The sequence below is a fragment of the Rhinatrema bivittatum genome, chromosome 1 (genome assembly GCF_901001135.1).
Source record: "Rhinatrema bivittatum chromosome 1, aRhiBiv1.1, whole genome shotgun sequence".
Lineage (NCBI taxonomy): Eukaryota > Metazoa > Chordata > Amphibia > Gymnophiona > Rhinatrematidae > Rhinatrema > Rhinatrema bivittatum.
In genome coordinates this window covers 254226202-254287149 of record NC_042615.1, presented here as the reverse complement: position 1 = coordinate 254287149, position 60948 = coordinate 254226202, and the positions used below count along the sequence as shown (strand labels likewise).

Here is a 60948-nt window from a genome sequence, read left to right as displayed (position 1 = left end):
CTCTGGACAATCAAATTGGATTTATCAGAATGTTGTAACACACAAACGTCTGGGATCTCCTGTTTATGTATTTGGTATTCTAACAGGGAAGACCTGTCCGAATATTTTGCTCGTCTATATGCATTATAGACTGCATCAAAAGGGTATCCACGTTCAAAGAATCTATATGCCAAATTTTGAGCTTGTTTTTTAAAATTCTGCAAATCCGAACAGATACGTTTCAGCCGAAAAAACTGGCTGACTGGTAGTCCCCGTTTAAATGCCGTGGGGTGACAGCTGTTGAATCTTAAAAGATTGTTTCGTTCGGAGGGTTTTCGATAAATTGTAGTGATACATTTTTTATTCTGAATATAAATTTGAATATCCAAAAAATTAATTTGTTCTTTGCTGTATTGCGAAGTAAATTTTAGATCTTGATCGATTGTTTTGAGCCATGTTAAAAATTGGTTCAAAACTACCTCATCTGATATCCAAAAAAACAGCAAATCGTCGATATACCGTATCCAAAAAGGGATATTCTGAAAATATAAAGATGCATAAATGAAATGCCGTTCCAATCGGTCCATCACCAAGTTGGCGATGGATGGGGCTGCTGAAGACCCCATCGCGATTCCTTGAATCTGTAAATAATATTTATCTTGAAATTGAAAATAATTATGCTTAAGAACTAAATTTGCTATTTGTAACAAAAATGTAATAGGTATCCTAGATGATGGTTGACCTCCCAAAGTTTCCGCAATCACTTCAAGGGCTACAGTCTGAGAAACGTTAGTGTATAATGAAACTACATCTAATGAAGTCAAAAACAGTTGATCAAAACAATGTTCAAACACAGCTAACTTCTGCAATACCTGAGTTGTATCTTTAACATAGGATTGCATTTTTTCCACATGGGGTTGCAGGAATTTATTAAGAAAAATTGCTAACAGTTCCAGAAGTGAACCATTACTGGATACAATCGGCCTCAAAGGGGGATTACTCATCGATTTATGAATTTTTGGAATGCCATACAGCATTGGTGTTCTCGGGTATTGTACCCTCAAAAAATTCCTTTCCTTATGTGTAAGAACGGATGTACGGATATGTACGGATGAGAAGCGAGTACATCAATTAGTATGCCAAAATACGTGTTATTAATGTAAAATTTGTGTTTCAGATGAATTCACAACGCCCCTGAAGAAGCGAAAAAGAAACACGAGCCGTGTTGGGCACACTTCTTTACTCCGGCGTTCTGGCATAGAATCTATGGTACTCAGCAACCAACTGAGGCATTGTCATTAAAGATAAGTACTTTCTACAGCTTTTAAAAAAATTTAAAAATTTTTTTTTTTTTTTAAAAAGTATAAAAGAAGCAAAAATTATAAAAGAAGAAACAAAGGAAAAATAAGAAAATTTGAATGTGAAAGCTCACAACCACGACCAATGATTAAAGTCTATAAGAAACCACAATACACATGAAAATTTCAATATATGTGGTAGACTTATCAGTGAGAGCATTAATTTATTAAGCTCTCTGAAAAATGTATGAGGTCGGGTTGTAAGTTAGTCATCAAAATATAAAAAATATTTTGATCCTAACATAGTTTACCATTGTTTTTTTTGGGTCAGTTGTTATGATATACATGGTTCACGCAGTTATTGGAGCTTAAGTGACTATTATTAAGGCACTTGGCATAAGATATTGTGTATAAAAACAGAGTGCAATAGCAAAAGAGAATGTATGAAATAGCTTACCCAGTGCCTATAGGTACTAGAAGTATTTTTGTGGACCCAAACCATTGGCATCTGTTTAAATCTATGTCTTCTATTCTCCTTTATGATGGCCTTTTAATGAGGTGTCAGTGCTATACTTATGACACAAAGGAAAAAAACTCCACCACGCTGCAGGACAGCTTTTGTCTCCCTACATTGTAGTGAAACATCTGGGGCAGACGAGTGCACAAATTGACCCCTTAGTTCCTAACAGCACCCATCTTTTCCATGTCTACATACTGTATTTCCTTAGGTCACCTCTTTGAAGGGAGATAGGAGACCTTTCCAGGCCTGGGACATCCTGCACTGGTTCCTCCCGACCCCATGGATGGGGGTCCCCTCATTCCCAGCAATGAGGTAGGCCAACCTCCTGCTGTTTGCCTCTGTGAAATTTGACTTGTGGGTTCTGCTTTCTATTTTGCCATTGTCCCCAAACATGTAATATAAGCATGTACTTTCATGGTTAGAGATAGGCATATTTTATAAACCTTGTGACTAGCACCACAGAGTTTATAAAATACACATACTCGGGCAGATTTTAAAAGCCCTGCTCGCGTAAATCCGCCCGGATTTACGCGAGCAGGGCCTTGCGCGCCGGCGCGCCTATTTTCCATAGGCCGCCGGTGCGCGCAGAGCCCCGGGACGCGCGTAGGTCCCGGGGTTTTTGGAAGGGGGCGTGTTGGGGGCGGGACCTGATGATGCGGCGTTTCGGGGCGGGGCGTGGCGTTTCGGGGGCGGGAACGGGGGCATGGCGCTGGCCCAGGGGCGTGGTCCAGGCCTTCGGACCAACCCCTGGGTCGGAGCACGGCACGCCAGCAGTCCGCTGGAACGCGTAGATTTACGTCTGCTTCTCGCAGGCGTAAATCTACGGACAAAGGTAAAGGGGGGGTTTAGATAGGGCCGGGGGGGTGGGTTAGGTAGAGGAAGGGAGGGGAAGGTGAGGGGAGGGCGAAAGAGAGTTCCCTCCGAGGCCGCTCCGATTTCGGAGCGCCCTCGGAGGAAACGGAGACAGGCTGCGCGGCTTGGCGCGCGCCGGCTGCCCAAAATCGGCAGCCTTGCGCGCGCCGATCCAGGATTTTAGAAGATACGCGCGGCTACGTGCGTATCTTATAAAATCTAGCGTACTTTTGTTTGCGCCTGGTGTGCAAACAAAAGTACGCGAACGCGCTTTTTTAAAAAATCTACCCCACTGTTTACTGTAACTTTATGAACACTCACTTAAGTGTGTATGTGCCAATTTAGGCACACTATTGAAAATTGCCCTCTATAAGTCTTATAATTCTCATTGATTTCTATGCCATTACTTGGTCGAAACTGCAATGAGAAGGATTAAAAAGAGGGCATATTAAGGCTTAGAGTATGTCCATCTGTTCTTTGCTTTATGGGTGTCTAGGGGTAAATCTAAACGTTAAGGGGATAATTTTCAAAGCCATTTCCACAAGTAAACAGTGCTTTACACTCAGAAATAATTGCCCTCCCTATATGTGGGTAAAAGTATGTGCACAGTGGCACTAAGAGGAGATGTTCTTGGGAGGGGATTTTGGAACTGTGTAACACTTTTGAATTTTCAATAGTATAGGCATATTTTTACTCAGAAAAAAATTATCTGCACAGATTAGGGGGTATAAAGGTGTGTGGCTAATTTTCCTTAGGCGTTTTTCAAAGGGAAAGCTTGCATATACTTTCACTGTGAAAATTAGTACGAACACTGCTAGTAAAATGTACCTATTTACTTTGCAGATACGCTGCCACTCTGAAAGTCACCTTCTAAAGGGGGTGGAACTGCAAGTCTATAACTCTAGATAAATTGATCTCCAGCCTCTCCCCTCTCTCCCCTCCCCCAAATGAAAAATACATTTTAGATATTAGCGGATTTCGCTTATATTATTGCTGCGGTGAAAATCCATTTTGCTTCGGTCGCACAAATCATTGTACTTGTTTCCCAGGGATCCAGTCGAATGAGTTCGTAATGAATGAAGGTTGGTAGTGATATATGACAGATTTTATGTCAAGAGGGCGAGTCCTGTCAATCCTGTGCATCTGACTAAGCGATCAGTCATTGTATACTTTAGAGACAACTTTTCCACTCCCCCCAGCGCGTCTTCATAACACTATAATCTGTTTTCAAGGACACGTAAAACTGGATCTAAATGTGACAAGAGAAATGCAAAAATAATTTCATCTCCAAATCTCTTGATGCTTACTGAGACAAGTGGTTGACGCTTTTGTTTTTTTCCCCCTACTGGATTTTTAATTAGTGAATGAAAAAGAAAAAAGACCTTTTCATTTAGAAAAACATTGCTTGTAGGAATGAAAATTATTGCATCGAGGCGCTGGAGTAATTTAGCCCCTCTCTGAGATGCTGACGCTCTTATTAAGGGTCTGATTTTCATTTGCATATTAATTTCACGTACACAGGGTCACCCCCTGCCTGCCTGAGGGCTGCTGCAGACTCTCTGATGGGATGTTAAGACAAATTAGACTTGGTAAAGTTAGGCTGATTGAGGAGGATCTACTGATAGCATTTCTCTGCCCTCTAGTTCATTTCCTCTGCATACAATGAAGCAATCACACTCAGATCCTCTAAGAACCAGGGAGAAAGGCTGGGCTTTAACCTCAGACTTCAAAAACTCAACTGGAATTACCAGGACTCATGACTTAAATCCAGTTTGGAGCCACATGGGAAGGACATTTAAAAAAAAAAAAAAAAGCAATGTCAGGTACAAAACAGAACAGGCTTTCAAGCCATGCTACTTGTTCAAAGATGAGGACCAAATCAAGATCAATTTTCACTACCTGGAGGGTGTTGGATACCATTTGCATTGTTCCTGCTTGGATTTTGGTTTCCCCTTCCTTTTGCCCAATTTTATCAGTAGTCCAACTCTCATTGTCCTTGTAAATACATTTTATAATTAAAAGTATCTTTCCACAAATAATTAGTGACAAGAAAACCAACAAAGTAATTGGTGGAGAAGATGGAGTTGATGTACATGTTAAAGTGCAAACTTGTGTAACTTCTTAATAGTCCCAAATGCTTGCATCTATCTTTAAATAATCATAAAATTTGTAAAGGTATGAATTTTACCAAATCAATTTGTTGTGCTTTTTCCAATTCAATCAATGATCAAACTAGTTAAAAAATACTATGGCTAGATTAAAGGAATTTTCAAAGTTCTTTCTCAGGAAGAAGAGATGGCTTTCCCACATCTACCTGGCTAATAATTGTTGATAGACTTTTCTTCCAGGAACTCATCCAAACCTCTTTTAAATTCTGATCTGCTAGTCACCTTTACCATGAGTTCTAGGGATGTGCAGAAGGAAAAAATTTGTTTCAGTTCGTATTTTCATTTCATGGTGACCCCAATTTGTTTCATTAGTTTCATAGAAAAAAAACAACAATTTGTTTATTAGTTTCATTCGTTTTTCGTTTACCATTAAAGTCAATGGGGGAATTATTTGCAGCCTATTTTTGGCTGCAGAATTGGGGTTTTCTTATCAATTCAGATGAAACGTCTGGGAAGCAATCATCAGAACGGGAAAAGAGCTTCAAGGTACTTAGACTGTGGCAAAGTGGCACCAAAGTGGCATGAATATCAGTAGTCCAACTCTATAACCATGCACCTTCAAATTCAAAAAGAAGTTAAAAACATGGTTATTCAAACGAGCCTATCTGGACTAACTCCCCCCCCCCCCCCCCACCTTTATCTTCATCACGCCCCCGTATAGGTTTAACACGCCATGCATCGTCCCTTTCACCCCTCTATAATGATTGCACTTTTTAACCCCCACAGAGGCAATCCTATCCTTTCCTTATATTAAGGACTCCCTTAGTTCCTTGCTGTTAAGGACTCCTTTGTTTACTTGCTGTTAAGTTACTTTTCTACTCTGCACTTGTGTGACTCCCCTTCCCAGTTGTAACTCCCTGTTAACATGTAATTTCTATCTGATGTTCAAATGTAAACCAGTATGATGTCCCCACTAATACCGGTATATAAAAGTCTTTAAATAAATAAATAAAATAAAATGAATAGCCTAAGGCACTGTAACAGGAGTGGCAAGAGTGCTTTAACAGAGGTGCAAATCAGCAGTGAGAGAGTCAAAAACACACCACAGCTTCAAAAGAGAGCACCGATAACAGCTGCTTGAACCCTCGAAGGCAGCACAAGTGGCAAAGTGGCAAGACAAGTGGCATCAACATCCTACAGCACAATGAAGAGGGAACATAGCAAGCAGAAAGGGTGTCAGAAAAAACCACAAGGCACCGATAAAGGGACAAGCAGCAAAGAAAGACTAGCACCTACACACTGAGGAACCATGATGGTGGCAAGAGCACCACAAGGAGTAGAGTGAGTCGTCTGGTGTATGGCAGCAAGGCAGAGTGGTAGAAAGTTGATAGGGGCAAGACAGGCTGGCAGAGCTGAGGTAGTCAGGTCGCTGTGGTATTGATAGGGGCAAGACAGGCTGGCAGATCAGAGGTAGTCAGGTCGCTGTGGTTTTGATAGGGGCAAGGTAGGTAGTCTGGTCCCTGTGGTGTTGATAGGGGAAAGATAAGGAGGCAAGACAAGACGAGGCTCAGCCCACGGACGGTGTTAGGCTGTTAGTAGTGGCCCGGGGTGCACCGGGATCAGGTCTTCTCGGAGTCAGGTTGTTTGTGAATGCAGCCGAAAGTGGGTGGTAAACTCCATCTAAGTCTAAATACTGGCATTAGACCGATAGTCAACAAGTAGTTCAATTAAAAAAAAGTGCAGTAAAAAAAAGCCTGGCTGCCTGGCAGGCACAGCAGCAAAAAAGAACAAATATATTTTTCAGCAATAGAAAATGAATTGTAGCAAACTAGCAAAAGCAATTGAATAAGGATTTGAGACACTCTGAGAGAGCTCAAACAGCAAACAAGCTTCTCATATAGAACCCAAGAAGAAAGTGCACTGTGGTATGCTTGCTTAAGGTAGAAATACAACAGGAAAAGCATCAGAGAGCACTGAGAGCAGCAAGTGGCCGAATAAGAAAAATGATTTGAGTTCAAGAGGGCGTGAAACCGCTAAGGGCTTGGTCTGCCCATGGCAGTGGATCCCTCTTGGGCGGGGAACGCCTCCCACATGGCCCCAGCCCCTGCAGGGCACATTTCCTCCATGGTTTGGCTGGGAAGGCCTCGGGTGGGGGCAGAGGGCTTGCTGCTCTGGTGGAGCATGTTATAGCCCCCCCCCCCCCCCGGGGCAGCAGGTTTTCAGTTTCCCCCCGGGGCCAAGGGAGATGACCGCCACTGGGCTCTCCTCCGGAAACCCTTTCCCCCTTGCGAGGGGAGCGGGGTAAAGGGGGATGGGGGTCCCCTGCATGTGGCACGACTGTCAACCGGGGCATATTGTCCACCTGATCCATCTTGAAACACGGGCCAAGGAGTCTAACACGTGTGCTAGGACCTGAAAGATGATGAACTACGCCTGGGTGGGGTGGAGCTGCTGCGGGTGCAGATCTTGATGGTAGTAGCAAATATTCAAACAAGAGCCCCGGGGCGAGTTCCCTAACCTTTGTTCAGGAAAGGGCTTCCTAGAATGGGTTCGCCCCGAAAGTGTGGTGGTTCCATTGGCGTCTAGTGAGCTCTGGCTGGTCTTTTAAATTTTGGTGGACATAGCAGATATACAAATGAGAAATTTGAAGGCCAAGGCGGAGGAGGTTTCCATGTGAACAGCGGTTCAACATGGGTCAGCGGATGTTAAGAGATAGGCGACACCCGGGGAGAGCTCCCTTTCCTTTGTGCAGGAAAGGGCTCCCTGGAATGGGTTGGCCCCCAGAGTGGGGCATGAGCCTTGGAAAGTGTGGCGAAGTGGAGGAGGTTTCCTTGTGAACAGCGGTTCAACATGGGTCAGCGGGTATTAAGAGATTGGCAACACCCGGGGAGAGTTCCCTTTCCTTTGTGCAGGTATGTTGTGGTTTGATCTGTCACTTCTTCCTGAACTGGTTCACTGCCAGAAGAAAATGGCATATTTTTCATTTGTGAAAGATAAATCAACAGAGGATGCTTTTAGAGCAATAGAGAGTGCCATTTGTGAAGCAAGAACTGATCTGGAGATTATTTGTGAATACTAGAAGCTATTAACTGTACTTATGCACTTCAGCTGATGACAAAGGAACTTGAAGAGCTCTCAGAAATAAGAAAACTGCTACTCAAGTTCCAAATCTACAATATCAACCTATGCTGACTTTGTACCCTACAGTGCCTCTGTAAACTATGGGAACACAGAGGATGAACTAGAGTACAACTACCTCCAATTTTCTATAGTACTAGAAGCATTAATGTTGGCACCTAAGAAAGAAACTTAAGGGAAAACTATTGAGCATATGAAATATGCAAGCTCCAAACAAACATCTTAAGTCAGCTTTTTATGTTCTTACATTCCAAATGTTGCAAAACAGGAAAAAGAATAATCTGGAAATAAGTGATGCACAAATACATGAAACTGAAATTAGAGATACTAGAACTAAACTCAGACAGGCACAGCATTTGGGGTCAGGCCCTTGTAGTGACTTAAGGGCTGGACAGACAGGCACAGCATTTGGGGTCAGGCCCTTGTAGTGATGTAAGGGGTGGACAGACAGGCACAGCATTTGGGGTCAGGCCCTTGTAGTGATGTCAGGGCTGGACGGGCAGGCACATTAGTTGAGGTCAGGCCCTTGTAGAGATGGAAAGACTGGACAGTGGACAGACAGGCACAGCGTTTGGGGTCAGGCCCTTGTAGTGACTTAAGGCTGGACAGACAGGCACAGCATTTGGGGTCAGGTACTTGTAGTGACGTAAGGGCTTGACAGACAGGCACAGCATTTGGGGTCAGGCCCTTTTAGTGACATAAGGGCTGGACAGTGGACAGACAGCTACAGCTTTTGGGGTCAGGCCCTTGTAGTGACTTAAGGGCTGGACAAACAGGCACAGCATTTGGGCTCAGGCCCTTGTAGTGACGTAAAGGCTGGACAGTGGACAGACAGGCACAGCGTTTGGGGTCAGGCCCTTGAAGTGACGTAAGGGCTGGACAGACAGGCACAGCATTTGGGGTCAGGCCCTTGTAGTGATGTAAGGGCTGGACAGTGGACAGACAGACACACACAACAAGGGTCAGGCCCTTGTAGTGACTTAAGGACTGGATGGACAGGCACAGCGGTTGAGGTCAGGTACATGTGCTGATATTATCTGGAGCATATGAGGCAGTTGGGGCTGCTGAAAGACTTTAAATTGCTTTTATTCATCTTGCCATTCACAGGGAAAATCTGGAAACCCAAGCAAAGGCATGTTTATTTTCAAAAACACTTGCATTTCCATCAACTCTGGCGCCAGCCTTGAGTGATGAGGGCTCATGATATCCCCTGTCATTGAAAATACACGTTCACTGGGTATACTGGTTGGTGGACATGACAGATATCGCTGAGTCACTTTGGATAGGTGTATCCAGACATTGGACTTGTGTGCCCAATATGCCAGTGGATCTGTCTGCAGGACCTCTATGGGCTCTGTGAGATACCGTGTCACTGACATTTCTGCTAGTGTCTCCTATGCTTGGGTGGGCTGAGAGTCCTTCTTGCCAGTTGCTTTCACTCTAGCCCATGCCAGAACAGATGATGTTTTAGGGGCAACATGGCTTTGGCATACTGAAGTGGAGGAGGAAGTACTAGCTGTCTCTGACAGAGTGCTGCTCCTGCTTCGGCTTGCAATACTCTCTGAAGTGCCCACTGTTTCCTCCTCTGCTTCATGCCTAATCTGTCTCTGCCTATGGTGCTTCTGTTCAGAGATGTTTACTAACAGCAGGTTCTTCACAAATGTGAGACAATCGGACTGTAGGGCGAGTTTCTCTTTCACACGGGGATCACAGACTGTGGCGAGCATGTATCTGTGGTCTTTTGTTAAAGGTCCTAATCTCTCTTGCACCTGCTTCTGCAAAACGTCCAGACAATGCAGCACCTCTGCTGTCATTCCCTCTTCCTGTTTAAAGCCCTCCAAATTTTCCTCCAGATAATTAATTATAGGGATGATATCAGCCAAGGTGGCACTTCTGGAACTCAGCTCCTCCATAGCATCCTTGAAGGGCTGCAGGATTTTTACCAGCTGACTCATGACTAATCAATCATGATGCCCTAGGGGACTCTTCACATCTATATCCATTTCCACAGAAAGGTCATGAAGGGGTGTCTACTGCTCCACTAACCTCTGCAGCATCATACAGTTGGAATTCCACCAGGTGCCAATGTCTTGAATGAGACACATGTGAGGCATCCTCAAATCAGTCTGCTTTTCACGGAGAACCTGCCCCGCCTTCACACTTCTGTGGAAGTGCGCTGCTATGTTCCTGCACTTGTGTATTAAGTCCTGCAGGTATTCATTCTCTTGGTGCTTGGACTCCAACCCCAGAGCTGATTTCACTACCAGGTGCAGAGTGTGTGCAAAACATCGAATGTTCTGAAAGCCCCCATCGGATATTACCTTTACCATGTTTGCACCATTGTCTGTGACAAAGAACCCTGCCTGAAGATTCCTGTCTCTCTGGTGTAGCTGCCAGCCCGCCTGCATCTGTCTGATGCATGCTAGAGTATTGGCTGAGGTATGCGTCAGATGGGTGTGCAGTAAAGCCCACCTTCATCCTGATACTTGTTCACTAATAGAGCTGCTGCCTGCCCCTGCCTCAGCCAGGTCCCACCAGTGTGCTGTCAGGGAGAGGGAAGAGTGTGCAGCATTCATGGCAGTCCAGATATCGCAGGTGAGATGCAAACTTCCCTCTACATTAGCTGAGGGTATGGGATGACTCTGCTCCTTTTCAACCACTTTACGCTGCCTGGAAAAAGGGGTCCCCTGACTGGTACTGCCACCATCCCCACATCTCAGTACTGTTGGAGTAGGGATGTGCAGAGGGGTCGCATACGTTTGATATGGCATTCATATTCGTCGGGGGCCAGATATGTTGTATCCGTTCAAAGGGGCTCCAATCCATTGATATGTGCCGTTTGTATTCGTTACTCTTTTAATTTAATTTAAACAAACCCCCCACCCTCCTGACCCCCCTCAAGACTTTCCTAAATTCCCTGGTGGTCCAGCGGGGGGGTTCCCTGGTGGTCCAGCGGGGGTCCCGGAGCATCTCCTGCCCTCCCTCCGATCGGCTCCCGGCATTCAAAATGGCACAGATAGCCTTTGCCCTTACTATGTAACAGGGGCTACTGGTGCCATTGGTTGGCCCCTGTCACATGGTAGGAGCAATGGACGGTCGGTGCCATCTTGTGCTCCTACCATGTGACAGGGGCCGACCAATGGCACCAGTAGCCCCTGTGACATAGTAAGGGCAAAGGCTATCGGCGCCATTTTGAATGCCAACAGCCGATCGGAGGGAGGGCAGGAGATGCTGCGGGACCCCCGCTGGACCCCCAGGGACTTTTGGCAAGTCTTGGGGGGGTCAGGAGCCCCCCCCCCCAAGATGGCTGACCAATGACACCGGTAGCCCCTGTAACATAATAAGGGCAAAGGCTATCGGCGCCCTTTTGAATGCCAGCAGCTGATCGGAGGGAGGGCAGGAGATGCTCCGGGACCCTCGCTGGACCACCAGGGAACCCCTGCTGGACCACCAGGGAATTTAGACAAGTCTTAGGGGGGTCAGGAGGGTAGGGAGTTTGTTTAAATTAAACATTTAGGATGGCCGAATGATTCGGCTGTATTCGTTGAATTCATTGGGAATCGCGATACGTTTCATGATGCAACGAATACAACGAATACGGCCCTATACATTGCAGATTTGCAACTCATTGCAAACTAATGCACACCCCTACTGTTGGGTGTTGCTTCTGCATATGATGCATCATGCCAGAATTAGTTAGATGTCCCATTTGCTTTCCTCTGCTAATATCCCTGGCACAGTAATTACACTGAGCAAAACACAGGTCCTCCCTCACTTTAAGTGGCACCAGATCACAGATTTCTTTTGTGATCCTTTCTCTATAGCCTTCGGGGTAGATGCTGGCACTGGAGTTGAAGTAGTGGGTGCACCCTGAGAAGCAATGCCAGAGGCATCAGTCACACTCTGTGCCTGCGCTGACTGCTCTTCCTCCTCCTCATCATCATTTTCATGTCTTCCCTCCACCACTGAAGTGGAGGCTAAGACGGAACTAACTAATCCTCCTAAACCTTCTTCAGCTACGAAGTCTTCCATTTCTGATAAAGGGAATCCTATACAAGATGATTCTTCATCAGAATCAGATTCAAACAGTGCCTGTGCTGCATCGTCAGTGCTAACTCAAGTCTGCTGTCGCACTGTTGCTTTTGGGTCTCGCTCTTTTGTCTTGCATGGCTCAGCCTCCCCTTCCTTTACCTCCAAAACAACAGGGTCAAAAACAGGTGGTGGCAGTGCATCATCTTTAAATTTCAGTTTTTTTCTGGATGGAACTGCCTGCCCCTCCAGAGATTTTAGATTGGAACAGCTCCCTTTTTAACTTTAATTGGGGACTGGCACTGCCTTTTGAAGTGCCTCCTCTGCCAGTGCCTCCTCTGCTAGTCCCAATCACTCGACTACATTTCCCTGACATCATGGATTTAATGTCACTGCCTACTAGGGATTTCAATTAAAAGAATTATTTCTTTATTGGTGACTGAACACTTCTGTACCAATATATGTGAGTGTGGAAAACTACACACAGACACACGGTGCAGTGCCTTGCTGTACACTACAACTGAGACTGCTCTGTGTGTACAAAAAATGAAACTCCAGAGAAAACACTGGAAGCCTGAACAAGCCCAATTCCTACAGTGATGCTGCTTGTTGTTTGAAAATACCAACTCCCAGACAGCCACTGCAACTCTCATACTATCTCCCACCCACACCACCACCCAAACCCTGCCTGCAACCTACCCCAGGGGGGTAAGATCAGCAGCAAAATGCCACTGCTGGCAGCTTGTCTCAGTGAGAGAGACAGAGAGACAATCTGAGTTCAATAAAAAAAAAGTGCAGGGAAAAAAGCCTGGCTGCCTGGCAGGCACAGCAGCAAAAAGAACAAATATCTTTTTCAGCAATAGAAAATTAATTGTAGCAACCTAGCAAAGTAGCAATAGCAATTGAATAAAGATTTGAGGCAGTCGGAGAGAGCTCAAAAGCAACGACCTTCTCAGACTGAAGCCAAGAAGAAAAGCAAGCACATACCACGCAGTGCACTAAGGTAGAAATACAGCAGGAACAGCATCACAGAGCATTGAGAGCAGCGATTGACTGAATTAGAAAAATGCTTTGCTCTGATACGTTGGCATTCTGGTCTCCTTGCCAACCTGTCTGACCCACTCTATGACAGGGCTGTGAGGTCACTTATGACTCACAGGAAAGGGCTGGTTGTTGCTATGGATACTGCCACATGGCCTTCTCTTATTTCAAAAGGCTGCTAAGAAAGCACTGCGAAGCAAAAGAATGAAACTATTATGATATGTTTCATTCATGGGGGATCACCATGCTTTTCGTGGACCCACAAATCAAATGAACAGGGACCTACTCATTGCGGATTACACATTCGTTGAAAACGAATGCACATCCCTAATGAGTTCTAGCAACAAATGCCATAGCTTTGTTGTGTGTTGAGTAAAAAAAAAATACCTTCTGTGATTTGTTTTAAATCTCCTGGTTGGTAGTTTCATAGAGTGTCCCCTTGCTTTAGAATTATTTAAGAGGGTAAATAATGTCCTTTATTTACCCATTCCACCCCACTCATGATTTTATAAACCTCTAATCATATTCCCTTTCAGTCGTCTTTTCCAAGCTGAAGAGCCCTAACCTGTATAGCCTTTCTTATTAAGAGAGCCATTCCATCCCCTTTATTATTTTTTATGCCCTTTTCTATAATTTTGTATTTATTTAAAATTTTTATATATCACATCTTTATGAAAGTGCATTCAGTGTGGTTTAGGGGGCAATTCAACATGCACAGTCATACATACAAACAGCACCATTATCAGTGAAGATTTAATGTGATTTGGAGAGATGAAAGGTGAAAGAAGAGTAGATTTGTACCATGTTCTCTCTACCTAGCTTGATGCACTATCTACCAAGCTGCAATCAACTGTGCTGTTCATACATATGACTGTACATGTAAAAATGCCTCCCGCAAAATGATGAATCTAGGCCTTAGGTAATTTTTCTCGTAGGGTTAACCTAAGATTTATAAATTTTCTTAAATGTCAAATGATGTCTTGCAGTGAGATGTTAAACAGATTCCATACAGATTATTTAAAGCTCTTATAAGAATCCATGCCAGAAATTACTATTGCCTTTTATATTTCCACTCAGGAGCAGGTGATTGCTGTAGAGGGTGTGGGAGTTAATTTTCCACTTGCTGTTGAAGAGTTTGAACTTTCTGTCTTCTTGGAGCAATCCCAGAATGATATGTTGGAATCTATTACTCTTACTATTACGTTTTTCAAGAAATTGATAAACAATTAATTCTACATTTATTTGTTTTTTTCCCAAAAGACAGGCTTTATTTATGGAGAAGAAATGTACCATTTTACTTTATATTGTGAAGGATACACAGGCTAAAAGAAAATTGTTTCTTGCATTAAAACCGAGTATTGGCACTTAATGCTCATTTTATGTTCAAAATACCCTATAAGTGTTGCATCTGATCTCAGGGTGCTAAATTCATTTTTTTTTTATTCATTGCAGTTAGAAAACTTTCTACAAAATAGGGAAGCTCCAATTCCTATTGCTTCTGATAGAGATTAATATTGCATCATTTTTTCTCTGAAGTTGCTTATTTTTCTTTTTTTCATTTTAAATCCACACTCCCCTAAAAGTGGATTTACTAATATCAACCATGTCTCTAGTTTGTTCCTACATACTGTGGGGTAGATTTTATAACATGCGCATGCCTGATTTTTTTTTATGTTATTACTTGCTGCTTCTCGGGAGCAGAAGTAATTTACACGCACCGGCCAACTTCCGGCACGCCCTTCCCCAGGACAGTGGATAAAAGCCACTGTCTCAGCTGGCCTCCATCTTGCCCTGCCCCTCCCCGCCACGACCCCGCCCCCCCAGAAGAGAATCCAGCACTTGTGCGCGCTCTGGGGTTTATGCGCATGGCCAGGCCCCTTTGAAAATTTACGCGGTGCGCGTAAACCCCGGGATTTACGCGAACAGACCTTTTAAAATCTGTTCCTATGTTTCCTATATGATAATTGTTTTACTTGTGTTGATATGCATTTCCTATTCTTAATTGCTTTTGAATTGTATAATTCAAAATTCAATAATAAGAATTATTAAAAAAAAGCAACTTTTGTGTGTAGATTTGGCTACTTACTCACCTAATTTTACACCTAATTATCTTGCATAAGCAGGGCAGGATTACTGGCTGGGTGGGAGGTCTGGGTGAACTGGGGTGGAATTCAGGCAATGCCAAATTGGTTAGCTTCCCTGATTTCTCTTAGCATTATCATCTGTCTGACCATTTTGTCCAGGTAGACGGTGGTATACTCCTATCACTATACTCTTACCCAACACTGATGATCATACTGAGCATTTAGTCTCTTGTATGATCTTTAGCCTGCTGGACTCTATACCCTCCCGGACATAAAGTGCCACACCCCAACCAAGTTGATCCTCCCTATCATTGCGATATAATTTGTAACCTGATATAGCACTGTCCCATTGGTCATCCTCCTTCTACCATGTCTCTGTGATGCCAATTATGTCAATCTCATCATTTACTGCTATACACTCTAACTCTCCCCTCATACTTCTTAGACCTCTGGCATTGGCATACAGACATTTCAAAGTGTGTTTTTTGTTTGCATTAACAACCTGCTTTTCAGTTCTTAGGGATAATTTGGAAATCTTTAGCTCAGGTGATTTTTTTACATTTAGGCACATGGACTACAATTGCTTTTATTGGATCCTCTCTGTTAGGATGCCCTAAATCTCCTGTTTCATTAGTATCCTTCAAGGATACATTTCTCCAAACCATGCACTGCTGAGTGACTGTCGGCTTTCCCCCTTGTTCTAGTTTAAAAGCTGCTCTATCTTCTTTTTAAAAGTTAGTGCCAGCAGCTTGGTTCCACTCTGGTTAAGGTGGAGCCCATCCTTTTGGAAAAGTCTCCCCTTTCCCAAAAGTTTCCCCAGTTCTTACAAAACTGAATCCCTCTTCCCTACACCATCGTCTCATCCATGCATTCAAACTCTGGAGCTCTGCCTGCCTCTGGGGACCTGCACATGGAACAGGAAGCATTTCAGAGAATGCCACTCTGGAGGTTCTGGATTTCAGCTTTCTACCTATGTCCCTGGAGGTCTCATCAATGTACCTCTCTGTCTGCCTCAGCTCCTCCAAGTCTGCTACTCTAGCCTCTGAGATTGGACTCATTCCCTGAGAGCCATGAACTCTTTGCACCGAGTGCACACATACAATCTCTCACCAATGGGTAAAGAATCATACATGTGACACTCAATGCAAAACACTGGAAAGTTCCCCTCTTGCTGCTGGACTGCTGCCTTTATCTTAATTTTATTGAGTTCCTAGTTAAGTTTAGGATACTAAGGGAGTTGGAATTAGAGTACTTTAAATTTAAATGTGAATTTACTAATTAATCAGCTAGTGTCCTACAACGGGATGATTAAACTTTCAATAAGGTCTGGTACAATAGTATAATTTAGATAAAAGCCTGATTGATTTTTAATGAGAAAGTGTTTCTTGCATAAAAATCAAGGGTTGAGTGGGTAGGAAAGGCAGACACTAGAATTAGAATTAGACCCTTTCCCTTTAACTCCCGCCTTCCTCATGCACCTAATGTTGATTCCCTTAATCTTACTATCTCATTTTAATCTCGTTACTTTAATTTGCAATGGTCTTTTTTACCTCCATGTATCACATTATTAGTTATCTATCTTTCCTCCTCTCTGCCTCTTCTCCTCCTAGTTATTGGGTCCCTCCCTGTCCCAGTTCTCCCCACCCTGTTCCATGTATTTTCATACTTTAGTTCTGATGTAAACCGATATGATGTTCACGGTATAGAAAAAGCTGTTAAATAAATAAATAAATAAATAAATAAATAAATAGTAAATAAATTGGCTTGCTTAATACCTCAGACACACACAAACTCTAAGAATATATCCCACTATTTCACCTTTCTCCAAACTTTTATAAGTCCAAAGATTTCCCAAAGCTATACTTACCAATCCTCTTTAACCACCATTAAATTGATCTTCACTCAAATAACACTGGTAAACAAAGTTTTTGTTTCTTTCAGGCTTTTTGGTGTTCTAAATAGATGTTTTGATGCTGATCACAGATATTACTTCGAAATTTGTACATCACGTAAGGTTTTTGAGAAACGGTCAATTTTGTGTTACAATAATTGTGAAATTTTAAAACATAATCTCGTGTACATATATTTTCTTGTTGGACAGTAGTTTTTATGATTTTTAAAATTTATTGTTGCAACCCGTCACAAGACTTGCAACCGGGCCCTTACCTCTCATCCTCCAGCGACCGCAGTGGGCAGTTCGGGGTGGCTCAGGGTCTCCTGGGGCCCCGCAGCGTGAGCTGCGTCTTGCCAGCCAGGTTCGGGCCTTCTCGCGGCAGCGTCTCCACGAGGGAGATGCCGCTGAAGCTCGGAAGCTAACCCCCCTCCTCTAGGCGCACGCACGCGCGGGGAAGCCCAATTTAAAGGGCTTTTCCTTCCAGACTGCGGCCCACCCACTTTGGTGACGCCAGACGCCGGCTAGTATTTAAGCCAGTGTCTGCTTCCTTTCCCTGCCTTGCAACGAGGTTCCTCTTCTGAGTGCTAGTTGCTTCGTGTCCCTGCTTCTGATCCTGATCCTGATTCTGATCCTGCTCCGGCTCCTGACGTTCCAGTCCTGTTCCTGCTTCGGATCCTGGTCCTTGGTTCCTGCTCCGGCTTCAGACTTCCCAGTCCTGATCCGGCTCCCGGTATTCCAGCTCCAGCTCCTGCCTTCCGTGCCTTCATCCCTCCTGCTTGATTCTTCTGGCTATGACTCCGGCTTGCTCCTGATTCCGATTCTGCCGCCTGCCTCGACCTCGGACTGTATCTTCTTCCGCCGTGTTCTGGTCCTCCTAAGTCCCAGCGGTCCGGGACCTCACGAGCTCCTCTCGGGGAGTCCACGGGCTTCCAGGGCGAAGCTTCTGCATGGGTCTTCCGCTTCTCCTAAGTCCCAGCGGTCTGGGACCTCACAAACTCCTCTCGGGGGGGTCCGCAGGCTTCCAGGGTGAAGACTTCGAATCTTCGTGTGACCTGACACCGCCCACTGGTCTTCTCTATCTCCGTAGAGTGCTATTCTCTTCTTCCATTTCACTCTGCCAGGCCGGCCCAAGGGTCCACTACTCCGCTTGCAACATTTATGTCGTATTTTTGATGGCCATAAGCAACATAACATGTAACAGAGACTAACTTTTTTAAAAATACACCAAGAAACTCTGCCTGATCATGCCAGAACTTGCTCGGGCAAGCCCCAGCTCGGCTGTAAGATTCCAACTTGTTTCCATGATGACACAGCCTTATATAAGCAGCAGCAATGAGTAGTCTCCTATGCAAGGTCTATGTGAATGAGCAAATCATATCGCTAAAACTGTTGAGTTTAAAGCTTGTGGATTTAATTTCATATACTTTATGAAATGTCACGCCAATGTCGTAATAGCCGTGACACGTTTGGTGAGTTTACTTTGAAAGCTCAGAAAAGGAGTATGACTGCACTCATTAAGGAGGCATACGAGTTATACTTTGAGTGCAAAATTGGTGACCAGGACAGAGCATGGGCTCCTCATATATGTTGCGCATCTTGCCCCAGTAGTCTGCGAGCTTGGCTGAAAGGTGTGTGACCATCCATGCCGTTTGCCATCTCAATGATATGGAGGGACCATAAAGATCATATAACTGACTATTACTTCTGCCTGATGAATGTGTCAGGATACTCATCAAAGAACAGGAAGTTTATTGAGTACTCTAACCTTGCATAGGCAATGAGACCAGTGCCGCATGACGACAGTCTTCCTGTTCCAAAACCGCCAGAGGTTTGGACACTTGATGATGAGGATGAGAATGTAGGCGATGATGGTGAGCCGTTACAGATGGAAGCTGCGGCTGATCCTGACATTGTGCCATCAACATCCAGCGATCCTTATTTAATATCTCAGTCAGAGCTGACAAAATATTTCAATCAAGTAGATAGTCCAACCTTTTGCTGTGACATCAACGGATTGTTTTGTAGAGATGTGAATCGTGTCCTCGATCGTCTTAACGATCGATTTCGGCTGGGAGGGGGAGGGAATCGTATTGTTGCCATTTGGGGGGGTAAAATATCGTGATATATCGTTAAAATCGTTAAAACCCGCTAAAACCCACCCCTGACCCTTTAAATTAAATCCCCCACCCTCCCGAACCCCCCCCAAATGACTTAAATTACCTGGTGGTCCAGCGGCGGTCCAGAACGGCAGCGGTCCGGAACGGGCTCCTGCTACTGAATCTTGTTGTCTTCGGCCGGCGCCATTTTCCAAAATGGCGCCGAAAAATGGCGGCGGCCATAGACCAACAGGATTCGACGGCAGGAGGTCCTTCCGGACCCCCGCTGGACTTTTGGCAAGTCTTGTGGGGGTCAGAAGGCCCCCCCCAAGCTGGCCAAAAGTTCCTGGAGGTCCAGCGGGGGTCAGGGAGCGATTTCCCGCCGCGAATCGTTTTCCGTACGGAAAATGGCGCCAGCAGGAGATCGACTGCAGGAGGTTGTTCAGCGAGGCGCCGGAACCCTCGCTGAACGACCTCCTGCAGTCGATCTCCTGCCGGCGCCATTTTCCGTACGGAAAACGATTCGCGGCGGGAAATCGCTCCCTGACCCCCGCTGGACCTCCAGGAACTTTTGGCCAGCTTGGGGGGGGCCTCCTGACCCCCACAAGACTTGCCAAAAGTCCAGCGGGGGTCCGGAAGGACCTCCTGCCGTCGAATCCTGTTGGTCTATGGCTGCCGCCATTTTTCGGCGCCATTTTGGAAAATGGCGCCGGCCGAAGACAACAAGATTCAGTAGCAGGAGCCCGTTCCGGACCGCTGCCGTTCCGGACCCCCAGGTAATTTAAGTCATTTGGGGGGGGGTTCGGGAGGGTGGGGGATTGAAGGAGGTAGGATTTGGCAAGGAAATGTTTAAGTTATTTGGGGGGGGTTCGGGAGGGTGGGGGATTTAATTTAAAGGGTCGGGGATGGGTTTTAGCGGGTTTTAGTGTGCCGGCTCACGATTCTAATGATTTATAACGATAAATCGTTAGAATCTCTATTGTATTGTGTTCCATAACGGTTTAAGACGATATTAAAATTATCGGACGATAATTTTAATCATCCTAAAACGATTCACATCCCTATTGTTTTGTGCTCTCGGATATGACCACGACCCAACAGAATGGCAACTGTTTATTGATTCATCAATCTTAAGTTTGAAGGCTGTTTTGCTGCACAACGGCAATATCTACCCATCAATACCTGTCGGACATGCCATTCATATGAAAGAAACGTATGAGAACATGCAGCTATTGCTGAACCACATTGAATACTCGAGGTACAACTGGAATTTGTGTGGTATTCTCAAGGTAGTTGCAATTCTACTGGGTCTGCAGCTTGGTTACACCAAGTATTGTTGTTTCCTCTGTGAGTGGGACAGTCGAGCAAGAGATTTGCATTACGTCAGAAAAGTCTGGCCTCTCCGCAAGAAGTTGGTTCCAGGGCAGAAGACTGTTGCGCATGACCCATTGGTGGATCCAAGCAAGATATTTCTTCCATGTTTGCACATCAAACTTGGGCTGATGAAAAACTTTGTTAAGGCAATGAACAAGCAAAGTAAAGCCTTTGATTGTTAGGATTTGTGGGTATATGGGCCCTTTGGCCGAGGTGAGAGATGGTACCGCCCAGGGGAGGAGCCCCACTGAGCCTCACCATTGGGAGACGAGGTCTCGGCTGTGGGATGGTATGCAGCAGAAGTAAAGAAGGAGAAGGATAGGGTGACCCCAGGAAGCAGGCCACGGAGCGACAGTGCAGGTGCTGACGTCAGACTCAGCTCGGATAACCAGAGTCACGCAATAGTTGCGGCACTACCTGAGGAGCAGGGGTGCCGAGCAAAAGTACAGTCACTGAAGTTACACGGGGTCCATAGAGATAGTACACAAGAGGGTTCCTCGGTGGGAGGTCACGGTAGTGGTCCACAGAGCGGGGTACACCAGCGAGGGATCCTCTAGTGATATCACAGCACAGGTCCACAGAGTGGGGTAGACCCGGAGAGGGCTTCTCTAGCGATATCATGGCAATGGTCCGCAGAGTAGGCTTCACCGGAGAGGATTCCAATGTAGATATCACAGCATTGGTCCACAGCGTGGTTACTCACAGTGACTGAAGACAAAGGAGTAGTTCCATAGAAGGCCTCAGGAAGCGAGGCAGGCAGAAGTCCAGGTGAAAGGCCCTCCGAGGAGTGGATAGCCGAGAAACGAGGAAGGGCCCCCAAGGAGCGGGTACCTGGTAGTCACACACCACGGAAGCAGGAACCGGAACAAGTACTGAAGCGAGAGTAGGTGGATTCAGCAAGATGAACTCATTGCCAAGTCATCGGCTGTCTGGGCCAGCAAGCTTAAGTATCCAAGATGAATGAAGTCATCTGAGGGAGACACCCCCGAGGTTCCCGCCATGATGTGGTTAAAGCAGGCTCGGAAGCGCACGCGCCTAGGGGACCCGAGTGTAAGATGGCGGTCGGCAGTGTCCATGCTGCTCAGGTGGGCCCGGGAATGGAGGCAGGAAGGCTGGCGGTAGCTGGCAGAGGCCGCAAGTTTGCCCAATGGAGCCAAAGCAGAGAAAAAGGAGGTGAGTAACAGAGGTCGCAGCCGTCTGCGGCCGCGGAGCATAAGTGATGCCAGCAGACTATGTCGAACAGGTTGAAAATATGCTTCAGGCATACAAATTGATGAAGTGCAATGTCATTGAAGATACATTTTCTTCATTCCCACTTGGACTTCTTCCCAGACAACTTTGGTGCTGTGAGTGATGAACATGGTGAAAGGTTTCATCAAGACATTGTCAAAATGGAGAAAACAATGTCAAGGCAAATGGAACCCCCCCCCCCCCCCATGCTGGGTGACTATTGTTGGACTCTCATCCGCGAAGTGTCGGACAGCGATTACAAACGAAAATCTGCAGCAAAACATTTTTAGTTTTGTTTTCTGGTGTCAACATTGCCATTATAGCTTTTGCTGCTACAGACACGTAACAATGCTTAATGTATATCGCACTTTTCTGGCAAACAGTATGTGATACAGACATAATAAATGCATATTTGTGTTCAGCGTGTTAAAATCTACTTGTTTCACTGAAGGTTGTGGAGGAAACAAAATGTTCCCAGAAATTTATTTACCAGTGTAATTGAAGGGTTTGAGAACGGTACGCGCTTCCGGTCCTCTTCTACTGCAAAGGGTGCAGGGCCTCTGGAAGCTGGGGCTGTGGAATTAAATCCCTGGAAGGCTTGAGGTGACCTCTGGACTCCTCTCTCGGGGGATGCTGGGAGCAGTATGCAGATGAGCCTTCCGGTCCTCTCCTACTGGTACGAGGTAGGGGACCCTGGTGTATGCTTCTGCACGTAAATACTTATGCACACATTTCATGTTACAGACCCGGATCACCCATGCCCAGCCCCCTTTTTTGCCTTTTCCATTTGTGTGCACACCAGGAGAATCACGCATCCTCGGGTGCTTCTTAAAATCTGTGCGGCACGTGCCAGCCCGAGATACTCGCGTATCTCCCAGCTTTGACGCATGTAGGGCTTTTAAAATTCACCTGTATATTTTATATACGTCTATAAAAGTAGAACAGGTTAGGACAGAAGTAGACAGTCTACTTGCATTTTCCACCTTTGGAAGTACAGTCTGTGTAACCCTCCTCTCCAAGTGCTGTCCTTAACACTGAAGGGTCTATAAATACATTTCTGTCTCTTTGAGGCTGGATCACACAGGCTAGCTCTGTCACAAGTCTCTTTCCCTAGGGCTCGCGTCCTTTGTTGGCTGGGGGCAGGTGGGGGAAAGAAAGTCTCTTTTAGGTCCTGGATTAACAGGGATGCATTCAAAAACTATTTTTCTCCATCCTCTTTGTGGGTGATGTAAGTACCAATAAAAACACCGGAGACTTTGGGTGTAATGTCCACAAATAAACTCATTACTGATGAGTAATCAGATGGATAAAGGGCACAATAATTACCTTCTCCTTATCACCACAGATGATCTTTTCCTTCTTACAGTCTCTCACTCTATCTGTGCAGGTGTCTCTCATACTAGGACATGGGAAACACACACTTTCTAGGGCTTGGCTATGTGAGGTCCCCAAGTGACCAGGGTATGCTTTGTTAGGACTGGAAAATCCCCTCCAAATCTGGACAAAAATGGTAGCTGCAGCCCTTGCACAGAAAGTCTGAATTCCTTTTTCCCCAGGGGCTGAAGACTCCACGAGGATGTCCTCACTAGGCTGAGGAAGCTGCCTGGCAGTCCTTGGCTGTTGGACTGTTTTGTTCTTTTTGATAAGAAGCCTGTGAGACCCCGGGGTGTTGCCTGGGTAGAGGGCATGGGGTTTCCCTAGGGGGGCTCAGGATAGGGAAGACCTGCCCCTCTGCCAATTCCGTGAGGACAGAGAAATGGTCGTGGCCCGCTGCAGAGACCTTCAGGTGATTTTTGGGCTCAGTTCGGGAAATGACTTTTGTACCAAAGGTCTGGGAGGAAGCATTTTGCAGTCCCCCTCTTCCTGCCCTAGAAAAAGGCACATGGAAACCCTAGGTGTTCCAGTGGGAATTTCCTCCACGCTGGGATTCAAGTCCGAGTGTAGACCCCAAAAATCCAACCGATGGCCAAAACTCCAAACTTCCTCCAAATCTGAAACCAAAACTAAGCGCTCAGTGCTTACATAACCTCAGCAGGGTGATGGCCATCCCAGCACACTCAACGGGAGGGCCTGTGCAGAACGGCACTTCCCCACTTTGCAATCCTATACTACCCTAGCTGAAAGGGGTCACCCCAGGAGCCATTACATCTGTTTCTCATGGCGATATAAGCTGAACACCAGGAGGCCTGGTGGATTCACCAGGAGGCCTGGAGGATTCACCATCCCGAGTAGGTCAAGCCCCTGCGTCCGAAGCAGGGACTCCCAGTTACAGACAGAGCCCTGGGACCAGTAAGTCACACGTGAGCTCTCAGCCATTACTTCTTAGCAAACTGGACCGCCTCCGTAGAGAGTGTGTGTGCTCCCAACCCCCAGCGCAGCCAAGCAAAAGAAGAGAGGGAAGAAAAAGAAAACAAAATGTTTTAATTATTGTTCCTACAGGGAAGTACCACTTGCCACAGATCCTCCATTTAAGAGGGCAGTGAAAGGAAAGGGAAAGCTCAGCCCTGGTCTGCTGTCCTCTGTGAGTTGGTGCCATACCCTCAAATGTTCAGCTCAGTTCAATGGGAAAAGGGGGGGAAAAAGACAATTCTTCTTGCCTGTGACTCTTCTATTCAAGCCGAGGACCTTGCCGAGTCACTGAGATGGATTTCTTATTTCTTTAACTCGTTCTGCCTGTTGTTCTGCCACTTCTCTTGCTGCTTAATTTGGCAGACAAATTAAATAATATCAAGCAATTTCTAGATCTGGTTCTATAATAGCTCCCAAGGCTCTCTTTGGACAAGTTCCAGGAGGAGAAGTCCATAAACTGCTATTAATGGACCCTCGGTCTGACAATTAAACTCTGGAATCGCACAATTAAGCTCTGGAATTTGTTGCCAGAGGATGTGGTTAGTGCAGTTAGTATAGCTGTGTTTAAAAAAGGATTGGATAAGCTCTTGGAGGAGAAGTCCATTACCTGCTATTAAGTTCACTTAGGGCCTGATTTTCAAAAGCATTTACACACTTAAAACTGTGTTTTACACAAATAAATGCTTTCTATCCATGTAAGAGGGCCTTTTAAAATTGCTACAATCTACGCTATTGAATTTTCAATAGGTTTTACCTGCGTTAGGTGCACTTAACGTGAGTAAATGGCTTTTGAAAATTGTTACGATAGTATGTTACATTTACATGCGTAACTGCTTTGAAAATTTACCTGTTAGAGAATAGCCACTGCCATTAGCAATGGTAACATGGAATAGACTTAGTTTTTGGGTACTTGCCAGGTTCTTATGGCCTGGATTGGCCTCTGTTGGAAACAGGATGCTGGGCTTGATGGACCCTCGGTCTGACCCAGTATGGCATTTTCTTATGTTCTTAACTTCTTATGTTCTTATGATGTCTTGATCTAAAGACGGAACATAGCTGGTATTGAAAGTTCATGCAGATCATCATCTTTGGATAATTCTTATGTTAGCCCAATGAAAGGTCTCGGAACCCGCAAGAAGTCCAGTTTTCCAAAGTGAGAGCAATACCCATGACACCACTGCAAGGAATCTCGGGAAGCTAGGAAGGATATGACTCTAGGATTTCTATGATAGGTTTGATGAATGAAAGAAAATAATCTGAGCTTTCTCTAACTTTTTAGAAGCAGAGCAGGAAATAAAAAGGATGTTTAAAACAAATGCTCCATCATTGTGCCCAGGCATCTAAAAATGTATATTGTAAATGTTTCATATTCTTTTGCTTTTTTTTTTTTTTTTTAAGAACCTTTCACTTGGAAGGATTGCAATAAAATTGACTTTTATCTTTGCAAATCAGCAAACTTCAATGCAACAAAAGAAAAACACAGATGCTACAGGTCTTTTCTCTTAGGCAAGCACCTCTGGATTTTTAATAGCGTGTGTTCACTTAGGCAAAGCAAAATTATTCAATGGAAAAGAAAAAAAAACAGGAAGAAAATGGGGAATCTAAGAATGGGAAGTCACTGTTTGTGCCTGTGCACAAGCCCACGTTAATTATTTGCTCTATTCTAATTTGGTAGGGAAAAGGGATGCGGTGAGTGCTAGAATGGACTACGAAGCAATTATGTTGACATTGGGAATAAATAAATGGGAGTATAAATAGGCTGCACAGTCACAAAAGGACACAGTTGCACATTGAACAAGTTCGAGAGGAGAGAGCCTCCTCCTACTGCCGTCCTCCCAAAATGCCTGAAGTCTCCCTTCCTGCTTGCTTTCTATGCCTTCTTGCCCTGTCTTCGGCATGCTATATCCAGAATTGCCCCAGAGGAGGAAAAAGGTCCTTCCCAGATACAGAAGTGAGACAGGTACAGTATATACAAACGCAAGGACAGATATTTCAGCTCGGGCACTAAGCATACAAAAAACTGCTCTGCTTTAGCTTGGGTATGATTTCAGTTCAGAACAGTCGAATGATTTGGGTGTGGATTAGCGTGAGTAAATTGTGCAAGATTGTCTTGCTGAAAACATATCTCTGTATTCTTTTGATCTTCTGAAAGGGTGAATTCAAGTTCTGAGAGTATGTACAATATGTAGGTTTATATTATATCTATCTATCTATATACATACATATACTTTTGCCTATCAACTGTACCAATTATTTTTTATTTTATGAAAGATATACCTGTTATAACTAAGGTAGTAGTTTTAAGAGGAAAAAAAAAAGGCTAACCAAATAAATTTGGCATTTGCTGTAAAATCTCTCCTACACTCTTACTAGATCAAAGTAACATAATGGATTCAACATATGCATTTTTAACACAATGAGAAAACTTTAGGATACAGACTTTGACTAGAATTATCACTCTTATGAAACTATACTGAAGAACAAAGATTTCAGGTGAGGATAAATGCATACATAAAATATAGTTTAGCATTCCAATTCATAACATCCTTGTATTATAACATGGATTATAGTTTGCAATATAGGTGCATGTTTAGCTCATGTGTTTAAAAGTCTGTTTCTAACATGTTTTATCCACAATGTTGCTGGGTGTGCAGCACCCAGCATGTTTAGCTGATGTCTATCTGCCGGCACTGCCTATAAAATATTTGGGGTTGGGGTTTTTGGCTAAAAAGTGTCACCTCCCCCCCCCAGCAATAGCCAGACAACGAAGAAAGTTGAGGTTGTAAGGCTTACAATTTGAGGGGGTTTCGTTTATGCTTCTAAGACTCATGTTTCTTTTTCTATATTTCATATTTTGATAACTATTCCATGAAAACGTTGTCATGAGACCTGTCAATAAGGATTGCTACGTGGAGAATGCACACACAGTGATAAATGTTTGCTGAATAGTGGGCGGGGAAATTATCTAGAGGGGAGGAACTTTTCATTTTGTTAAAAAATAATTGAATAAGAAAATAATATCTCTCTCTACGTAGTGGGGGCTGTGGGATCCACGGGCTGGAGCATTCCAGGAGAGGAAGGGAAGCAGAGTTGTGATAGGCGGCCATACCCTCTATTTGAGGTTGGGGGTTTTGGTGGAAAAGTGCCACTCCCCCCACAGGCAGTGTGGAAAGATGAGGAGGCTTTTTTTGTACATTGCAGTAACAGGGCATACCATTTTTTTTGCGGGGGGGGGGGGGGGGTGGTGGAGGTGTTTATGCTTCTATGACAGTAGCATGGTCTATAATATGTTTGGGGTTGGGGTTTTGGCTGAAAAGTGCTAACACCCCCTCCCCCACTACAGCAATAACCAGACAATGCAGAAAGAGGGGGCTTTTTGAAAACGATAGTACTAAGGCTTACAATCTGGGGCATTTTTGTTGATGATTCTATGGCTAACATTTCTTTTTCTATATTTCATATTTTGATAATTAGTCAAAATGAGGGTTGCCATGAAACCTGTCAATAAGGATCGCTACATGAAGAATGCACATACCGTGAAAAATATGTTAGTGAATATTAGATGGGACGATGGTCTAGAGAAGTCATTTTTCTGTAATTTGATATGTTGCGTTTCATAGGTTTTAGCAGGTATTTTTCATTTTGTGTCATGTACCTTCAATAGAAGATATATAAAAGGCTTGTATTGGTCACACAGTCATGTCTGTTTGCAGCCACCAGGTGGTGCCTGGAACATTGAAAGGTTCACTGTGTAAAGACAATGTGCTCTGTGTGCAAAAAGCCCCGTCTGACTTCCAAACACAGGCACAAGCATAGGGGGGCAGACATAGAAACATACACATACATACACACACAGACACACACAGGTTCCTCCATATGCACACACACACACACACACACACACACACACACACATACATGTTCCCCCCCACAAACATACACACATACAGGCTCCCACTCACACATACACACACACACACACACACACACACAGGCTCCCCCCACAAACATACACACATACAGGCTCACACATATACACACACAGGCTCCCCATATACATATATGCAAAAGTACACACACACAAACACTCACACACTTAGGCTCTCACACACACACACACACACATAGGCTTCCTCTCACACATAAATATATACACACATGTATACACACACATACACAAATACTCGTGCACACACATACACACAGACGGCCTCTTCTGCAGCCACCACCAGTCCCCTTCTTCATCCAATGTAGCAGCTCTTTTCTTCTTTAGTCACTGCAGTGTGGGGTCCCACGGTGACTCTATCCCTCTTTGGATACCATGGGATTGAATCCACGGTGGCCATCCTGCAGACCTTTAGAGTCACCACAGGGTGGAGACCCATGGCGAACAGCATGGGAAATGTCTACTATAATGTCAGTATAGATTTATAAAGAGGTTAACTATGTTTCTATATGCTTTCTATTAATTTACTTAATAAAATAATATATCATTTTCACTTTTGTTCGATTTTAATCTATATATCTGTTACTGACCAGGCAACCTGAGTAACACCAGGCGTTCTTTGACACATAGCTCAAAGCACCTCATGATGCCTGGGCCCCGGCAGGGGAGGAGGGAGGATGTGTCAGATGCTACAAGGCTGCCTTCCTCCTCCTCCTCCTCTGCTGTCATTAGAGCCGATGAGCAAGGAAATATTGGTGGGGCAAGGAGGCAGTCAACTTGGGAGCATGGGGGTTGGGAGGAGTGAGGGAGAGAGGGACAGAGGGAAGCATGGGAAGGGGCAGTGAGTGAACTGAGGAAAGTGTGGGTTTCGTGGGGCGGGGTAAGCATAGGAAAGTGAACGTTTTGTGAGGTATGGGTAGGGAGTGACCTGGAGTGAGTGAGAGGTTTGTTGGGGAGAGGAGTACATAGGGGTAAGTGAGAGATTTGTGGGAGAGAGGGAGTGATCTGGAGTGAGTGAGTGAGTGAGGGGTTTGTGGGAGGGCACCAGATGAACAAGGGGTTTGTGAGGGGGAAGAGTAAATGAATTGAACAGGGATCATGATGGGGGAGATGACATGAGATATAGGCCAAACTTGACTATATATAGCTAGAAACAAGGTGGAAAAAAAAGAGTACAAAAATTCAACATTTTTTACAACTGTGATTAGGAAATGAAAGAAATTCACCTGCGGAGTATGCAAACAAAAATTAATTTGCCTTTAGAGGCTACAAAAAAGGAATGGACCAGTGAGAAAAATGCTCCGATTGGAGCAAAAAACGTAAATATATTTGATTCTTGGCCATTTAACTAAGCACTTAAAAGGTTCAGACTAGGAAAAATGCCAGTGATGTTTGTTGAAGGTATAGTAAAGCTCTGAAAAGAAAGGAACTAGAAAAAAGTGAAAAACACGTCACCATATAGATTCTACATTTGTACATCGGAAGAACTATTGAAAAATGTGTATTCACTTCAGCCAAATATATTCCGCGATCTACTGAGGAAATATCAAAAGACTTTTAGTGCATTAAATCTTAACATTTCATTCACCTTTTGTTAACTTGTATGACAGAATCTTGTGTGTAAAGACAGCCAAATAATCTAGTAGCTGCAAAGTTTAAAGCTGTCGTATACATGGCTATAAAGTCAAGGTGTCATGATGGGGTGAACTGAAGATTAACTAAGTATATTTCTTCACAGAAAATATGGCAGATACATGGAACAGCTACCCAGTGGAGGAGGTAGAAGCAAATATCATATCAGAATTCAAGAAAACATTGGATAAATATGGAGAACACTTAGGCCTGGATTCTCTAAGGTCGCAGACCTTAGAGAATCCGGCGGTAACGGGGAGCGGGGGGGCGAAGCGGGAGGCGATCCTGCAATAGCCGGCAGTGACGATAAGGAATCTTACCTGTCGCCGCCAGCGATGTGTCCGCAGCGTCTGCCCCGGTGCCACCCCGACTCCTCCTCTTCCGGGGATGACTCCGCCCTGAGCTAGCATTCGCACGCGAAAAGGGACTTTTCGCGTCCGAAAAGTCCTATTTCACGTGCGATAGCGTTAGAGAATGACCCCCCTTAGTTATGAGGAAGGGAAGGTAAAGCCAGAGACCAAGTAGGCTTCACAGTATTGCAACAGGCAGGGCTGGCAGAAGTAATAGGCAGGAAAGGCAGTGACCTAGGGCATCGGAAGTGGGCGGGGTGGCAGAGTAGCCAGAAAGGGCAGCAGTTTTGAAAGGACAGACGAGATGAGAAATGGAGGGCATTTTCCTTTTTGTTGTATGTATTTCTGTGAGCAGCTAGGGTTATTTGTTGTGTGCAGAGACAGACAGAGAGAGAGAGAGATCACGTGATGACATCACTGCTTAGGGTGGCTGGACACCCTTCCATCGGCACCGGCAACAGGATAGGAAAATGGGCAGACTGAATGGGCCTTGCAGTCTTTAACAGCTGTCATATTATCTGTTAAAAAGAGGAGATCATAATTCAAGACCTAAAATTTGTCATTGCAGTTGTAAGTAAATAAGTCCTGTAATAACTGTATTTCAGCAGAGCACATCCAATCACCCTAGGGATGATAAGTTTCAAACCAGCGCGCGGGTGCACATAAGCACACGTGTGTTGGCCCGTGCCCAGGGATGCGTTATGCACGCATGTTATAAAATAGCCTGGCCGCAGGCACGAGTGCCAAATTTTAAGTGGGCACAGGCACGTGGCTGCAAATGCCGCTTCTACGGCGTAACTCGGAGAATTTTAAAAGGTGTGCATGCCGACGCTATTCATAGTTTTACCAGTTCATCCCATTAACAAACAGGTCCTCCAAATCCCTCTGGTTTAATAGCCTTCACACACCCCACCCCCCCATTATCTCTGACCCTTAAAACCTGCAAATATGCCAATGTTGGCTTTTAAAACCTGCTTGGCGCACGCGAGCCCGACATGTTCGCACTTCCCCTAATTAATGCACGTGCCGGGCTTTTAAAATTCACCTTGTAGTATTACATCAAACCACTGTTTTGCTGACAGCTTATTATTTTAACATAATTACTTTTGCTCTAAAGCTGTGAGCAAACTATGATCTTACATGAGGCATTCACTATTTTTCAAGCTATTTACAAGACTGGATTGTATATCTGTATTTTCTTTAGCTTATCTGTCCCGAACCAGAGAAATGCTAGTGTTGGGTTAAGAATCCAAGTAAAATGTTGAACCCAATTGTTCTCCCTTGACTTTTCATTTTGAGGGTAATTTTCTAGCTGCCTGCGTTGAAAGTTATCTCAGGAAAACTATCCACACGCATTTACACCTGCTATTTGTATAGATAGTTTTGCTGAGAAAAAATAAGTGCAAACTCTGAAAATTCAAAAGTATACACATAATTGCAAACCCTTCCCAATCCTGCCGCTGGGAATGCCTCTTTGCACTGTGGGTAAAGGTGCACATGACTGGCACTATGCATGTACCTTTACCTGCACACAGGGAGGTCAAAACATCCTGTCCCATATGTAAAGGGTTAGTTTATCCATGGAAATGACTTTGAAAATTACCCTTCCTATTAGATGATTCTTTCTTCTCTAGTCAATTCACTGATTTGACTAAGTTCAGCCAAGAAGAAACGATATTGATTACATTTGAAGATCTGAAAAAGATAGAATAATGAGAAATTATCACATACCCTGAGTAATCTCATCAACAGGATTTTTCTCAGTACAATTACTGAAAGGTCAATTTTCCTGAATTTAAGAATTAGAAACATTTCTGTGTGAAAGTTGTCTACTTCAAATAAAAATAATCACAACACATATACAAAAAATATGCCAGAGATGCTCTGCATGCTGTTCAGAAAACCAAGAAACCTTCTTTACCTTGATTTTAGGCTGGGTCCTACTCAAAAATACAAAATACATGTATAGGTAATAGGTTATGTGATAGAGATATGACTTCATATAATACTGCTACTTAGTGCTTTGAGTAGTCAGTATGAGTGAGTTTGGTAATGTAACTGAATAGTATCATAGTACTGTATTTTTCTTATTTTCCTAGAGTTCTAAGAATACATAGTTGCATGAGTGTGTACTGTGGTGCTATGGGCTATAGATACTAAGAATTTTTCCTATAGACAGACCCAAAATGTAAAAAAAACCTTTAATATATAGGCTCATATAACTGGTGTATGTTTTAAATGTTTCTATGCATATACAATATAAAGAGTGTATAGTGCAAGTGTAGATGTGTGCGTTATGACTAAATTAATGTGATAGAACGAGATGATATGAATGCAAGAAAATATAGATTTAGATCATTGTAAAAGAGATATTGTGAATTTTGTGTAGCCTAATGTAGACACTAATGTAAGGCAAAGTGTTTTGTTTTGTTTTTTTAACTGTTACCACTTCTATTCCTGGCAGAAATAAAGAAATCAGTTGTGGCCCTTTAAAAGTAGCTTTTGTAAGGGAACATTTTAATTGGTCTGCCTAAGGTACATAAAAGCCATTTATGTATTTGAATGAATCAATGTTTTCAGGTAATATTTTCCCCAAAAGTTCCCATAAATATGCTTTTATTGACAGCTACTACCATTTGCTCTCTGGAGGCCAAAAAGATTATGGATAAAGACAAGCGCCATTAGAATAAAACTAGAGATTCTGGGTTGGCCTGGGTTTCATTTTTGGGTTAGGTCTTCTCCTATCCAGGCTGGCCAGATCTGGGAATGCTGCAGAGGAAGCAGTCACAGCTCACTGGGGAAGGGAATCCTGGTTATTAAGCAATGGCAACGCCTAAAGGCTGGATTTAGGGCCCATGTGTTGCAGGTTTCCCAAAGCAGCCCTGCTACATAATTCCTGGCTGAGGACTTTCACCGCAAAGACTGGGCTAAAAGACCTGGAGGGGTGTAAAATAGAGAAAAATTCCTGAGCAGTTGTAAGAAGGCTCATGGTGCTAGATTTCAGCTCCAGTTCTATTCTAATGGAACTGGAAATCTAAAGGAGAAGGAGGAAACTGACAGTCCCCGCCCCCCCACACATTGTTCATAGATTGTGAAGTGAGAAATTAAGAACTTTAATCCCTGTTCCTCTCTACTCAATCTCCGTTTCACGTTCCCTTTTCTCCTCTTTTAAGTTCCCTTCTCTCTCTTGCCATGCCCCACTCTCTCCCATCTCCCTTCCTGCAATCTCCCTCCCCTATCAGCTTCTCTCTGCCTACCTTCTCCCTCACCCCCTGTCCTTCCCATAGCAAAAAGAACTTATCATGGCACTGCCTTCAAGCTAATAAGGAGCTGGGAAACTCTACTGGCCGTGGCCAAACGAAGATCCTGGATACCTTTCTCTAATCGGGAGGTTGCTAAAATCTCCACTGACCCTAGTCTAGTCTTTGACATCTTTTTGTCATTCAGGAATTGACAATCTTTGCAGGGATGGATTAATCCTGAACCCATCTCTCCTTCTGTGTGACTCTACCTGCCATAACCAATCCCTGCCCCATTCTAAGAATCACGATGTGGTGACCCCCTGGTCAGCCACTAGATGGTCCTAGTTCCCTGTCCTTGAGGTAACAGCTAGGTAGGATAAGCCATCCTTTACAGCATCTCCCTATGAGGATTGCTTGTGATGATTTAATCCTTGCCCTCAAGAGAGGGCTGGTTGAGGAGTCAGCGTGGCATTTGAGTTTAGGTTTTGAAGAGAGAGGAGGTCTTGTAGTATTTATTTATTTATTTATTTTATTTTATTTAGAGGTTTTTTTATATACCGTGGAACGTTTCAAACATCTCCTCGGTTTACAATGAACAATAATTTAGCAACAGGCTTTACAATCAATTCAGAAAGAACAAGCATATATCAATAAACAAGGCAATGAGTCAACATATGGTACAATTGAATCCCATCTAATCTCATGGGAGAAACTATGTATAATTATTTGCTTCAGAGTGAGGACTATCCCCTCTCTAAGTACATTTTTTGGAGACAATTCCTGTCTGTGCACCCCCGCCAGGCTGGATATACCTCTTGTTAGAGACTTGGTTAAGATTGTTCCTACTTTTGAAGAGTTGTTTTATTGGTGTGCAGTCTAGTTTCCTCTTGCAGATGGCCATCGCCCAGATCTGGAGGCCAGGGCTCTGAAGATCTACTAGTCCCTTCTAGAACAAAGAAGGACTAGAGTGACTGAAGCATCCCAGGTGGTTTGGGGTAATTTTAGGGAAGGATTTCTCTTTTATTTGAGAGGAGGCATTTTATCACCCTTCCTCTCCATTGAGGTTTAAGCTGTATAGCTTGATCCTTGTCAGCTACAGACCTTTCCCTCTGAAAGGTCACCAAGGACTAGAGATGTGAATCGTGTGATCGATCGTCTTAACGATCGATTTCGGCTGGGAGGGGGAGGGAATCGGATCGTCGCCGTTTGGGTTTTTTAAATATCGTGAAAATCGTGTAAATTGAAAACCGGCACACTAAAACATCCCTAAAACCCACCCCGACCCTTTAAAATAAATCCCCCACCCTCCCGAACCACCCCCCAAATGCCTTAAATTACCTGGGGTCCAGTGGGGGGGAGGGCGGGAAAACCGGCACACTAAAACAACCCTAAAACCCACCCCGACCCTTTAAAATAAATCCCCCATCCTCCCGAACCCCCCCAAAATGCCTTAAATTACCTGGGGTCCAGAGGAAGGGTCCCAGTGTGATCTTTTACTCTCGGACCTCCGGTGCTTGTAGAAATGGCGCCGGCGCTACCTTTGCCTTGTCATATGACAGGTCAAAGGTAGCGCCGGCGCCATTTTGTTTTTTGTCCCCCGAGGTCAGGAGCGTAGGAGATCGCTCCCGGACCCCCGCTGGACCCCCAGGAACTTTTGGCCAGCTTGGGGGGCCTCCTGACCCCCACAAGACTTGCCAAAAGTCCAGCGGGGGTCCGGGAACGACTTCCTTCATGCGAATCATTTTTCCATATGGAAAATGGCGCCGGCCATACGGCATATGGCCGGCGCCATTTTCCGTACGGAAAAACGATTCGCGGCAGGAGATCGCTCCCGGACCCCCACTGGACCCCCAGGGACTTTTGGCCAGCTTGGGGGGGGCCTCCTGACCCCCCCCCAAGACTTGCCAAAAGTCCAGCGGGGGTCCGGAATGACCTCCTGCAGTCAAATCGTGTTGTCTACGGCCGGCGCCATTTTGCGCCGCCATTTTGTGCAAAATGGCGCCGGCCGTAGACAACACGATTCGACTGCAGGAGGTCGTTCCGGACCCCCGCTGGACTTTTGGCAAGTCTTGTGGGGGTCAGGAGGCCCCCCCAAGCTGGCCAAAAGTCCCTGGGGGTCCAGCGGGGGTCCGGGAGCGATCTCCTGCCGCGAATCGTTTTTCCGTACGGAAAAACCAAAGGTAGCGCCGGCGCCATTTCTACAAGCACCGGAGGTCCGAGAGTAAAAGATCACACTGGGACCCTTCCTCTGGACCCCAGGTAATTTAAGGCATTTTGGGGGGGTTCGGGAGGGTGGGGGATTTATTTTAAAGGGTCGGGGTGGGTTTTAGGGTTGTTTTAATGTGCCGGTTTTCCCGCCCTCCCCCTTCCCCCGATTTACGATTTTTTGACGATAAATCGGGGGAATTGTTATTGTATCGCGGCTCTAACGATTTTTGACGATTTAAAATATATCGGACGATATTTTAAATCGTCAAAAAACGATTCACATCCCTACCAAGGACTGAGTTGGAGAAAGGAGAAAGAAGAACAGCAGGTTTGGAGAACCACCACTGGATCTTCTCCCACTTGGGACACAGGTCCAGGCTGGGGGGAAGAAAACGACTTGGAACTTAGGTAGGACTGTTTCATGCTTAAGGGGATTCCCTACTGAGTAGGATTTTCCTCAGAGGCTGGGACTCACCCACACTCAGTGCATGAGTATTAGGAATCACCCCGGGAACCTAACTCATCACCACTTAAACAGAGAGAAAAACATCCAGCTGTAATTTCAGTTTATTTACAAGTTGGACATTGAGAAAAGTTTGGAACAATCAGTAAATTATTATTTGAGCACCCAGTCAGGTGTCCTGCTCATCTGTCCCAGTCAAGCAACACTACATTACCACTACAGATAAACAGACACACACTGATTACAGGAGCACCTCACCGCCTGGGCCATAAGCAGCAGCTTCCCCACACAGAAAGGACCCATACCTTGGGGGGATAAAGGAGAGGAGACAAGAGAACAGTGAAGCTAGTCCCAGAGACATAAATTATTTTTGTGTACCCTTGAAGAGATATGCCACTTCAAAGAGAAGGCTTACAATGAAAATGTATTTCTGAAGGTATTTCCAATTATGCAAATGACTTTCTGAACTACAAATTCTATAATGCTCACTGAATCCAGCATGTTCAGAATCATACCTGGCATTATTGTTAGCCGTTTCTAATCTATCAACTACTTAATTGGGACGCATCCACCATAATAATATTAGCATGTGCCCTTTCCTTGATATCCATATTAGAACTGTGTCTTTAAAAATAGCAGCCTTTGTACAAAATCTTGGATTCCTTTAAGTAGGATGACATCCAATATAAAAATGGTTCTTCCAGACAGCAATAGATTAACACATTGCCTCTGAAATGAACCATGGGGCCACATCTCATTTCTACAAGCCTTCAGTGTGTAGACGCGCAACAAGTTTTCTTTCTCAATTAATTATTATTGAGGGAAATTTTATAACAGCCCGCATGCAGAAAGTGCATGCAAACTTCAGCCTTAAATTTTTACAGTGGACTTATGCGCGTTATGCCTGCTTTGAAAATTAGTGGGTGCACGTGGAATCCTGCACAGGATATGCACGCCGCGCACACATTTACGCCTGCTTAGAAGAAGGTGTGTCTGTGTGTATGCGTGCGTTTACAGGCGTGCTTTCAAAAACTGAAAGCAACTCCTGCCGCTAGGAACGCTTTCGAGCTTACGTAAAAATTACACACAGTATTGCTGCTTCTACGCATCTTTTTACATAATTTTCAAAAAGCCTACCTATGTGTATAAACCTACGCTTTACACAGATAAATGATTTGGAAAGTTACCACTATGTTTTGGTTGCCCTATTGCTTCTTTGGAACATCTATGACTTATTTAATTATGCCGCCTCTGGATGTACCAACCAGTTAATGAGGAGTATTTAGTCAAAAAAAACCCGAGTGGTACAAAACAGACTGTGTTATAAAAAAAGATGTGTGTGTGGGGAGGCTTAGTTTTATGAAAACTTTAAAGCAGGCATTTTGTTTGTAAAATAATAAACATAGTAAATGACGGTAGATAAAGACCAAATAGTTTACTACCCAGTGCCCAATATCCAACAGGAGCAAAATAATTTGAGAGAAGAATTTGTCAATTGTTTTCTAAAGTAAGAAGGTGTCTGAAATAATGTTATGTTATATTTTTAACAGATTTTATTTTGAGGGGCCTGATAATAAATAACACTGAATTAATGGATTTCCATTTAGCTACCATGTTAAAAAATTAACTTTAATAATCGCTTATTGTGTTTTTCATTTTGTAGGCTTGGGCATTTAATTTTATTAATGAGAGAGACAATTAATAATAGTATTTCAGCACCATAAAATTACATGTGAACTTTTCTGCTTGTATTTTTCTTATGTATCTACCATTGTTATGTACTTAGAATTGTAGAGAGCATGGGCAATAAACTGTATAAATAATATCTGAATATCGACCAATTACCATGCATGAGAATCAGGGAGCAATGGCCAATTATTGCCTTAAGAAATGTGAAACTCGGCAGTTGTGTACATGTCTCTAGAGTTGTGCCTGCATTTTGCATACCCATCAGTATAAACTTGATTGTATATATAAAAATTAATTTGCAGATTATGTTGTTCATTTGGATGTCTACAAGACAGCCAAATATATTAAATAATATTAGCAATAAGTGCTCAGCGTTACTTGGGTAGTCTAGTCTATAACAGTCTATATTTGTGTGTGTGCCTGTGCTTGCGACTTTGCGATTGGATGCCTGTGCCTGCCTGCCTGTGTGTATTTGAGAGAGCCTGTGTTCATGCATGTGCCTGAGTGCGTGCACGTGCCTGCCTGTGTATACATGCGTTTGCCTGTGCCTGTCTGTGTGTGTGCAAACCTGTGTGCATGTGGGAGCCAGTATGTGCACTTATGAGAGTCTGGGCGCAGCTGCATGCACATTTGTGTGAACGTGTGCAAGCTTGTGTGCGGCTGTGTGTATGTCTATGCCTGCCTGTCCCTGTGCATGGGAACATGAGCGGCAGGGCTTCGCAGACAGTATGATCTGACATAAGCCTTTTATATATATAGATAGATAGATAGATAGATTACCTAAAAACCCTCTTCCACTGCATTCACCAGAGAATATGAAACCAGTAGCCAAGAGTGTGGTTGAAAGGATACGAGGGGCAGGAGGGCGACAGAACCATGAAATGGAGGAATCTAGGAGTTTTCCACCCAGCTTTACCTTTCCACTAAACCTCACACAGTTTGGAAAAGCTGGCACCGTGCCATCCTGAGCCTGAGTTGCTGGGGCACTGCTCCAAGTGAAACCCCAGGTGTTTTCCGCTTCAGCCGTTTGTGGCAGCAGGGCTTAGCAGTCCCACACGGGGGCCATGCATTCTGCCTTCTGTACAGATTTTATAATCGTTGCTTTCAGTAAATTTACAGCAGCTCCTCGTGTTTTCTTATTTTTCTCTCCAGTGTATACCCTGTGGGCCTGGGAACAGGGGCCATTGCTTTGGCCCTAACATTTGCTGTGGAGAGGAAGTGGGCTGTTACATTGGCACTTCGGAAACTCTGCGATGCCTAGAGGAGAACTACCTGCTATCCCCTTGTGAGGCTGGAGGGAAACCATGCACTACAGATGGACGATGCGCTGCCCCAGGGATCTGCTGTAGTGATGGTAATATATTTAAACCCCTTACACAAGATACAACAGATAGAAAGCCCATGGAGTGGAATTTATTTCTAGTGAGTGGGCAGCTTCTAAAAATGACCATGGAAACACAAGTATTCTGTGGTGCTTCTTCTGCAATTCTTTTTACGCAAACTTAAACATCTGCTATATTTTCCTGCCATTGCTTAAAGAATATGCACTCCCACTCCTGCCACCTAAAATCCCAAACACAATTTAAAAAGTCTGATTTTTCAAAATTATTTGCATGCAAATATACTTTAGGCATGTAGGTGGACTTTTGAAAATTGCTACAATAAATGCCATTGAATCGTCAATAGGTTACACACATTTTAAGTGCATTTAGGGATGGTAACTTTTAAACCGGTGTGTGGGAGTACACGTCGGCCCACACCCAGAGACGCAGCCATTTATAATGTACTCACGTATATGAGTGCACATTATAAAATAGTCTTGCCGCGCGTACACGGGAGCTCAATTTTAAGTGGACGCGAGCATGTGTGCGCAAATCCTGCTTCTACCGTGTAAGTGAGGAAACTTTAAAAGGAATGCACGCCCAAGTTCATTCCCAGTTCGCCCAGTTAAGGGATGGGACTTTCAACCCCCCCCCCTCCAGTCTAATAGCCTCCCTTCTCCCCTGTTACCAGATCCTTAAAACTCCACTGGTCTGTCTAGTTTTGTTTTTATTACTTACACGTCATCCGTAGCGGAAGTAAAGTTACACAGTAGGAGACCCTGCCGTGCTCCAGTGTGCATAAGTATGTACGTGCAAACTTAAAGGTAAAATCCTGGAATGCCCTGCCCCTTTTTGGAAACTTTCTATATGTGTGCGAAGCAGCATGTACCCGCATATCCCTGGGGCGTTCCAAATCTCCTCTGTGCGTGCCGCCCCACCATATTCACGCATCCCCTAATTGATACGTGCGTCAGGCTTTTAAAATTTACCTAAATGAACGCAAATCGGCTTTTGAAAATTGCCACGATAACAGGTTACATTTACATGCATAACTTCTTTGAAAATTATCTCCATACTTTCTAGCTTGGCTGTCAGAGTTGTCTGGTTGCTCACCAAACTGTGAGCTACAACTCAGCCCACAAATCCTGGTTTCCGTATGGGGAAATTCCAGGAATTCCACTCCTGGTTCGCTAATCCAGTTTGTGGGCCTTTCTCCACAAAGGGGGGAATTCAAATGCAACAATCAACTTAACAGTTCCTGAGCTAGCTTAAGTGAAAGAGGGCTGCTAGCTGCGGTGGAGAGCTCACATTTTAGGCCAGCAAGCAGTAATGTCAGCCTGCTCTCACCTCCCACGTTTGGACTTGCTGGCATTATTGACATGTTACTAGGAAGCATGAAACTGAATGCATCCCTTTTGAAAGGAAGTGTATAATAGAACTTCTGTATCAGGTAAGCAGCTGGAAAAATGACATTTAATAGCCCAAGTATTCACACTAACAGGAAAACTCTGAAAATTATATGATAAAGGAGGAGGACAGAGCCCCAGAATTGTCTAATGTTTTCACATGAATTGGCTAAAACTGTATATTGGGAGGAAAGGATGGCGATATAGAATCTGAAATCAAATTTTAGAAAACTAAGGAATATTTCAAAAAAACAGTGTCGAACTGGGTTTAACTTTTAATGCTGTCACAGATAGGTTAATTGACTTTTCTTAACCTTTACTCTCTCATCCCTTCCTACTATAATCAAACAAAAAAGAAATTCAGTCAAGAGAACGGAACCAACAGAGTGTACTAGGGGCACGTGCTACATCCATATTTCTTGCTAGGCGTGTGAAAAGCTATTTCCATTTGTTGAGGTAATAACCAATCTCTAACTTCCCTGCAAAGAAGGGAAGCAAAGGAATTAGTGTACCATAATGACTGATAAGCGGAAGAAATTGCTATTTGCTAGATGCAGTTTTTCATGCAAAATGGCTTTGATTATTGAATTGTTTTGCAATGACTAATAACTGATAGGTTTCTCATTTTTATTATCTGAAAACAAGCATGCATAGCCATAAAGACAGCATCCCCTTTGTTGTTAAAAGCAGAGTGTGCAAGATCAAACTACTTAAAGTTTGATTTAGATAGCAATCTTCAAAGGGAGCGCTTTGAAAATGTCCCCCTCCCCTGTGGGGAAAAGCATCCACTGCCCACAACGCAGCCCATAGATTTCATACGGTGCTGGATGCATACGGTGCCGTGGCATGGCTGTTTGACGCATCCTGCTGTGAGCCACGGAGGAACATTTTCATCAGCGCATATATTTAAACAAACAAAAGACGATTAGAAAACACTCACTCGAAAACATACACTTTATGGGTGATTTACAATAAGTTCATGTCTGCTTTGGCGGTGTCTTACTATATATGGATTGCATGTACAATTCATCAGAATCACTGATCTTGTTTCTTTTATTTTTTGGTTTTTGTTCCAAATGTATGCACGGCAACACTATTAAATAAAAAGAGACATTACCCACAACACATATTAAATGAAGTAGCAACGCTGTCAGATCTAAAGAGGTTTATGGCATTTCAACAGGCCTGTTATCCGATCTGTCTGATTTTTATGATGACAATGGTTAGGCGCACTCTGTAAACAGGCATTATTGCCTCCAAAATGAAGAAGTTTTGCTAAAACAAAGAAAATGCTAAATTCCGCAGTATTTTAATTTACTCAGATCTTGAGCATTTCTAAAAAGTCAGGAAGCTTTGCACAATTACCCAAAATATTGCTTTTAGGAAAGCTTGTCCTTACTGATTTAAAAGCAAGTTTCCTTGCGCTATTGATGTAGTACAGGAAATAGAAGATGTCACACGATTCAAAGGCAGCACTAAGACCAAGAACAGGCCAAGCAAAAGAAAGCATTAAAAGGTAGATTTTAAAAGGGTTGCACGCGGCAGAACTGGGAGATATGTGCGTGACTCGTCGCGCGTGCTTTTAAAAAGCTTGTGGCCACGTGCATATCTCCTGGTACGTGGATAAAAAAGGCCTGCCAAAAAGTGGGTGGGATGTGGGCGTGGTCTGGGCAGGGCATGGGCAGGCTGGGACTGCACCATACGGTCAGTTACCCGCACTAGCACGCACCGGGATCCCCCAACTGCGGAACTTGCTTCTGCTATGGGCTGCGTGCAAGTAGATACATTTTTTTTAAAAAGGGTAGTTTGCAGGCTTTTAAGGGTCGGGGTTAGTAGGGTAAAAGGGAGGCCAGTTAGGTAGGGGGTTTAGAAAGTCCTCTCTCTTACTGGGGCGAACTGGGAGGGAATTGGGAAATAGGCCCAATGCGTCACTGAATTCATCTACTAAAATCCCCCCCCCCCCCTTACGCGCTGGAGGAAGTATTCGTGTGCATACACGTGCGTCGATATAAAATCATACTCGCATGTATGCACGGGTGGCCGATTTTATAACATGCAAACATGCGCATATGTGCATACGCACGTCACTTTGAAAGTTACCACAAGGGGCACAGTTGCAAAAAGCTTATTTGGGACCTATGTGCATAAACTAAGCAGTTACACGAGCAAGTTGACTAAAACTGAGCATGTGAATTTTCAATCACGTCCAACTACATACATACACCAGTTTATAACACACATCCATTTGGCATTCTGGGGGAGGTCATTTTATCAATCGACACATGTAGCTTACATTTCCAAAAAGTACACCCAAAGCTGGCATGCCAATAAAGTGGGAAACCTTACGACATGGTTTTGAACTGAGTAGAGCTATGATTGTATTATTGGGCAGCACAGCAGCTGCCAGCCCTGATATTCAATAGCACTTTAGGGGGGCACCTTGTGCTTGAAAATCTTATTGTTAAAAGTACACAAGCAGTTTCGCAGTAAGGCACACTACTGAAAATGTACCCGTAATTGCTTACAGATCTATCAAGGCAGGCAGCCACAGAGTGCCTGCAAACTCTGTGAAACTATCTCAGGACTTTTTAGTAACTGTCCCAGGGTCCAGACTGCAATGACTGAACCTAACACATTTAACATTTTCTTGGGTACAGTGCCAACTGTGTGACGAAAGCTAGACTAAAAATCACCAAATGTTTCCACGGCATTACCTCATTGTTCCTGCTGCTGGTTTTTGAAGTGTCTTCTTAGGCCAGGGGTAGACAACTCGAGTCCTTGTGCTGTTGGCCAGTCAGCTTTGCAAGATATTCACGATGACTGTTCATAAGATGCATTTGCATGCAAATACATCTCCATGCATATTCATGGTGGATATCTTGAAGTCCTGACTGTCTTATGGCACTGGAGGGCCGGAGTTGCCTACCCGTTTCTTAGGCAGACATTGTGCACCAATCTCCCTTCACCTTGGTCTATAGGTACTGGCAGATGACCATTGTTCTTGCTATCATTTGTAGAGGGCTGCACCCTTGACTCCAGCTGCTTTGATGAAGACAGTGGAAGAAGAAGAGTTTCCTCAGACAAGAACATAACTTTGATGGATGGATCAGCCAGTGACATTCTTCTCAAGCTCATGCACATGGCCAACAGACAACAGGGAAATCATCAGTTCTACTGAGATGAACAATCGCATAGATATTTATAAAAAAAAAAAAAAGTTAACACATGACTAGCCTATCCTAGATTCTCAAAAATCTAAATATTACTGATCATTTTTGGATCCTGTACTCAATGCAGTAAAAACACACATTTAACAGTTTATTGTACATATGTGGCAAATAAAATCTTTTATTGCACTACGCCATTAAAAAATATTTCTTTTGTGTAATTTATTAAAATTTGCAAGCTTTATTAGGTTTTGATGGCTAATACAATTCCCTGCCATCATATTTCTACCCATTGCTAGCGTTCACCTTGTTGACAATATAACTCCAGGCCTGGCTTTTCTAACTCCCATTTTAATTCAACCTGTTCCTTGTTGACTGGAGTATCCTTTGAAATGGAACTTAAAACTAGGGCTGAAGCGCAATCATTTCACAGGATGACATGGAATGAGGTTGGAAACCCAGCTTTTTCACTTAATTCTGGCTGTGGTTACCCTGACCTTCCAAAGTGGAACAAGATGGAATTCATTTAGCCCTGCATCTTCTCAGATTACTTGTCCAATGTTAAGTAGCTTTTATAGATTTTTTTCACATGATACCCAAGAACCTGCTTTTATATTGAAGATATAGAAAGTAATGGGAACTGACATTCATGATCATAGCCTTCTGATCGTTACTTGCTGTAGTAACAAGCTCTAGTAGCTTTATTGGTTCCGGAGAAAAAACTGTAATCTATAGGTACTGATAACTTAAATTAGACCAACAAAAAGCCTAGAGCCTTTACACATGCATATTCTACAACATCTTTTTGACAAAGTACCAATCTACAAAGATGCTATCATTATTTGCTATAACTCCGTTTTACTTTAATGCAATAAAAGAATCTACAAGAGGCTCCAAACTTTTCTTCAAAAAATTTCAGAATATGCCATTTGGTGTTAACTTGCTAAAATTTACATATAGAAATGTGCCTTAGATTTCACAAGTAAGGTACATAAATCTAATGTCTATCATTACAGCATTAGGCTACGATGAGGATCATTCTTTTTCCAAATATTTTCTTAGAACAATAGTTTTCCCACTCAGGTTTTGGTTTTTTTTGCAGGTACCATGCATGTTATAAGTACCCAACATGTGTTTTGGATTCCTAGGGTAGTAAATCAAGTCATTAGATCTTCTGTTTTCCAACTACTTAACTCCAACTACTATCCTGCCGTGTAGCCGTTCCCTGTCTTCAGGGCTTATGGACCATCATCTGCATTAAAGTAATTGCATACAGGCAAATAAGGAGCAGCTGAACCTCTCTGGTCAGTTTTTCCAGCCTATATTACTCCAACTCTAGTCATCACCCTTACCACCATCTTCTGCACTAAAGAAGATCTCTCAGCTGTCAATCATACAAATTTGATCACCTGGACAAGGTTGTTCCTTTTTGTTATTAGCTGGCAATTTTAATCAAGCTGCCCAGATGCCCGTGCTAGGTGACCTGCCAGAGTCCCCTAATTATACCTGAAAGGAGTAACACAACTGCCACTCCGTGCTGGTCAGTCTTGTCACCTCCTTAGGAGATGGCTGCAATTATACTGTCCTTTTGTCATCTCCCCTGTTGACCCGCTATTATTTTGGGTAGATGGCCATATGCATTTTTGCACCTAAACCAAAACACTGCTCACCCCAATTTCTTTACCATCCCCATCCTCTTCTCTTGAATAGTGTCTTAGAGTAAGTTCCTGCCACCACATTTACTGGGGGGCTATTCCTGGCATCCACCACCACCACCCTCTCAGTAAAGATGTTTCAGATTTCCTCTGATCCTCCCTCCTGTCAATGTCATATCCTGAGATATTTTTTCCCATGGAAAATGCTACCTTCTTGTCCTTTACTGAAGCCTGTTGGATATTTTTTAATTTTTTTTTTTTTAGCACATCCCTTTTCCCTTCCTTCCTCCAGAAAGTACATTTATTGTTCTGTAAGTCTGTCTGTATAGGGCTTAATTTGCTGATCTTGTATCATTTTGGTAACCCTCCTCTGAACTGCCTCCAAAGATATGCGCCCCCCCCCCCCCCCCCAGAACTGAATAATGTACTGCAGGTAAAGTGTCAGTGTCCTGTATAACAGTAATATTCTCTCATTTTCTTTCTGGTGATATATCTCTATATACTCAAACATAAGTTTAGCTTCCCTCACTGCTTTATCATACCTCAAGTCAGAGATGATCATTAGGTAGATCCAGGGGTGATCCGGGTAACTGTAGATCAGTGAGCCTGACTTCAGTGCTGGAAAAAATAGTGGAAACTATTCTCAAGACCAAAATCATAGAGCATATAGAAAGACATGGTTTAATGGAACACAGTCAACATGGATTTACCCAAGGGAAGTCTTGTCTAACAAATCTGCTTCATTTTTTTAAAGGGGTTAATAAACATGTGGATAAAGGTGAACCGGTAGATGTGGTGTATTTGGATTTTCAGAAGGTGTTTGACAAAGACCCTCATGAGAGGCTTCTAAGAAAACTAAAAAGTCATGGGAAAGGAGGTGATGTCCTTTCGTGGATTACAAACTGGTTAAAAGACAGGAAACAGAGAATAGGATTAAATGGTCAATTTTCTCAGTGGAAAAGGGTAAACAGTGGAGTGCCTCAGGGATCTGTAGTAGGACCCGTGCTTTTCAATATATATATATAAATGATCTGGAAAGAAATACGACGAGTGAGGTTATCAAATTTGCGGATGATACAAAATTATTCAGAGTAGTTTAATCACAATCAGATGGTGATATATTACAGGAGGACCTTGCAAGACTGGAAGATTGGCAGAAGAAATTTAATGTGGACAAGTGCAAGGTGTGGCATATAGGGAAAAATAATCCTTGCTGTAGTTACACGATGTTAGTTCCATATTAGGAGCTACCACCCAGGAAAAAGATCTAGGCATCATAGTGGATAATCCTTTAAAATCGTCGGCTCAGTGTGCTGCAGCAGTCAAAAAAGCAAACAGAATATTAGGAATTATTAGGAAGGGAATGGTTCATAAAACTGAAAATGTCATAATGCCTCTATATTGCTCCATGGTGAGACCGCACCTTGAATATTGTGTACAATTCTGGTCGCCGCATCTCAAAAAAGATATAGTTATGATGGAGAAGGTACAGAGAAGGGCAACCAAAATGATAAAGGGGATGGAACAGTTCCCCTATGAGGAAAGGCTGAAGAGGTTAAGGCAGTTCAGCTTGGAGAAGAGACGGCTGAGGTGGGGATATTAGAGGTTTTTAAGATCATGAGAGGTCTTGAACGAGTAGATGTGAATTGGTTATTTACAATTTTGAATGGAATGCCCCCTAGTCCTTTTTGACCTGAACTGGTAGCAGGTCAAAAAGGACTAGGGGGCATTCCATGAAGTTAGCAAGTAGCACAGTTAAGACTAATTGGAGAAAATTCTTTTTCACTCAATGCACAATAAAGCTCTGGAGTTTGTTGCCAGAGGATGTGGTTAGTGCAGTTAGTGTAGCTGGGTTCAGAAAAGGTTTGGATAAGTTCTTGGAGGAGAAGTCCATTAATGGCTATTAATCAAGTTGACTTAGGGAAAAGTCACTGCTATTAATTGCATCAGTAGCATGGGATCTTCTTAGTGTTTGGATAATTGCCAAGTTCTTGTGGCCTGGTTTGGCCTCTGTTAGAAACAGGATGCTGGGCTTGATGGACCCTTGGTCTGACCCAGCATGGCAATTTGTTATATTCTTATAAACAGCCTTTCTTTGAAATCAAGGCAGTGTACAATAAAAAATAAATAGGAAATAAATACACTTCTCATAAAATAAACAGAAGAAGCATAAGTATAAATAAAACAATAACAATATCAACACTAAATTAAATATAGAATATGAATCATAAGATAAAGTTAAAAATATACAATAAAAAGGATAACATACAAAATAAGTCATAAAAGTCAATATCAGTAATAGTGCAAAAAATACTAAAAATCAATCATACATCAAAGCAAAGGGAGAAAATTCATGTCTTGAGTTGCATCTTAAACTTATGAAAATCTTATTCAAAACACAAGGATAAGGGAAGGGAGTTCTAGAGATTGGGGGATCAAGTATGAAAAAGACAACTCCTGAGCACCCTCTAATATGATTTCCTTCAATAAAGGTATTTTTAATAGTTCATGCTGAGAAGATCTGAGTGTTCAACCAGGTTGGTAAGGAATTTATAAGTCAGCAAGATACGGAGGTCATCCTCCATGGAGAGCCTTGAATGTCAAACAACAAATTTGGAATTGTTATGTGATTGCACATGCAATGGGTAACCAATGAAGCTGAATTAGGAGAGGGGTAAGATGATCAAACATATTTTTTCTAAATATGAGCCTAGCTGCGGTATTTTGAACTAACTGAAAATCTGTTAGTCAAAGATATGGAAAGACCATGGTGTAGGACATTGTAATAATCCAGTTGACTTAGGACAAAAGAGTAAACAAGAGTCTTTAAATCACCTATAATCTAGAAAAGGTTTTAACCAGCGGATAAAGCACATTGAGAATTAGGCCTTTTGAATTAATTCACTTATTTGTGAAGAGAATTTGAATGATGAGTCAAATTTGACACCAAGATTAGTGAGGATTTCTGTAACTCCCTCTTAGTTTTGAGGTCCCCAATACAGGGGTCACAGCAGAAGCCCCTGGGGCCATTGTCTCCTGCATATCTCTTTCCTCTCATGTGCACCATCCAAAACACTACAGTAAGCTCCCAGGAGGATGGGGTTCAACCAGCGGCGAGGAGGACAAACCTCCAAGACCCTAAGCCCATGGGGTAGGTATCTTGTACAGTCTCTCACAACCAGTCTCTATCCAATTTGTTCTCACATAGGTGGATTTCTCAAGATGGTTCTTAGATGGAAAAAATAAGCAGAGACTTGGACTGGTGTTCAACAAAAATAGTGTACTGTAACTTAAAAATAAAATCCAGCAAGAATAGCAAAATCATAAAAAAAAAAATACCCCAAAACTGGCATCTCCAAGTAGTACTGCCTCTATCCAGGATCAGCCTCTGAATCAGTGCCTAGTGACCAAGCCTCTCCCCCTCTTCAAAGGTAAGGCAGGGAGCTGGTGGTGGAAAAAACAAACCCCCTCCTTTAAAATAAGAGGACAAAGAATCTTCTGCAAAAACTAAGATTTTCTTCTCCTAATAGGTCACTACAGTCCCCCCTTTTGCTGGATGCAGGGCAAAGTAGCACCCGCCTGGATTGGTGGTAGGACCAACAGCACCCAATCCTGTCCTCTCAGTCAGGGGGTTCCCTCCTGAACTGGGAGCAGGTCAAAAAGCCATGCCAGCTCTCAAACGTCAAAATCCTCCGAACTCTCCCGGTGTATCCCACTGGTGCAAACCCAGGGGCCTACTGGGATCCACACAGGACAGCAGCTTCCACTTCCATCAAAAAATTATCTCCAGCCACACCTTCCTCATGCTCAACCCAACTTATAAAGGGGAGCACAGCCAATCCCAATACAAGGGAAAATATCCAACCAACTGGGGAGAATCTAAAAATGCAAACATTCTCCCAGCAGCTGGAAAGAAGGCAAAAACATCTAGAAAGGAGCGAAGCCTTCCTTACACTTCTTTTAATGGAATTGTCAGGCCTGGCGCCACCAGGTGTGCAAACCATGCAATTGCACAGGGCAGCACACCCGGTGGGGTGGCATTGGGAGCAGGGAGAGGCCCATGCTGCTGCCGGTGGACCCGATCCCACAGACTATGGAAGAAGAGGAGACCTGTGGTACTTCTGGTGGACCCGATCCCTCCAGCAGTGGAAGAATCGGAGGCCCATGGTGCCGCCAGTGGACCAGATCCCACAGGTGGCAGAAGCAGGAGGCCACAGCAGAGGAAACCCATCTGGAAGCTCTCCTCCGGAGCTGGCCCCGCGGTATTCAACACTCGCATTGCTAGAGCTTCCTGTATTCTCGCGAGATGAGAATTCAGGAAGTGCTAGCACCGTGAGTGTTGAATTACCTTGGGGCCAGCACATGAAAGGAGCTGCAGAACAGCTTTTCTCCACAGCAGCAGCGGAGGAAGAATGACCCATGGACCCTGACTGCCAGGTCTGCATGTGTGTGTGAGTGAATGGGAGCCTGCCTTGGATGGGTGAGTGTGAATAGGAGCCTTCCTGGGATGAGCAAGGGCTGTGTGTGTGTGGGAATGGGAGCCTGCCTGGGGTCTGCAGGTGTAAATGGGAGCTTGTCTGGGGTGTGTGGATGTGTGTATAAAAAGAAAGGAGAAAGTTTATGCATCCCACTCCCACTGCTCCATGACAATCCCAGGGTAACTAGAAATCAAAGGTTCCCAGGTATGGAGAGCATGAATTTTTAAAATCCTTTTTAGTTTTATTTTTCAGGTGTTATTTGCTGTGTTTGCTATTTTGAAATATTTTATTCTTGTTTGGAACATTTAAAATAAACTTGTATATGAGTTTTTCATTATTTGATCTTTATTTCATCAGCTTTTTTTAAATAATATTATTAGTATGTTTTTAGTATTATGGTTATGCATTTATTTTATTTCTTAAATTTTTGTTTGACGTTTGAGGAATGGTGATGGTTCTATTTATTTCATTGTTGCACTGCATAGAGTCTGGCTTCTTGCGGTTTCCAGTTCAGATTTTGTCTGCGTGTTTGTATTTCTACTTTATGGTTGCTCTATTCTGTATTTGGTGAGGCCCTGTTTATGCTCTGCATGTGTGACTGAGGTGAGACATTCTCCTAATAGGAAGTGTGTTAGTGTTTTAAGGCTTTCAGAGGGTCAAGCCCACACCCAACTCACATCACAATAGGCTTAATACCATATGGGTTCCAAGTGTCTTTTTTGCAGGGATTTCTGGTTGGTATCACAGCTGTACATGTAAATATTATATAAGTGATATTTTTACCTCAGAATACTGTACTTTGGTATTTTTCATGCAAAATATGAATGCATAATTCTTAACTGTGGAATGCGGTGGGGAGCGTTGTGCAAGGCTATAAGGTTTTGCAAGGGTACCTAATACCCTTGCAACAGCCATGGGTTCGGGGAGGGAGGGGCAGCACACTTTTCACACAGGGCAGCAAAAAAGCTAGCACCGGCCCTGGGAATTGTAGTACCAGACATTATGGGCGGAAGAAGAGTCTGGGGTCTGGGTGTCGACAAGTCTAGCAAATCATATGGCCTCTGATTTATATGGATTCACCTTTAATTTGGCAGAATAGAGCCAGTTGGAAACTGTCAAAAGGCTGCTATTAAACGGGCCGATACAGTACAGTGCGCACAGGGTTGGACGCACGTTTTGGACACGCTAGCTTTACCCCTTATTCAGTAAGGGGTAATAGCGCGTCCAAAACGCGTGTCCAACCCCCCAAACCTAATAGAACCCGCCATATGCAAATGCATGTTGATGGCCCTATTAGGTATTCCCACGCAATTCAGAAAGCAAGCTGCACATTTTGCTTTCAGAAATTAGCGCCTACCCAAAAGGTAGGCGCTAATTTCTCCGGGCACTGGGAAAGTACACAGAAAAGCAGTAAAAACTGCTTTTCTGTGCACCCTCCGACTTAATATCTTGGCGATATTAAGTCGGAGGTCCCGAAAGTTTAAAAAAGTAAAACATTAAAAAAAAAAATTTTTTAAATGGGCCCGCAGCTGTCGGGTCAAAAACCGGACGCTCAGTTTTGCCGGCGTCCAGTTTCCGAGCCCATGGCTGTCAGTGGGCTCGAGAACTGACGCCGGCAAAATTGAGCGTCGGCTGTCAAACCCGCTGACAGCCGCCGCTTCCGTCAAAAAAGAGGTGCTAGGGATGCAGTAATGTCCCTAGCGCCTCTTTTTATCGCCGGGCCTAATTTAAATAAATTAAGATACTGTATCGTGCGCACAGGAGAGTGGCCTGTGCGCATGCCGGGAGAGCCGCCCGCTCTCTCGCATTTTTACTGTATCGGCCCGAAAGTTAGCTATTCTGAAGATTTTAAGTCGATACTGGCCACGATTTGAATATCATCTGTGTAGATATAGCATCTAAAATCAAGGCTCTGATTAATTGTGGCCAGGGAAACAAGATAAATATTAACATAGTAAATGACAGCAGATAAAGGCCAAATAGTCCATGCAGTCTGCCCAGAAAATTGTTTTTGCTTTTGGTTCCAAGCAGGTTATTCCCATACCTTCTAGTAAGGGTAGTAACTAGGGATGTGCTATCGTTCAGGACGAATTAGGCAATTTCAACGAAATTGCCTAATTCGTCCTGGTTCAGGGACCCCAAAACCCGAAGGAATTTTTCCCGAAATTTTGGGAAACATTCGTTTTCAGATTAGCGCGCACTAACAGGAGTTAGTGCACGCTAATGTTAAAATGTTAGCGCGCACTAACGGGAGTTAGTTTGCACTAACCTGAAATTTGGGTCCCCTCGAATTACAAAGGCCCGGGCTTTGCACATCCCATTGCTGCTCCATTAAGATTAGCCTCATACATAGATGTTACACCTAAAGTTTCCATCCTCTAGCCAACATAGGTCCACAGTGTTTATCCCATGCCTTTTGAACTCCATCACCATTCTTGTCTTCATCACCTCTTCCATTAGGGCATTATAAGCATCCACCACTCTGCAGTTTCCTTTCTAGCGGAAAAGGTTTGATGATTGTGCATTATTACTACCTTTCAGGTATTTGATTGTCTGTGTCATATCTCCTTTGCATCTCCTCTGCTCCAGGTCCTACATATTCAGGTCCTTCAGACTCATCTTATATTGCTTTTGATGAGCACCCCCACACCATTTTGGTCACCTTTCTCTGGACTTCTTCCATCCTATCCTTATCTTTATTAAGATAAGGTCTCCAGAACTGAACGAGAACTCCAGGTGAGGCCTTACTAAAGACCTGTACAAGGGCATTATCACATCCTTTTCTCCTGCTGGTTACCTCTTTCTGTGCTGCCCAGCACCCCTCGGGCCTTTGCCACTGCCTTGTTACTCTGTTTTATTGCCTTCAGATTGCAGACACTATTGCTTCAAAGTCCCTCTCTGAGTCTGGGCACATAAATCTTTCACCCCCTCCCCATCTCATACGTTCTTATGAATTACTGCACCCCCAAATGCATGACTGTACTTCTTGGCACTGAATCCCAGCTGCCAAAACTTCAATCACTCTTCAAGCTTTCTTAAATCACCTTTCATTCTCTTTACTAAAGAGCATGGGACACAAAATAGAATCCTGTGGAACGTCCCTAATGAAACGAGTATGAGAGGATGTGGATTTCCAAACTACATTATAGGACCAATTTGTAAGAAACGAGGAGAACCAGCTAAAGGGCAAATCTCTTATCACAATTTCTCTATGTATTAGAAGTAAGCGTCAACAGTATCAAATGTAGTGCTCATATCTAAGAAAATGAGCAATTTTCTACCTTATTCCTAGCTCTGTCTTGTTTTGTAGTTCTCGGTTCTTGTCCTCCTAATTGATAAATAGCCAGTGGGTTTTATCAAACTAAATACATGGTTTTATACTTTTTTTTTTTTTTTGCAGTGCAGCACAGCTTCCAACCATTTGATCATTCTTCTAGATTTTTGGTCACTTTTTTTCTTCTGCCCCTCTCAGTGTGTCTATTCTGTTAGAGATATTTGTGTCCTCTGCAAAGAGGTACATTTATGCTTCATCTACAAGGGTCGACCCTGTAGCTCAGTAACGGAGCTGTGTGCTGCCATATGAAAGAGCTGGGTGAGATTCCCAGGTCTAACGTCTGCACCCCAGCCAGCTGGACTGGAGATGCTGAAGAGGCCCGAGGGCCAGGAAGGGAGCTTCAGCCATTGTACAATGGCAACACCTACTGACCATACTCATGGAGCATGCACATCAGGGTCCAGAGGAAGCTGCAACTTGTGGCCTCTGGTCAAGGACCGGCACTGCAATAGCTGGGCTGAATTGGGAAAGGATTCCAACATAGGGGGTAGTTACAAATGAAGGCTCATGGCGCTCTAGCCCAAAAGAGGAGCTGGAAGTCCAAATGAGCAGAAGGAAACTGCCAGGCCAAATATAGAAAGCTCATCTGCAGTGCTGCAAATACATGTAGTGAATAGAACTGGACCCAACTCTAAGCCCAGCGGCACTGTCTGGTCTCAGAGTGGACCACCATCAGCGCATTGAGATCTGGTGCTTAACCATTTCCTCATTCACTTAGCATTTTTGTTCTACTCCCACACTGGCCAGCTCATTTCCCAATCTTCTACGTGGACCCCTATGAAGTGCCTTACTTAAGTCCAAATAGGCAACATCTACTACATCATCCTGACCCACCACTTGGATTGCTTCAAAGAATCAAAAGAAACAAAGCGGAAATCGGTCGAGCGTAGCCACAAGGGTGAAGGAAACAGAACAAAACTAGACCGATGTCTTGGAAGATGTAATATTTATTCCAATTACAAGTAAAACTGCCCGACTCTGGCTGGGTTTCGCCTTTTCGGCTGCATCAGGGGCTGTAAAAATAATAACTTTTTTATAGATATTTATCAAATATTAAATTAAAACCAATTGTGCATACAAAATTAAATGCAAATAAAATGCATCAACACAACAATCATAAAAAAAAGGGGAATCAATTATAAACAATCAATTATAAAAATCAATTATAAAAAGGGGGATTATACACCTATAAAAATACCACCAACAGGAGAGTGACGCTGTCCCGGGGAAGCACACACTGCAGTGTTTACTTCTGCTCCAGAGGAGCAGTAAGTATCAAATCAAAAAATTTAGGAATAGCTAGGGTAGGTTTAGAGGTCGGGGAGGAGAGAGGGAAAAGATTTTTTCGAAACTAGACTATTGCAATTCCCTATTGCTAGGTCTACCATCATCATACTCCAAACCCCTACAGATGGTTCAAAATTCAGCAGCCCGAATCTTGACAGGCGCAAGGAAAAGAGACCACATATCCCCCGTCCTGAAAGAGCTTCACTGGTTACCAGTCTACTTCCGCATCATGTACAAAGCCATAACCATCACCTACAAAACTATACATCAACTTACCACTCTCGATCTTCAATTCCCTCTCCAAACACATAATTCTACCAGACCTACTAGAGATGCTTATAGAGGCTCCCTCCAAGTTCCCCCAGCGAAAACGACCAGACACATCACCATAAGAGATCGCGCCACCTCCACAGTTGGCCCTCTTTTGTGGAATTCCATTCCTACAGACCTCAGACAGGAGCCCTGCCTCCCAACTTTTAGGAAAAAACTTAAGACTTGGTTATTCAAACAAGCATTTCCGGACACAACCCAATGACACATTCCAATGACTCCTAAAACTCCACTCCTCTTGTATATAACATTTATTCTGTATACTATATTTAAATTGTATATTGTTTAACCATCTCTTTTCTCTCCTCTCTTCTTCCTTCTCCAAGTTCGGCTACCCTTGTTAAATGTAACTGTACTTTCGGACACCACAGTTCTAGTTTTTTGTTTATAATGCACTCCTGTTCGATGTAAACCAGCAAGATATGTTTTCATGATTGCCGGTATATAAAAACTATAAATAAATAAAATAAAAAATAAATAGGAAGGGTAATACTGTACATAAAATATATGGCTGTACAACATAATTGCACCAACCACACCTGGCAAGGTGTCGAAGTGACATCATTTTGATATTGGATTCAGGGCCACCGGTGCTATTTTTAAAGAACTAGGAAGCAGGGCAGGAGTGAGGAATCATCGCTCTTACCCTTTTCTTTGAGCGAATCCCACAGAAAGGAGTAAATGGGGGCCAGGGAGGTCCCCAGCCCTGGAAAGCTTTTGGGGTGTATTAGAGGAATTGGAAGGGCCCAGGGATTCCCTGGCCAGACTCGACTCAGGCCCAGCTGGGTAGGCCTGGGCCCCACTTTTTTTTTTTTTTTGTGAAGGGTGGGAGGGGCCTAAGGAGATCTCAGCTGGACTCGGCCCAGGCCCCACTGCCTTCTTGGGAGGTGAGAGGGGAGTTGGAGGACCTCCAGGAAGCCTGTTTTGTTTTTTTTGTTTCTTTCGGTTTGGGAATCAAACCAATCCAAAATAATTAAAGGAACTGAAAAAACAACAACAACAACAAAAAAAACCCAAAGTAAAAAACTGGGGCCTGCACATCTCTAGTAGATAAGCCCAATCCTGAGGATGTTCTTGGGATGCAGTCTCCCTCCAGTGGGCAAACAAGCAAAAACCCTGAAAAGGAAGAAGCCAATGTAGTTTTTACAGGCTTGAGCCCAACCGAGGTAACTGACATTAAGATTCATTCATTGGGTCCCTCGAAGCACGGCGTCCTCAACAAGAGATGAAAACATTAAACAAGCTGTAGCAAGGAAAAGAAATCTGCAAAAGTCAACAGCAGGGAAAGGCTGGGTACTCACAAGTAATGGTTAGGGTCAAGTTTCTGCTTTGACTTGCCCGAAGAATGTTTAACAGTCACCGAGCAGGTCTCTCTCTCCCTCTTTCGGCTCATCAAAAATCTAATCAATATTCAATGCTGTACAGTGTGGATTTACAGTTAATACGGTCTGAACTAGAGCATTTGACAGCTATTTGGTGATTCTATCCCTCATGTAATCTGAAGGCGCCAGTCTCTGTCGTCTTGTAGCACCATTTTAATAACTGAGCCAAATCTACTATGTCTCATATACTTGGTGGACTGACCAATCAGTGCAGTGCCCAAGGGTCCACTCCCCCCAGCCTCGGACAGGTGGTTAGGGGCCAATGACCCTTGTTGCCTGGGGGCCCACATCTCTGTCAGTCTGCCCCTGACTTGGAAGTACGGCTTCTCTTCTCTCCCCATTAGTTACCCTATTGGGCCCCTGGATATCAGGTTCTGGAGCTAAATGGACCTTAACATCCTGGCACGTCTACTTTTGGATGTTGGCAACACTCGAGGTGGGCTGCTTTCCCAAGGGCGACTAGTGATAGTTACTAACACTCTGCCTGGACTGGTTGGCATCCTACGTCCCTCTGGGTAACAGATAAGAGGTAAGACCTGCAGCGACTTGAGAACGCTTGTAAATTAAAGTCTTCCCAACATAAAGTTACGTAGTAAAAAAACATCTCTGGATCTGTTTAGAAGGAAGAACCAAGAAGCGTGAGCAGTCGATTGAGGAAATATTCTGTAAGTGAAGTTATGAAAGAAAAGAAACACAATTAAAAAAAAAAAAAAAAATCCTCAAACTATATTTAAAATAATAAATGAGAATAATTTAACAGTGAGCAATACTCACAACTTAAAGAGGCATGAGCCATGATACAGAGCAGGAAAGATAGATAAAGAAATTTTGTACTGAGCATTTACTAATCCCTGGGTGCAGCAGTACCTAAAAGCAAGCATTTTAGTACAGAAAAACGTACCCCTATCCAACATGAAAGCAGAAGAAGGTGCAGCGGAGCAGGGGGGTTTCATGCTGCTCTGATACCTCATGTGAGGGCGCACTTCCTAGACAGAGTGGAGGGAAATGTCACAGAGACAAACCGACCTCCTTACCTTGTCCAACTGGCTTAGAGAGAGCCCCAGATTCTCCCAGCAGAAACCTGCTTCAGTAACAGGCCTCACTGAGCTGCAGTGCTTTTAAGCAGGAGGCCCACACTAGCTTCATCGTGCAGTTGTTCTCATCACTCATTGGATCCAATTTTCCAAAAGCCGGCCTCTTTGCAAATATTCTCCACCCAATTTTCAAAGTGAAACTGCCCACGTTGTTTCTTTTTTAATAAAAATTAGCACGAAGCATGTGCAGGAGATACATTTGTGCCCGCTCTTTTATACGGGTGGCCGCGTGGGCTAAAACTGTGCACGCGCTTTTAACTGGATTACCAACGGAGGCATTCCCACGGTCAAGTTTTATGTCAGGCGAGTAAAACAGTGTGCGCTCATTCGATCTTCAAATGTCCTCGTGTTATTTTTCCACCACTCAGCAAAATAGTGCATGGAAAGTGCATGGACAGACACTTTTAATGTGGGGAATTTCTGGCTTCTAATTTTCGAAGGGAAACTACAGAGGTGGATGCCCCTTTGAAAACTGGCTGCAGTGTATGTAGGCTGAGTGAGCCTGCATCCACTACAAACAATGCGGGCTATTCAAACCTGCCCCCAAAATGAGCTAAAGGAGGATTGGTGGGAAGTCAACGAATGAACAAGGAGCAGGAGGTCATTCATTCATTCATTCATTCATTCATTCAAGCATTTTTTCCAAAGACGAACTCAAAGGATCCCTTGTTGCCATGAAATGCAGGGAAAGGCAGATATTTACTGGGACCTGCAGCGCTGTACCAGGAAGTAAAAACTGTGCAGACCAGATGGGCCTGATTGATGTCTACATTTCAATGCAAGCAGGATCATCTCATTCTACATGGAAAATCAAAGTCATAATTAACAAAAAAAGAAAAAAGCAAAAAACGTGTTTTTCTGCTCAAGATAGTTAAAAAAATTCTCTTATTCGATTTTATGCAATTATTATTGTAAAAAGAAGTTTCATCCGTCGCCTTTTTTGAGGTGCACTGCACTAGTGTGAGAGCGCCTGTTTTCAAGGATGTTTGTCCGTCTCTCCGTACACTTGTCGCAACTCGGCAACTACTACACGGATCTGCCTGAAATTCAGCATGGGGATAGAGAGATTAAAAGCTTGTCTGAGGATTGTGAGTATGTCATTACAATTGCTCCACAACTTTTGCTGTTTATCCCCCATACTGACCTTCACTTGCTGTGAGGAAGGGAAACCCTGCCATTCTGTCATGCTTCTAGCATGCGCTTTCAGCTTGCTACTAATTCCGGACCCGTTTCATTTGTCAATCAATGTACCCTGTACAGACTCAGCATGCATGCCAACTCCAGCAAGTATACACGCTGTCACTGTGCTATGCAAAAATACAGTGATACTTCTAGCAGTTTAAAAACACAGTTCAGTTCTCTTTTAATTACTGACAATAAAGTAATATTTCTACAGCAGCAGTCACATTTTTGCCTTAACAAAACAAATTAAGACAATTATGTTCTTACAGCAAGAGTTCTGGCTAGGCTCTTTCAGTCCATATTACTTTAGGATAAGACAACAGCATGTATTGCTTGCTGCACAGGGAAAGGAAGGGTCGGTGCTGTGTCCTCACTTCAGGCAGGAGACTGATAGACATTGAGAAACTCGTGAGAGACCCTATGAGCTAAGTACATGTTAACCATGTTTATGGTATTGACTTTTTGAAACACAATCTGAGTGACCCGGCATAGCGTGAGACGTAAGTGGTTTATTGAATACACTTTAAGAATTTTTCCTTTCACAAGCAATTTTTGAAAATTTTTTTAAAATAAAAAGCAGTGATGTTCCTGTCATATCACTAGGTGGAAGGTGGTTAGTTAATGATTAGAAAACAAAGAAAACCACATAGCAACTACATTGGTGGTGCCTTACAGTGGTTAATGTATGAAGCTACCACTTTTCCACTGTAACATTATTTTGATGGTTTTTGTATAAACCTCTTCAGGAATAGAGTTATCACTTTTTTACAATTTATAATAGGGGTTAAAAATTATGTTTGTAATTGTAGACCATATGAGAGAAGCCTACAGTCCCCTTGGTTAAAGAACAACCACTGGTCTTGAAAGCTGGGTGATTGACAGGCATGATTGGCGTGGCAGCCAACCATTGCCTTTTGTACAGTGCACTAATCTGCGACTGAACCTGTGCAAGGAGACTACAGTAAATTTCAAACAGAGAAACACAAATAAAGCCCACACCTACCTGAATCAAGAGCTGGCCACAGTCTGCTCATCAAGGCAGCCGTCTCAAAATAAATCGACTGAAAGGCTGTCTTATATGAGGGCCAATGAAGTGGGCAGGGCTATTAGGGAACGAAGCATGCCATGCAGGGTGCAGCTGCGGCATTCACCTCTGTGCTAAGTGGCAAAGCTCAGCGCAGGTCTGAGAGGAAAAGCTAGCACAAGCCTGGGGCTGTGGCTATGAACTGCAGAGGAGCAGCCAACAGTCCTGTCCCTGAGGGACCACAAAACAGTCCTGGATTCCTTCCTGTCAGTCTTTCACTCTGGGAATTGTCAACCAAGAAAGGTTTAAAGCTGTTGGGTTTTAACTGGATTTTGTGCTGTTCTGGATGTCTGAATTGTCCATATGTTGGCACAGGGGTCTCCTTTGGCTCTTCAGGAGATATATTTTGTAATCCATGGCTGACTACTCAGTGAGAAAGCTAACACAACAGCAGTGTTAATTAATCTAGAGAAAGCTGAAAGAACAAAAAAAAAAAGTTCTTCTCTGTGAAGTCGTTTTACCTATTAACCCTATCCCAATTATTCAGTGCTTGCTCCTGTTCTGAGGAATAAGTTCCAGGACTTCTGCTTTCATTTGTACGAGCAAACTTTCCCCTCTGGCAGTGGGAAATTGCTCGTCTCCTGAGGGTTTTGTTTAATTTTAGCAGTGGTAGGTTACAATACTATTGCAATGATAAGACCCTGCAGTAAGAGCTGAGCATGAATGTCGCTGATATTTAGTGAATCTAAGTCTTATTTATAAAATCTAAACAAGGAGACCAATGGAGAAAAACTAACACTGTTCCCATTTTGAAGGGCATCTCTGCACAGCTAGGACCTCACTTTTCCTCTTAAAACAAAAGGGAAGACAACATAAGAAAATGCCAGACTGGGTCAGACCAAGGGTCCATCAAGCCCAGCATCCTGTTTCCAACAGTGGCCAATCCAGGCCATAAGAACCTGGCAAGTACCCAAAAACTAAGTCTATTCCATGTTACTGTTGCTAGTAACAGCAGTGGCTATTTTCTAAGTCAACTTAATTAATAGCAGGTAATGGACTTCTCCTCCAAGAATTTATCCAATCCTTTTTTAAACACAGCTACACTAATTGCACTAACCACATCCTCTGGCAACAAATTCCAGAGTTTAATTGTGCGTTGAGTCAAAAAGAACTTTAATTGTGCGTTGAGTCAAAAAGAACTTTCTCAGATTAGTTTTAAATGTGCTACATGCTAACTTCATGAAGTGCCCCCTAGTCCTTCTATTATCCGAAAGAGTAAATAACTGATTCACATTTACCCATTCTAGACCTCTCATGATTTTAAACATCTCTATCATATCCCCCCTCAGCCGTCTCTTCTCCAAGTCCAATTTTCCAGTCTCACAAGGTCCTCCTGCAATTTATCACAATTAAAAAGTAAAACCATACTTTTTCTTAAAATGTTTAACACTTTCTCTGCACTGCACCAGCTCCCAGCAATGTTCCATCAGCTGGAATGTGATTCCTGGGGTAGAACTGGGATATTTTCCATTGCAACTGGTACAAGTTGAAAGTGGATTTTTTTTTTGGTACTTTAGGGAAAACAGAGCTAGGGCTGAGGGAAGAAACACTAAGGAAGTCATTTTCAAAGGAGTTACACGTGTAAATGCAACATACTATCCTAGCAATTTTCAAAAGTGTAACACCTGTATAATCTACGGACAATTCAATGGCATATATTGTAGCAATTTTCAAAAGCGTAAAGTGCACTTACATGTGTGTAATC

General features: G+C 43.6%; 1 protein-coding gene across 2 annotated transcripts; it reads left to right on the top strand.

The window, feature by feature from the left end:
• Positions 1 to 1218: 1218 nt before the first annotated feature.
• LOC115087039 (vasotocin-neurophysin VT-like) lies at positions 1219 to 43582 on the top strand. 2 transcript variants are annotated; one of them, XM_029593701.1, is made up of 3 exons: positions 1219 to 2109; positions 38675 to 38876; positions 43268 to 43582. In XM_029593701.1, exons 1-3 carry the CDS (start codon positions 2077 to 2079, stop codon positions 43426 to 43428), a joined length of 396 nt encoding a protein of 131 aa, XP_029449561.1. In that variant the 5' UTR covers positions 1219 to 2076; the 3' UTR covers positions 43429 to 43582. The 2 variants fall into 2 exon arrangements, with proteins under 2 accessions (XP_029449561.1, XP_029449554.1); XM_029593694.1 differs by lacking the exon at positions 1219 to 2109 and adding an exon at positions 25787 to 25952.
• Positions 43583 to 60948: the final 17366 nt, after the last annotated feature.

Bases quoted from the DNA above. Each gene is read 5' to 3' on its own strand.
- LOC115087039 (XM_029593694.1), top strand. From the start codon at position 25,833: ATGCCTGAAGTCTCCCTTCCTGCTTGCTTTCTATGCCTTCTTGCCCTG. The intron at 25,953-38,674 runs GTACAGTATATA...TTTTCTCTCCAG, and splicing joins CAGATACAGAAGTGAGACAG to TGTATACCCTGTGGGCCTGG. The intron at 38,877-43,267 runs GTAATATATTTA...TATCATTTGTAG, and splicing joins AGGGATCTGCTGTAGTGATG to AGGGCTGCACCCTTGACTCC.